Below are 72,089 nucleotides of genomic sequence, written 5' to 3' on the forward strand. Positions count from 1 at the left end.
AACCCGTGAACTTATCTTATGGTAAAATTATAATGTTTGCTTGGCTCATAGGGATAATTTCGTGCTTGAAACATCTTTGAAACTTGATAATGATATTTTAAAGAGTAAAGAACTTGTTTGTTCCAAATCTGTCCGCGGGATAGATTACTCTCTCTTTAGGTATAATATTGTAACACCCTGAGATACCATCCTGAGACGTAACACGGCGCTTATGGACCCAAAGGACCATAAGCTAACCCTTTTCTGATATTTGTACCTATACACTGCATACTATCTGAAATAGATGCGGAAACTGGCCATAAGGTTTAACACATCTATACATACTCAAACTGAAAACTTAATACTAATACATCAACTTTCATCTGAAAAGTCTCTAAACTATCTGAACTGTGGAGTTGATGGGACATGTCCCCAGCTAACTCCGTCAACTGACAATATAAACAAAATCTGATGCAATAATAGTAAACTGAGATTCGTCCTCGAAGAAAGAGGACTCACTGCTACTGATGCTAACTGGGACTAAACTGCTGAGGAAACTCTGAATCCTGTGCCTCGAAACTATGGTGTCAAATAAAACACTATAACACAAATGCGTCAGTACAAAAATGTACCAAGTATGTAGACGAGGTAAGGCTAAATGCAAGGGCTCATACATGCACAATATGTAAACTGAATAGTCATGAAAACGTCACACGAGAACACATACATGAATGCATAGAACATGAACACAATTATCGCAACTCTAGATACTGAAACCCAGATACCACTTTATTGCAGACGGAACTCACTACTGAAATTGAGATACTAAACCAATGACTCATCTGATACTGGTAACTGAGGATCTGGATGTACTTACATCTATAACTGAATTCTTATACTTACTTCTTTCGACTGATAGGATTAGAGATCAACCCTTTTAATAGATAATTTTGGAAGCTTTATCAATGATAAGAAATATAATTATATTCGAATCTTACAACAAGAATACTCAACAGGAATCTAATACTGTGATCAAACCTGTCTGGTGGCATACCTCTGAATATGATATCAAATAACTGTATGTGAGACCAAGTCTATCTGATGGGATGGTCCATAAATCGATGGAAATATCTGAGTTCCTTACAATGATAGATGATTGTATCTGACAGCCCTGATTTCTGAAGACTGATTCTGAAACTAAGACTGAATCTGAAACTGAAACTTTAGGAAGTAGTTACTTAACCGACATGCCCCTACTATCTCTTAGGGGTCCAACCTCTACCCCCAATTGGGAGGGTGTCAATACCGTGCCACGGGTAAAGACCTTATCTTTATATGACCCTTATCTATCACGTTCTCATACGAGAATGGTGGAGCCCTTATCTAACAGGTCAAGCCACCTCATCTACCTTCATCTAGTAGGTATGATGTCTTTCATCCACCCTCATCTAATAGGTGTGATGTCTCAACCTACGCTGGCTACGTAGTTTTGGAGCACAAGGATCGCATCTAAGGATTACACCCTCTACTAGTAGGTGAGTCCCCATCCTTGCGCTCGCTCGGTGCTAGTTTCTACTCCCAACTGAAAGACACTGATCTAGTTCTTTGCTGAACTTAGATTGAGCTAAATTCGATACTGATCGTGTTTCTCAAAGATCTGACTAAATTATGCTGAGATTGCTTAGTTCCGTATCTGACGGAAAGGATATCGAATCATGTTATCTGACTGATGACATAGACATTACAGAGATAACTGAGATTACTGAGCTTTATTAAGCTTTGCACTCGTCTAAGGATACAGAGTTTTACAGCTCACTGAGTTCTGAGAATTATGGCTCGGTTGGAATTATTGAGAAACTAACACGGGCTCTAGACAACAGATTTATTTTCGGGTATAAATACCCCGAGGACTCTATAATATACAAGTGAAACCTAATCATTCTTGCATCATCACGATCATTCATTCATCAACACAAGCATTCATTCATCATCATAATCATTCATGCATTATCGCAATCATTCATTCATTGTCACCATCACTAATGCATCATAACAATTATTAAAGCATCTTCTCCAAGCAATTAGAAATCATAACATACTTTTCCCCTAAAAAATCCTTAAAGTATCATATCAAGCATTTTGGAAACATAAACCTCTATTTATCATCATAATCATAAAAGGGTCACTTTAAGTATCTTGGGATAATAATCATATAATAACATAGGGGAAACATGCCATTAGATCGAACTCCATTCAACAAGGTTTTACCTCAACCATTTCATACCTATATCAGCCTTAATATGTGTTTGGGGTATCACATCGCTTAGGAGACTTCACACTATCACATCATAGCTTACTTGCTAATCACTTGACATATGTTAAAAACTTAGCATATAACAAAGAGACCACAATTAGGGAATTTACAACCATCACATCTTCACTCACTCACTAGGGTCCTTCAACAAACACTAGACATGACAGGTTCGCACTTATTTGGGGATTTCCTACTAGCATGGAATAATTTAATCACTTCGTCATTTTATCAAACACTAGGCATGCATAGACTAGCTCACAATTTGGGGCTTTCTATTCAATATTCTATAATGGCCAATATTCTTCTTCTAATCTTTTATCAACTTATGGGAGACATACTCCGCTAAATCAACCAATTCTACCCTCAAAAGTCATGAACACATCAACAATCGTAACATATAATCGTATCTTAGAAGTCATTAGATCACGATTTAACTAAAATGCTTAATTTCTAGCCTCATATACATTTTATCGAACACCTCACATGCACAACTTAGGCATAGGAATAATAGCCCAACTACTCATCATGAACAACCAAATTTACATGTTTCTAACCCGTAAAATCTCATAGATTCATACAAACCACATAAATATTCCATCTTGGAAATCAATCAACATCATCAATGAGTACATAATCCATTTACCACTCAAATACCACATACTAAGGCCAAGGATTTATAATCTTGTACACGAACATAAATCACAACTCAATCTTAGAAGGAACATATATTTTAACTCATAAGAATTATTAGAAATTCATAAACATGAAATCTTTAAGATTTAGAAAAGGGTTACTTGAGCTTCTTGGATGAAAGGGGCCCAAGAATTAACATCTACATCAGAAGAATTCTTGATTTTTACTCTTAATTCTCTCTAAATTTTTTATGAAAGAAGATAGAATTTTTGATTTTGAAAACCCTAATTTTTTGGTGAAAGAATAGAAAATAAATGAGGCCTTCAACCCTTAAGTGGGTATTTATAGAGGTTGGGGAAAGAGTGGAAAAGACCAAAATACCCTTTAAAGAAAAAGAGTTAAAAACTGTTGATCGGGGTCTGTGATGGTCGATCTGACGGTTCATCAGAGGGACAGACGGTCCACCAATTATGTCATCACTCGAGTGCCAAAACTGGGACATTCTGCCTCGATGTGGCGGTTGAAGTGACAGTCCGTCAGTAATCTGACGGTCCACCAAATCATCCGTCACTCGGCGGCCAAAAATAGGATGTTCTGTCTTGGCCTGAAGAGACACTTGACGGTCCACCAAGGACTTGGCGGTCCGCTAGGTCGACCGTCAAACCTGGGCGATTTCGATACTGTTTAGTAAAACGTCCATAACCCCCTCGTTCGATGTTAGATTTTGATGAAATTGGTATCTATGGGAAGCTTATCCAATGCTCTACATGAAATAAAGTTGAAATTAAAGAAATACAACACAATTCAAAGTGTTTCATACTTGGGAAGATATTTTTTAAAATTTTTAGACTCAGATTTTTGCTTTACCGAAAATGCTCTAAGGCTAAGACTAGGAAAGAACTTTACGGGGTATTACAAATACCTTGTTTGAAAATGGTATAGTTACTCCTAATGAAACCTAGTGGTGAGAATAATGTTGGAGGTATAGCTTTTCTTAAAGGCTATAGCCTCTATGCTAACCCGCTATGGTGTGACAACATTCCTCTTAAAGATGAAAATCTCTTCTTGGAAGATGAGAGTACTCTTAAGGATAGGGAATGTGTAGTTTTGGCAAGGAATAACTGATTGGGTGATGAAATCTTTAATTTTCTTGAATATTTAAGACACCCAATAGGTGATTGTTCCTTGAAAATTGACCCGAGAGCAAAAATATCATTGTCTCCTTGGGGTAATGCTCCTAAATGTGCATCCTTGCTTGACACACTTGTGCTTAGGTTAAGTGAATCCCAACTTATGTATGCAAAGTTGTCTATTTGTTTGAAAGAAAGAATGTGTATGTGCTTAAATGCTTTGTTTTCATCCATGTATGCCTTTACACTTGATTTCTTGCTATACTGCCTCTTTGCTTATGATGATGAACATGATAGTTTTGGATTGGCTTTGTGTGAAGGTAGGATATTTGTTGGTTGGTCCACTTGTTTAAGTGACATTGCTATATGTTTTCCATGGACTTAAACTTCAATTGAGACATCATTCTTGGTGTGGACTACTAAAGAGATGAAGGAACACTTGTATCTTATGGATACTATGATAAAAGTATTCTTACCTTAGAAAATTGATGATACCGTTATGACCTTGGTAGTTTTATTATCTCTTGGTGATTGTAGTAGCCACTTCCTTTGTGACATATTCACTAGGCTTTTCATGTTAAAAACAAGGGATTTGTGGTTATATTTCAAGTGTGTAACACCTTGGCATGATGATGTTATTTGTTGCACTAACCTTAATCTTTATGCCATGGAGATATTGTGCTTGTTTGTCCTTTCTTTGATTTTGTAAGGTATGGATTCTAGGTGGAATTCTTTTCAAGAAGGTGAGGATGATACGAGCCAAAGTCATAGCTTTTGAATACATCATGCAAGGCCAACACATAAAAAATCCGATTGTGGTCACATTGAGGGCATAAGTACACGCAAGGGGGACCCATTTTGAGCCCACAATAGAGCAATCCCATGTGTGGAAGGTTGCTTGGATACTTACCTTGATGCCAACCCGAGAATATAAGTGTTGAAGTATGAACCACCCATGGTTTTAAGAGCATTGAAGAAATGTCATTCATCAAGTCCAAACACACTATGGTTGCCCCTTCATTTAGGGTATTTTAGAGATTGCACATAGTGTCTTAACACACTATGGCCGCCCCTCTCATTAAGGGCGATGTGGTCATTTTATCTTCACTTGTAATAGACTATAAGTAGAATATTTTAGGGTTATTTCACTTAGTTTTGTTGAATATGGATTATTGAAAAAATATTATGAGATTTTCTCTGTTGTGAGAGAGTTCCACCCTAAACAAGGGCAAAAATAAGTGTGGATTCACTTGTGTTGCATTTTGGCTTAGAAACGTTGGTGCTTGAGGAGATTAACGTCCCTCTTGTGTCTACATAAGAGTGTGGTGTTACTATTGTAAGTCTGAAGGGTTCTAGTATTTGATACACACTTTAGTTCCTACTTCTCGTAATATTGTATGTCTCACTATCTATCCTTTACTTTCTTGTAATAGTTTGGTTGTTTATTTCTTGTAATCTCAAAATCATTGGTGTTGCTTCTTTCATGTTGCATTTTTTTTCTTGTTGTTTTTGTGTTGTTGGCTGTTTTCGTGTGTTCGTAGTCGATCCGTTATCAGGTTGTTTGTAGTTATTAGAGGTTTTGTGGATTACTTGGATTGGGATGGTTGTTGAAGTTTCTTAGATTCCTTTTCTAAGCTAGTTGCTTAATTATCTTGTTATATGTTCGGAACTTAGTTCTATCTTCTTATATGTTCGAAATTCATCTACTGCTAGTTGTATTGTGGCCTGTTTGACTAGGAAAATGGGGTGGTCTCGGTTCTCGATGGACTTGAGATACTTGTCATGGCCAGGATCTGGTTCTGATCGCGACAATAAATATGGCTCCAAAATATGACATCGATAGTAAATTTGACCTCAAAGTATGATGAAGGATATGTTTAGCCAATTTTCTAAAGTATAAGGGTAAATTTGACCCCAAAGTGTGATAAAAAGGCTAAATTTGACCAAAATATAACGAATGGTATATTTAGTCAATTTTTCAAAATAGAGAGCTAAATTTGACCCTTTCCCTTTATATAATTAATACATAATACAATATACTCCATCTGTTTTGTATTAGTTGGCCTTCTTTAAAAATGTTTGTTTCAATTTAGTTATTGCTTTTATAAAATCAAGAGAATATTATTATGTTGTTTTGATACTACTTTTATCATTGATGACTAAATAAAGTGTATAAACTTATTTTATTTTCAAAGCATAATTAATAAGATTAATTTGATAAAATAAACCTCTAAGAATTTTTTTCTTAATAGGTGTGCCAAATCTTTAAGGGCTAACTAATATGAAACGAAGAGAGTATTAAGTATATAAAAGCTAAAATAATGATTCAAACAAGATACTCATACTAAACAGTAATGCATGTATTGTTTTTTTTAAAAACCATCTAACGATCCCTTAAAAGCTTCTATGTCCTGTTTTAGAAGTATGAAGGTGTGTTTGAATCCACTTATTTTTAAGTGTTTTGATTTTGTGAATATTTTCTTAATTTTAGTAGTGTGTAATAAAGTTAAAAAGTGCTTTTAAACACTCATTTTAAGTCAAAGAAATACAAAATAAGTCAAAAGTCAAAAGCAGAGTTTCCCCTACTTATGAGAATGTTTGGATGAGCTTTAAAAAGTGACTTATAAGTTAAAAGTCAAAAGTCATAAGTAAGGAGGTCCTACTTTTAGCTTATTTTTATATTTTTTTTCTCAAAAGTGAACACTTAAAAATATTTTCTAATTTTACCAAATATTACTAATTTAAGAAAATATTTAAAAATAAAAAATACTTTAAAAATAAGTCCAAATTCAAACACATCTAACTTAGGTCTCATTTGTTTGCACTTAATGGAGGTCTGAATCTAAATGGTTCAGACTTCAGTCCATTAAGTGCATTTGTTTTTTTTTTTAAACTGCCTCTTAATATGTTTGAAATACTTTGAATCAGTCAAATATGAAAAAGAGTTTGAATACTATTCAGACTCATTCTAAAACTAATATATTCTTTCAAAACTCTCTCACTTTGTTATTTTCCTCTCTATATACGTGTAAAATGAATTAAAATAACTTAATTTATTATCAAATGAATTATAATGCAATGGATTATAATACTAATAATTCACGTATTGAATTACTTATTTTCCTCTCTCATTTGATAATTATTTATTTTCCTCTCACTTTGTTATTAAAAATATTGAACTATTCTAATAATTCTAACTTACACCTCAAAACTCTCTCACTGCTATAGTAATTCATTTTATGATTACATCTTATCACAATAATTTTTAATCGATATATCTTTTTTTAATAATTTAGATAGTTTAATGATTATATTTAGCACAATTTATTTATTTATATTTTTAAATATTTTAATTATCACTCAAATAATGTTTGTTGTTTAAGTTAATACTTTATCTAAATATTTTTTTTCATATAATATAATATTTTATTACTTTTTAAATTTAAATTACATATTTATTATAAATAAATAAATAAATAAAATATATATATGCAAATGTTAAAAAAATAAATAATTTTAATTATTTAGTATTCAGATTTAGAAACAACATCTTAATCGTTCAACATCCAGATGTGTTGATCTTTAAAAAAAATAAAAAAAAATGCACAAAAAAAATGCACCCTTTTAAGTCACTCTGAATCTGATGTTGGTTCTTGTTACCTTTTCGGACAGAGAACAAGTGCAGTGCTTCATTCATCAAAAACCTTTGCCGGCTCTCTCACAAGTCACAGGTAACAAGGCCACAGCAATATAAAAATCAGCTAGATCCCTGCACAAATTCCCTTCCCCCCTCCCTCCGCCCCCGCTTTTCCCCTCCCCCCTCTCCCCGCTGTCGATCTGGCCTTGTAAGTAAAAATCAGGTCTCCATTTCAGAAAGGGAAAACGCTTCATTCAATCAATGGGTGGTGTAAACAAACGAAAACGTGGAAGAAAGGCTAAATCAGACCCCCCTTCAACAGCAGACATCCCAACATCAACTTCACCCCACATTGATGATGTCGTTTTCTCTGTCAGCAATGTTGAGCTCATCGACCCACCTCCTTCTTCTACTCCCCACCGTCCCCGTCGTGGTCGGCCTCGCAAAATTCCTATACCTATATCTATTCTATCCGAAAATTCTAACCCCGAAAATGGAAAAACCATAAAAGGCGTCAATGGGGTAGCAGCGTCTCTTATTTCTTCTGAGGATACTACTATGTTAAATGCTAGGGTGGTGCCGGAGATGGATGCTGTAGTGAAGGTGTTTTCTGTTCACACCGAACCCAATTATTCCCTGCCGTGGCAACGGAAACGACAGTATAGTTCGAGTAGTAGTGGGTTTGTTATCAAAGGAAGAAGGGTTCTCACGAATGCACACTCCATCGAGCATTACACGCAGGTTAAGTTGAAGAAGAGAGGGTCTGATACCAAGTATGTAGCCACTGTGCTTGCTATTGGAACTGAATGTGATATCGGTGCGGAGGTTTTCTTTTTTCATTTCAGCTGTCAAAAGAAATGAAATTGAATCATATATTCTGTGTACACTGTTAATTTGGATTTTGTGGTGCTGTAGCTTTGCTTACTGTGGATGGTGATGAGTTCTGGGAGGGGGTCTCACCTGTGGAATTTGGGGATTTACCAGTGCTTCAAGATGCTGTCACAGTAGTAGGTTATCCAATTGGGGGTGACACAATCTCTGTGACAAGTGGTGTTGTTTCACGCATAGAGATATTATCTTACGTTCATGGGTCTACTGAACTTTTGGGGCTCCAGGTATTCAATTTTCACTGATGAATTATTATAACGTTCTTTCCCAATTATATGATCCAATTGCTCTGGTATCTGATGAATGCTGTTAGTTTACAGATTGATGCTGCTATAAATTCTGGAAATTCTGGTGGGCCTGCTTTTAGTGATAAAGGAAATTGTGTAGGTATTGCATTTCAGTCCCTTAAACATGAAGATGTGGAGAATATTGGTTATGTCATCCCAACACCTGTAATCGTGCACTTCATTAGAGACTATGAGAAGAACGGAGCATATGCTGGTAAGTCTAATGGAACATGTAGTTAATGTATTTATCAAAAAAAGTTGTTATTCGTGTTGGTTACATCTGTCTTAGTTCATTATAGTCATGTATATTGGTTACAACTATATTGGTTACAACTATAAGATGAATGTTGTCGAGCAAGTGTTAACTTGAATGTGCGCTCATATATGACTGGATAAGATTAAAAGTGTATCATTTCCGATAGTGTGTGCAATAGCATACATAACGCATACCTTATCGGATGGTTTTGCCTATGTAAAACTCAATATTCACCAATTTTTAAGTGCACCAATATGATAATTGAAGGTGGTAAAATAGGATGAGGTAGACTTTGAATCATACTCGGAAAATTGTCTCAAAGACCCACAAGGATGATTTTAGGGCAGAAGACATGCTTAGCTAAGAATAGAAGCATCTCCCCCCTTGATGATAGTCATGGCGTTTTGCATAATCATTAGTTTCACTGGAACAATTGTTCTTCTTCCTCGATTTGGTGGGCATCTAGTATTCTAGAGTTCCTTTCGTTTTTCCGGGGTACTATAGTGTTAGCTTTCATTTCATACCTAATTGAATCGGACCAGTCTGTCAAGTGTAGGCTCAAATTGTTTTGCAACTGAAAATTGGGTCTTAGAAAAAGGCTTTGGGCCTGCTGTCTTCTCCCCCTTCCCCGCTTCATTAATTGGCACATTTGCTTTTAAATCTCCCTGTGCCTAGTCACGTTCTTGTATTCCATCTACCAATATTAATTTGAATTAAGTGCTAGGTTTTTCCTTGTGGAGTTTCATTTTCTTCCGTTCGCCACTGATAGCCGTGGTTGGTATCTCGCTCCATATGGGTATAATAGAAATTAAACCCTTATTGTCAATCTTTACTACTTTTGGAACATACCTTTCATCTCCTTTGACCTTCATTCCTAGCCATTTGAGTTGGTTTTTGAGATATATTTCTTCCTTTGTTTCTATCCAACTTTTGCACTGCTCGTCGATTTCCTTAAAAATCTTTTCTGTCACATAGGTGAAAAGGAGGACCCATTGCTCTTACCTATGCCTACTCTCTTTCTTGATTGCTTGTGCAACAACATCAAATAGTTTCCATTATTCCAGGTGGATTTTTACTTTTTCCCATCTTGATTCTTCTTGAAGGATTTGTTCCGCCATGAATTTTATTAGAAACTCAAAGTATGGATTGTCTGTCATTTCATAAATGTTTACCCCAAAGGTGTTCTTCCAACTCGATACAACCTACCTTCTTATATATGAAAGTGTTGGTTTTTTTTCTTTCATGTTGTAAAGAGTCCCACATTGAAAAAAGAATGGGCAATTGGTCTCTTTATATGGACTTGGGCAATCCTCCCTTCATGAGGTAGCTTTTGAGGTTGAGTTAGGTTCAAGATCCATTCTTTACATGGTATTATAGGCAAACCCATTTCAATTCTTTGTTCAATGATGTTGTGCCCCCATGTTATTTTGTGCACATTCCAGTTTACAGGCTGCGGTGTGCGGGGGTGTGGTAAGAGTCCCACATCGGAAAATGATAGGCAATTGGTCTCCTTATTTGGACTTCGACAATCCTCCCCTCATGAGCTAGCTTTTGAGGTTAAGTTAGGCTCAAGATCCATTATTTACACATCTTTTTGTGAAATGGTTCTCAGCTGACACATTCCCTCCAACCACAATAATTTTGTTACAAATTGTGCTAACCAACACTGGTTGACTTTTTTCACTGCCATTTCCTATTTTTGACTGTTTCAGCATATAGAATTTTTGGATATGCCTTCCTGGGGATGGTTGTAATGAAGGGAGTCAAATCTCCCTTAATGAATCTAACAATCCGTTGTGCATGCATTGAAGCTGTAATGCATCGAATATGGTTATTATTTATTTATATTTTAAGTAGTTTTATTTATTACTCCCTCCGTCCCATTTTATGTATCGCCATGTGACCGGACACGGAGTTTAGAAATAATGATGACGTTGTAAGTTTACAAAATTGCTCCCCTTAAAGTCACTTTAATGTTCACTTTTTAGTTGTCTTTTCTTATTAAGTGGGATCCAGTATGGATAAAATGGGGATGATGCCATTAAATAGTTGCCAAATAAGTAAAGATGATATTCTTTTTGGGACGGATCAGAAAGGAAATAACGCCACATAAAATGGGACGGGGTGAGTGTATATTTATATTTTAGTAACTTTATTTATTATTCTAGAATATGGTTTTATGTTTCGTAGTTTCATAAGGATTAGGCTTTCTATTGATTTTTCTACAATATGGTTTATGTTTCGTAGTTTCATAAGGATTAGGCTTTTTGTTGATGTAATAAGACTCCCATTTAATGTGAGATATGAGGAATAATATTTACAAATAGTTTCAATCAAAAACAAGAGGTTGGAGTTCTCTCTTCCATTGAACTCTAAGGTTTCAACCTCCCTTCAATGAGCTGAAAAGATCGAAGTTCTCTTTTTATTGAACTCTAAGGTTTCAGTCTTCCTTTAACGAACCGAATTTATCTACTAAATAGGTCGAGCTAGGAATTCAAACAAAGGCAAGAGAAAGTCGAAATCAATTGATTCAAACTTTTCTGTTCATTGTCCTGTGACTTGATCCTTTGCTAAAGATCCTAACAATTTGGTTTCAGAGCCTAACACAATGGACAATGAAATCAATTCCAGATTTCAGGAAGAATGTGCAACTATAGAAACCCTATTGGATTCTAAACTTGCAATGATGGAACAACGCCTTGGTGAAAAACTTGTCCAAGTCATTCAAGAACAACTTTCTGGCATGGAAGGTATTGGATAAAAGGTTTAATAACAATTGGGGAATATGGGTGTCAGATATGCTTAATTGGAGCCAAGTGGAACAAGGGGATGAGGGTGAGATGGTGACAATTGGAATGCACTCATTAACTTGTAAGCTTACATCTCAATCACAGTAGCTCGATTGGTATATGACGGGTTTATGCTCCTAACTGCAATAGGGGAAGGCAAGAAGTGTGGGAGGAAGTTGGGGCTCTGCGAGAATTGTTCAATGGACCCTTGGTTCTGGCTGGAGACTTCAATGTAGTTAGATATCCGTCAAAAGGAGGGATTGCAATAGAAGCACCAGAGCAATGTCAGTTTTTTTTTTCCTTTCGACAGTTGGTACTGTTGTATTCCTCAGCATCAAGGAATGCCGGCCACCTCCAAAAAAATGTTACAAGGAGTTGGTCATACTCTAGATTTACAAAGCACCTAAGAAGTCTGCAAGTTCATCTATTTACTCTAGCAGTTTCGTTACGCCAAAAAATAAAGACACTATGTAGTACTATTTCACATCATGAATGGACTTGATTTTTTCTTTAAAACATCTCCCATTCCTCTCCTTCCACAACTTCATCAAAAGAAAATTGTCTTGGAACTTCAGATTTCATTGATGATATGTAGCTGAGGGGGGAACCCTTATGGGAAGGGCAATTTACGTGGTTTTGGGGGAATAATCAGGAAATAACATAGAACATTGATAGATTTCTGATTTCAGAGGATTTGGATGACATGTTCAGAAACACTACTTGATCAAAAGAAAAGAGTTTAGAAACACTAGACAGGAGGTATTACCAAGAGTTTGTTCTGACCATTCCACAGTGGTTCTATAATGTGGTAACTAGGAAAATAACAGATCATCAATTTCAAAAACTGGTCCCTTGAGACGGAAGGTTTTTGTGACAGAGTACTAGAGTGGTGGTCATGAATGGACATTGGAGGCCGGCCAGATTACATACTTGCCGGGAAACTAAATAGTCTTAGCGTCAAATTGAAGGAATGGAACCAAAACAACTTGGTGATATAGAAAAGGAAAAGAATGACATTCTGAATTAGATCAATAAGATGGAATGCAGGATGACACACAACGAAGAAGAAAGCTTGCTGCTGATGAAATTTTCAAAAAGCCAAGCATGGTCATGAATTTTGAAGAATATGCTAAAAGGGAAGAAATAGCACTGGGACTAAGATCCAGGGATCTTTGGCTTAAACTGGGATATAAGAATAATAAGTTCTTTCAAAGAATAGCCAATGCACATAAGAAAAACAACTACGTTGATAAGCTGGTGGTGGGAGGTGAATGCATTGAAGAACTAGAGAATATAAAAAGGGAGATTGCTCATTTTTATCATAATCTATATTCTAGAGGAATAGAGACCATGTAATATGATCAACTGCCCCATTATTTCTAAAGATGGAAAATTTAACTTACAAAATAGTTTTAATGAGAAGTACTGGACTGTTTAAAACTTTGTGATGTGGACAAAGATCCTGGCCCAAATGTATACACAATGAGATTTTTCATCAGCTGGAGGTGATCAAGGCAGATGTGATGGCTGCAGTGCCAAATTTTCATTCAGTGGAGATGTTTGAAAAAAGCTTCATGCTACTTATGTGGTGTTAATACCTAAAAAGAGTGGTGCTAAAGAATTGAGAGACTTCAGATCTATCATCCTTATCGGGAGTTTCTATAAGCGGATTCAGATATTTTTTCCGGAGAAAGGCTCAAGAAATTGATGCATAAACTGATGGACACTCAACGAATGACATTCATAGAAGGTAAGACAAATCACAGATGAAAGTTTGATTGACAATTAATGCCCCTGGACTCTGGGTTGAAACCAAAAAAACCAGACATAATGTGCAAGTTGAATATTGGAAAAGCATGTGATTCGTGTGAATTGGGAGTTCCTTCTCAAAATTCTGCAGCAAATTGGGTTTGGAAGGAAATAGATTAGCTGGTTGACATCGTGCATAACCATAGTAAATTTTTAATCCTGATTAATGGGGCTCCTGAATTGTTCCTTGCATCTCACAGAGGACAAAGATAAGGTGATCCCCTCTCACCTTTTCTATTCATTATAACAGTGGAAGGTCTTAACGACACTATAAAAATGGTATGTCTTAATAACATTTATAAAAAAAATGGAAGGTCTTAATGACATATTAAGGACAACTCATAGACATGGATGGATCTGTGGCTTTAATGTTGCACAAAATCATGAAGAGAGGGTGGAAGTTACTCATCTGCAGTATGTTGATAACACTTTAATTTTCTCTGATGCTGAAGATGGTCAACTGAGATAGCTAAAGGATCATTTTGATCTTTATTTAAAGCTATCTCAGGATTACGGATGCTCTAGAGGAAGAGTCGGATCCTTTCTGTGAATAATTCACGGTGTACAGAATGCAATAGATGTTGAGAAATTGGGTGGAGAAATGGGAAGCACTCCAACTATGTATCTTGGAATGCCCTTTAGGTCAAAGAGCAAATCCAAAGACATACTGTCTGGGATCAAGAAAGATAAAAAAAATCTAGAAAGTTTGAAATCATAGTTTGTCTTTTAGAGACAGGCTGTGATAGCATCTAGGCTGGCCTACTTGCATTAAGGTTGACAAGTTTCTGTGAAAAATCAAGAAGATACTTATCACGGAAGAAAAGCCCAAGAATTATGAAGAAAAGTGGGCAAGTTTTGAACATATTTTCATGATCCAACTCCAAGTCCAAGAGGAGAAAGATTGGGGCTACATGGAAGGGCCCACATGAATCCCCAAAGAAAATCCATTGAAGGAGCTGAAAATTTAGCCATCAAAAAAAGATGAAAATAAAGCCCAAATGTTATAGATTACACGCCCGAAAGAGGGCTGAAATACCACATCGAAGTGTTGATGTTAGGCGTGGGTTTGGTGACTTATTTAGTTGACTTTTCCCCTTATTTTTGGTTAAGTTATTTTAGGAAGAATGTAGGTATTATTTTTACTTGCTTTCCTAGTTTAAAAGTTCCCTAGTTTAAAGGTTTCCTTCTTAAATTTTCTATTTATTATTTCTATAAAAGTAGAATTCAAATCCCATGCTATTTGGAATAGGTTTTCCCTATACACACTGATGGATTTTGTTATTTCAAGAAGACATGATTAATATTATTTGAGAGGTTTCTCATTGTTACACCTTTGTGTGTGTCGTGTGGCTACTTAGGATTTATCTTGCAATTTTATAAGAATGACTTTTTAAGAGGTAAGATTAGTTCTTAACTTGATGTCGTTGGTTTTCATTGAAGTTAATTAAAGAAGGTGATTAGTCTTACACTAATTGTTGTCTTTAATTTCTTCGAAATAGAGGTCTAGATCACTTTTGCTCCAAGTTCTTAAATTGACTCTATTAGTATCTGTCATGACCTAAAAACTAAGGGTCATGATGACACTTATCATGGCTAAGTCGTGACAAGTTGATCACCCAAACTGATATGCAATACGAAATCATAACACAAATCCTAAGGCGAGACTTTTAGAGTGAAGTCGAACCATATATTACAATTATAGCGGAAGTCTAAACAATAATAAATGCCACAAACCATCCCAAAACGTGGTGTCACAGTGTAAGAACTATCTACATACAACTCGAGGTCTGAAAATACAACTGACAATCCAAAAGAAAACCACAAGTGTCTCTGAATACAACATAAGACATCAACTAGATAGGAGGAGGTCAGAGGTAGACTGTAGAAGCATTGAGTGGCCCTACCTCGAATATATCAAATCACCGCCCTAACTCAGCTGCTGCGCGACACATGCGTACCTTGATCTGCACTGAAAGGCACATTAGGGATGAGTAAGGTCCATTTGTACTCAGTAAGTATCATAGGCCGACTAAACAAAGTACAAAATAAGTATATAAATACACACTTTGAGCATGCCACTTGCAAGTAGAAAATGTCCTAAACGGCGACTCACACCGTCTCCACTAACAGTTCTAGATATAGCACAAAAGCAGGTGATAAGTATGTAAAATAAACAAATAGAGAGACATCAAATAAAATACAAAAAAAACACAACACTAAAGATGCATAAATGAATGAAATGCAATAAGGATGATAATTATGATGATGTGATTTGATCGAGGTTATCGCATAACCTCTGTATACACCTATTGAGCATCTGTTCTTTCAGGTTGGACCCATGGGTTCGCAACCTATATACGATCTCAATATTCAATCCCAATCTCAATTTTCATATCTTCTCTCCGAGTCGTGGGCTATGGCAGAGGGTTTTGTAAAAGTGTCACATTTCTGTCAAAAATCAGTATTTCCACAATAGTATCAAAGTCTCATGAATGTATGTATGATATGAGGATGTAATGCTCACAACAACCAGTATGAAGATCTCAAGTCCAGTCAATATAAACATACGTGAGCTCAAAATCTACTCAATATGTCAATTATCCATGATTCAGTATGTCATGTACCATTAGAGTGAGATAATTCAACTTTCCAACCAACCGCTTATACCTTTCAGGATCACTAAATGGCTCCTCCTATCTTGGTAGAAGTTTGGCATTTGGATCCATAGGAGTGTTAATGGGTCTACATCCCATCATTCCTGTCTCCTCAAGAATGTCTAAGGCATACTTGCGTTGAGAAATAATAATACCTGATCTGGATTGAGCAACCTCAATACCTAGAAAATATTTTAGTCTGCTGAGGTCTTTGGTCTGAAAATGCTGAAAGAGATGTTGCTTCAATTTACAGATACCATCTTCATCATTGCCGGTGATAACGATATAATCAACATAATAACGATATAATCAACATAAACCACTAGATAAATACACAAATTTGGTTGAGAATGTCGGTAAAACACTGAGTGATCAGCTCCACTACGAATCATGCCAAACTTCTGAATTACTATGCTGAATTTTCCAAACCAAGCTCGAGGAGACTGTTTCAGACTATAGAGTGACCTGCGCAATTGACATACAAGGCTACTAGACTCCCCCTGAGCAACAAAACTAGGCGGTTGCTCCGTATAGGCTTCTTCCTCAAGATCTCCATGTAGAAAAGCATTCTTAATATCCAACTGATAAAGTGGCCAATGACGAATGGTAGCAATGGATAGGAAAAGACGGACGAACGTTATTTTAGCCACGGGAGAAAAAGTGTCACTCACTATAATCAAGCCTAAATATTTGCGTGTATCCTTTGGCAACAAGGCGAACCTTAAGCCGATCAACCTGACCTCTGGACTAACTTTGATTGTATAAACCCAACGACAACCAACAGTAGATTTACTTGCAGGAAGGGAAATAAACTCCCAAGTGGTACTCGCATGTAAAACAGACATCTCATTTATCATAGCCTGCTTTCATCCTTCCATCCTAAATGAGAAAGTGCTTCACCTATTCTCTTAGGGATGAAAATAGATGACAAAGATGATACAAAAACATAATGGAGTGATGATAAACGATGATAACTCAAGAAAGTATAGTGTGGGTTAGCATTACGAGTGGAACAGATACCTTTTTGAAGTGCAACTGATTGGCTAGGAGAAGGCAAGTTTGCAGTAGGAGCAGCGTCCGACGCATGACATGGGTCATCTGGGACTAATGGTGGACATGGACGACGATGATAAGTCAGAAGTAGTGGCACTGTAGCAGGAGACGTAGAAGTAACCGTTGATTCCTTAAAGGTTGGTTCGGGTAAGTCTGGATATATGGGTAAGACCAAGGATGGTGCGGGTAAGACCGGAGATACGGGTAAAATCTCAGAGATATTAGGATGATCAGACGATATATAGTAAGGTCGAGATTAAAAAAAAGTGACATCGGTGGACATAAAGTAACGACGAAGATCTGGTGAATAACAACAATACCCTTTTTGAACTTGAGAGTAATCAAGGAAGACATACTTGAGAGCATGAGGGGTTAATTTATCTTTTTCAGGGGTTAAGTTGTGAACAAAACATATGCTCCCAAAGACACCGGGAGGATAGAGTAGAGATGTGACTGTGGAAACAATATAGAATGGGGAACCTTATTCTGAATGGAAGATGATGACATTCTATTAATTAGATAACAAGATGTGAGGACTGCAACGCCCCAAAATTGGAGCGGAACATGGGATTCAATGAGAAGAGTGCGAGCAGTCTCAAGAAGATGCCTATTTTTTCTTTCTGCTATACTATTTTGCTGAGGCGTGTACAGACAAGATGTCTGGTGAACAATTCCTTGATGAGTCATAAACTCCTGAAACTGAGAGGATAAGTATTCTAAGGTATTATCACTACGAAAAGTACGAATAGAAACACCAAATTGAGTTTGTATTTCAGCACAAAAACTTTTGAATATAGAAAATATCTCAGAACGATCTTTCATTAACAAAACCCAAGTACATCTTCAAAAATTATCAATGAAACTAACAAAATAACAAAAACCTAAAAGTGAACTGTCTCTACTAGGACCCCGAACATCAGAATGTACTGATGAGAAAATAGAAAATAGACTCTGAACGACTCTCAATACTACGTGGGAAAGTAGCACGGTTGTGTTTCCCAAGTTGACATGACTCACAATCTCATGTGGATAAACTAGACAGACTAGGCACCTTCTTTTGTAGTTTGGATAGACTCGGATGACCCAAACGTTCGTGAATTAGGTCTGGAGGGTCTGTAACAGAGCATGCTGGGAAGGAATTTGAAGAAGTAAGATGGTAAAGGCCTTGTGATTCATGTCTTGCGCCAATCGTCTGACCTGTACTGCGATCCTGCATTAGAAAAGTCATTAAAAAAAGTTATGCTATAATTAAGGGTACGTGTCAAACGACTAACAAATGCAAGATTAAAACGACAACCAGGGACATAAAGAACAAAGTCTAGAGTGATAGAAGATAGGGGTTTGGCTTGTCCAATTCCTTTTGGTTTTGTTCGGATTCCATTGGCTAAAGTAATAGCAGGAAGAGATTGTGACTGTGGAGATATCTGCTTACTTGCTCGATTCCGAAGGAACTCATTATATTCCTTTACAACAACAAGATCATAGCTGGGTAGTGGACCATGCAAACTATGACATATATTCTGAGTGTGTCCCAACTTTATGACAATAACTACACTTCGATTAAGATTTTCCAGAACAACCTCCTCCTCACCGATTTTCCATAGGCTATGTTCGTTTTTTTATGGCTTGAGATGCAAGAATAGAAGAGTCAACAACGGGTGATGAAACTATTTTGTGACTGGGAGGCGCGGCTAGACGAAGCAGATGAGAGAATAACTCATCAATTGTAGGAACCATAGGGCTAGCTAAAATTTGATCACATACAAAATCATGGTCAGTAGAAAGTCCAGCAAGTATAAGAACTAAAAACATCTGTCTGTGCTCTTGTTGTTTTTCTACATTCGCAGTGACGGGCATTAATGTATCAAATTCTTCCATGACTGCTTGTACTTGTCCCAAGCAAGTAGACATATTGGATTCCTGTTTCTTCAAGTTGGTCATTCGAGCTATCAGATCATAAAAACGAGATATGTCATTAATGTATAAAGCACGAGTCTTTTCCCAAACTAAATAACACGTCTGGAATAGACGAAACAAGGGCATCAACTTGGAATCAATAGATCGCCATAAGAGACTACATAATTGAGCGTCAACTTTCTCCCATTGCTCTTTAGCTTTCGCATCTTTCGTTCTAGATTTTGCCTTTTCATTTACATCTATCCCACTAGCCTTGTTCGTTAAGTGATCTTGAACACCTTGACCTTTGCACCACAACTTAATTGAGGAAAGCCGGGCTAAATAATTTGAACTTCCCATTAAAGGTTCGGAAGTGATCATAGGACTTGAACATCCAATTCCTATATTTTTTGAGCCAAAAATATCATGCCCAAAAGACATCTTGGTAATTTGGCTTGAAAACCCCAAGAAACAGTTGTTGGAACCAGGAAACAGTTACCAAAAATTACCAAAAATTATAAAGTCGCCGAAATTTAGGTTCCGGTGATCGGAATCTCCAAATACTTAGAGGAATCTGGAAAAGGGTATGTGGCCGGAGTCAGAATAGATCGGCCACCCCAATAGAAAAAAGAAAAACTCAAAAATTCAATCGGAGACGTGTTCACATGCCGACACTGAAGTAAATCTCGCTGGAATTACGGGATTCCGGCCGGTGCGTGGGGGTGGGTGGCTGTTACTTTTCAGACGGTTTTGGTCGGGTTTTTGTCGCCTGATCGTTCCGATCCTCTTGGTGGTGTTGTATTTTTCACACAACCCACAAAATTAAATATGACGTAACTCAGTCATTGGAATTGGCGTGACTGAGGGTTTTTTTTTTTGATGTTTCTCGCCAACGCTTTGATACCATGTGAGAATTAGTGGAGAAAAATATTATTGAATGGTGTGTTTACATAATTACATCAAGGCCCTATTTATAGACACTATAGTACAATCCTTTTCCAAGTAGGATTTTGTATATACTATTCCTATTTCTACTCATATTCTAACAACTATAGTGGTGCACATTATCACCGGGCTCAAAACTCACCGTCCTCTTCCTAGTGACCAAATCTTTCATGAACTTCGCGTATCCAAGCATTTGCTCCAATGCCTCAACAAAGGGAACATTGACAAACGGTTCCGTCAACATTGACAGGAACTTCTGATATTTACCTTCTTTTTATTTCTTTTTCAGCCTTTGAGGGAAAGGTGGGGGAGGCCTCAGAATTGTCCTCAATACCGGCTCTTCAACCTTCTCCTTCCTTTTACTCTTATCACCAATATTAATACATGTCGATGTTTCAGATTCTGCTATAGGTGTCTCATCAACATCAATCTCATCACCATCATTCCTTGGCGCTTCTGCAGCAGGCACGGGGGGATATATGGTGGTTTTATTGCAATGACTATCATTTTTTGGATTATATTGCTGGGAGAGTGACTGGCTGCCTGTGATTCAGTGTGGCCGACATTTGGCCAAATTGCTGCTCCAGGTGTTTTATTGCAATGGCTTGCGACTCAACTTTCTGGTTTAACCCTGATATATACGCTTTAATCTCCTTAAGGCAGCTCTCCTGACTCTATTGTCCTTTTACCAGTTTGGGCAATATTAATTCAATTCTCAACAAGGTATCACGACCGCTAGGTGGAATATATCTGTCACTCTTCTCTTTATAGTCATCTTCACGATTCCAATCACCATTGCGCTTGCTGCTTCTGTGTCGGTTTCTATCACCATAATAGTTTCGACCTTGGGTCCCTTGCCCTTTGGCTCGAAAACCTGCCAATTCTCGATCCAAATACTTAGCTTCCTCATCCACATCAGACTCCTAAGCTCTGGAAGTATATCCTTGTGCCTTACTAGATGGTTCGGACACGTGAAGAGGAGGGGCATGGATGCCCCGGTCCGTAGGTGTGAGAGGCTAGCGTTGGATGGTTTTAGACGGGGTAGGGGTAGACCGAAGAAGTACTGGGGTGAGGTGATTAGGCGGGACATGGAACAGTTACAGCTTACCGAGGACATGACCCTAGATAGGAAGGTCTGGAAGACGCGAATTACGGCAGAGGATTAGGGCCTGTTCGGGTCGCTAATGTAGGGAGGTAATTGGTGGGGGTGTATTCCTGGTATGATTCCGTATTCAATGTTCTGTTCCGTGTTCCGTGTTCTATGTTTGTTACGAATCTGTGTGCTTTCCTCTGCTTTATATTCCTGCATTCCTGCTTTACTCTGTTTTATATTCCTTATGGCTGCAGTATCTATGTTATGTCATCTGCTTCTGTGCTGTACTATGTGTTTGTTTGATATCTCGTAACTTGAGCCGGGGGTCTTTCGGAAACAGCCTTTCTACTTCATCAGAGGTAGAGGTATGGACTGCGTACATCTTACCCCCCCCAGACCCCACAAAGTGGGAATACACTGGGTTTGTTGTTGTTGTTGTTGTATTATTGTTCTGAGCTGTGCAACTTCTTGTGCTACCGAATCATACCAACTCTGTAGTCACTAACAGCTCCAATGACATACGTACCAACACCTCTATCAGCCTCCCGAGTGTGCCATTCTCGGTTAGTGACAAAGTTCTCATCTAGCATTTCCTGCGCTATCTCCTACCGCAGACGCATAAATGCTCCTCTAGATGTTGTGTTTGCCATCACCCTAGAGCTAATAGTCAGGGTTCTATAGAATATCTCCAGCAAATTAGACCCTGGAATTCGGTGATTAGGTACCACGCTTAACTTCTTTTTGAACCGAAACCACGCTTCATACATGGACTCGTCGTCCAACTACCTAAAGTTGTAAATTTCATCTTTTAGCTTAGCATCTTGGTAGGGGGAAGGAAACGGTTCAAAAATTGTTTACGGAACTTGTTCCAAGTCGTGATTGAGCCTCGAGGAAGTTCTCCCAACCATAATGGTGCTTCTCTGGCCAACGAGAACGGGAACAACTTCAGTCTCAATGCTTCCTAATCCCCTGGAATGGTATACGAAGTGCAAATCCCAGTAAAATTGGCAAGATGCATATTCGCATCATCTGTCGATTACCACGAAAATACACCCTTTAAATTCAGCAGCTGAATTCAGCAGCTGAATCATTGCACTGGTAATATCGAACTTAACATTTGGTAATAAAGCAAGAGGAATGATTGCTCCCGTCTCAGGAGACTCAACATATCCCATATCCTCATCTTCATCATACGACTGTAGATACTGATATGCCGGTATTACTTGAGCTCTGCCACCTCGCGCTTTATCTCGATTAGCGTCGAGTCCTGCTCGACGATCAACTACCGGTCTTGGTCGGGCTAGCTCTGCCTGCTTAGCCAATTGGGCTTCCTCGACCTCCCTTCTCTGGTTAGCAACTTCTGCTAACATATGCTCCGCCTTATCTATTAGCAATATTCTGTGGATCACTTGGAGCAAAGGGAGGTAATGCATATGGGTTATCCCGAACCCCTTTTAAATTGCATGCACGCATTGGTTCTGTCATCGTGCGATTTAGTTGTAGCAGTCTCTCTCGGTTTAAGATTCAATGGGAGCAAGGGATTGCCTCGCCTCTTAGTGTTAGGCATACATCGGCGTATACCCTACTAAAGATAGAAAATAAAAATTCGAAACTTCAGCTAATCCAATCAACAACTCAACACCGTATTCCTCGACAATAGCGCAAAATTTGATGTTGCCTAAAAACTGATACGAGATGTAAAACACGAAATTGGAAACAACACGAAAACAAGGACAACAAAGGAAAATGAAGCAATAACGTAAAGGATAGATAGAATGATGCAAAAGAAGGAATGCAAGCAAACCACAATATACTAAATTGAGGCCCTCAAACGTAATCCAACTACAAGCACCAATTCTTCTACGAAGACCGAGAGGGATGTTGAACCCTCACAACCCACGTTTCTAAACAATCCGTAAGCTCCCAACAAGCTCAACATAAACACTCGCAAGTGTATTTCAAAACATATACAAAACCATCTACCTAAAAATGAAAGAAAACTAGCTATTTACAGCCATGGGCTATTTATTACACAATGGTCCCAAAAGTGACCCTAAAAGCTATTGGGCCCAAAAGTGACCCAAAGCCCAAAACATAACAAAGTAGTCTTCATTCTTCCTATCTCCTCTTGGGGGATCTTAATATTTCTCTTTGTCCTTAAACCATGGCCTTGATGCACTTTCACTTGTATCATCCTCTCCTTCTTGAAGAGAATTTGTCCTCAAATTCAAAAGTTCATCATGTTCAAGATCAAGGAATACCGGGAGTTCTTAGAAGTGGTAGGGAGCATAACATGTGTAGCCAAGTAAAGTGGAATGCTAAGTTCACTTTCTTGAGGCCAAACTTCCTCCATCGGCACTTTGTTGGCTAGCAAATTTGGAACGGTAAGATCCCCATCACATGGATTCACATCAATCTACACATTTTCATTAAGATCACCAACTCCTTCCTCATGCTCCACTTCATCTTTTTAGTATGGATACCTTCTCGAAGTATGATGGCTCGTCTTGTTGGACAGTCACTCATTCGGTGACCCCATCCTTGACATTTAAAGCATTGGGTACCCTTAAGATTAGGATTACCTCCTTCTCTAGGTGGATACTTTGGAGCACTCTTCTCAATGGTCTTCTTTTCAAAAGTCTTCTTAAAGTCGGAGCCTTGACTCCAATTGGAGGACAATTGATTCCCCACCTTAGGCTTAGTTGCCTCTTTCTCCAACTTGATATCTCTCTCAACGTCAATAGCCGCTTCTAAAAGATCATCCATCCGGGCAAACTTATGTATTGTCATTCGAGAGGCAATCTCTTGATTCAATCCTACCTTAAATCGGATCTTGGTGTGCTTTTCATCCTCGTTGTAATCAATCTTCAAGAGTAGATTTTGAAATTCATCGTAGTATGCTTCAACACTTTTGTCTTCTTGTCTCAAATTGTACAACTTGGCAAGCAACCCTTGTCTATATCTCTTCAGTACATACTTGGCTCTCATAAGGGCCTTCATAACATCCCATGGTGGATATTGACCTCCATGAAGGATCCCTTGTGTCTCTTAGTTGATTCCCACCAAGTCAAAGCATATCCTTCAAATTTTCTTAACATCGGGCAAATCATTAGCTTGAAAGATCCTATCACATTGGAACTCCTATTTGAGGTATCCTTCGGGATCTCTACCTCCATGAAAGCTAGAAAGAGTGACCTTGATAGAATTGAGACCTATATCACAACCTCCATAGCCACCTTGGTCTCTTGGGACATGCCCTTGGGCACCATATCCATCACCTCCTTTAACATGTCCTACAAACTCTCCTTGAACTCCAACGGCTTGGTTTGGTGGCATTTGGTGTGGTGGCATTTGGTTAAGTGGAGCTTGGTAGGGTGGGTTCGGATTTAGTGTCCTTTGGTAGTGTGGTATTTGGATTTGGGGTACTTGATAGAGTGGGTAGTAGGGTGGATTGAGGCTTTGTGGGTTCAATCCTTGGGGAATTTGGTAGTTTGGAACTTGAATTGGGGGTGTTTGATAGGATGGAGTGAGGATTTAGGGAGCTTGGGTGATGTTTTGGGGGGTTTGTTGGTTGAATTGTGGTGGTCGGGCTACATGTCGTGAAGTTTGCTCGGTAGTAGTAGTGGTAGGCAAGGGAGCACTTATTTGTGGGGGAGGGTATAACATATGGTGGAGAGTTCTAGGAGAGATGGTAGCCGAATTCTCTTGAACTTGCGTACTTGAGGATGCTCGGAGGTGGAGTTGAGAAGTAGCATTGGAAGAATTATGGTTTCCTTCCACACACACCATCCTTCCATCGAAATTCGTCACTCTCCTCCAAAGTGGACAACTTCTCATCATATCTTGCCGCATTCCCATTATTGCCTCGACCAAGGTGTCAAAGCTTGGCCCGCTTGAAGTAGGTTGGATTTCATCATCCGTTCCCATAGTGCCTATCAACAAGACACTCAAACACAACTAGCAACAAAGTTATAGTTAGTGGAATTAACACTCTCAATCCAAGTGTTTGGTTTGGCTCACAATTTAGCTCAACTTGTTGGTCTTGGTTGCTTAACGTATATGACTCCATTAAGAAGTGAAGGACTTGAAGAACTTGAATTTCAAGTGCTAAACTAAGAAAACGAAAGATAAAAAAAGGAAAATACACAAGAAACGAAGACACAAAAGAAGTGAAAACAAAAACTAATTGAACAACTAAGTAGATTACGGTTTGGTTGTTAATTAGTTTCAAGAATCAAAGAAATGAAAGGAGGAATTAAGAGATGAAATTGATGTGTTTGAACCTGGTTTAATGGAGTTTTGAAGTGATGAGAAGCGTTTTAAAAGTTGAATTGATGTTGGAGAAGTGTTGAATTGTGTCGGGATGCGTTGGGGCTGATTTATGCTCAATTTGAGATGTAATGTGTTGAGGTCCATTTGGGGAGTTGTTGCAGCAGGTGGGGCGCTTGTCCAGTACACCTTTGACGCAGGAGGACCTCCTCCTACTGGTTTGAGGTGCGTTGGACCTGCTGGAGCAGACCAAGAGCATCTTGGGCGCAGATGCAAGGTAGGTCACCCGCCCCTCTCTCTTCAAATGGCCCTTTTGCCCTCTAAATGGTCCCCCGTTGTACTCTCTTGTGAAATATTCTTTAGGTACTTGTACAAATACTTTTGTACACTTATTTCTTCACTTTTGAGGATCAAACAAGTGAAAATTCCCCTTGAAGATTTGAATTTCTCCAAGAACACTCAAGAACACCAACAACTTCAAATGCTCTAAATCTTTAACCTTTGTTCGGAATGCGGTGAAAATTTGAACTTAGGCTATTTTCAACCTTCTAAAACATTCCAAGCATCAATTTCCTCAGATTCTCAACTAAAAATTTCAGATTTTAACCCACCTTCAACCTTCAAACTTGAGCTTCTCAACCATCGGTGGACCCTCCGATTCACCTCCAATTGAGCTCAAATTCAAGGTTTAGACTCTAATGGTGTTAGAGAATAAGAATCTAGCACCAAAATACAAGAAAAACAATAAAATCAAAGACAAAATTTGACCTAAAGGTAAAGGCAAAAACGTGAATAGTGAATTTTTTTTTGGATTTTCGATTTTCCAACACAATGAGCCCCAAGAATCGTGGTAACGATTCTAAGCTCGGCTCTAATACCAAATGATACGAGATGTAAAACACGAAATTGGAAACAATACGAAAAAAAGGACAACAAAAGAAAATGAAGCAATAACGTAAAGGATAGATAGAATGACACAAGAGAAGGAACGCAAGCAAACCATAATATACTAAATTGAGGCCCTCAAACGTAATCCGACTACAAGCACCAATTCTCCTACGAAGATCGAGAGGGACGTTGAACCCTCATAACCCACGTTTCTAGACAATCCGTAAGCTCCTAACAAGCTTAACATAAACACTCGCAAGTGTATTTCAAAACATATCCAAAATCATTTACCTAAAATTGAAAGAAAACTAGCTATTTATAGCCATGAGCAATTTATTACACATTGGGCCCAAAAGTGACCCGAAGCCCAAAACATAACAAAGTAGTCTTCATTCTTCCGATCTCCTCAAGGGTGATCACAATATTCCTCCTCGTCCCTAAACCGTGGCCATGATGCACTTTCTCTTGTATAAAAAAGTAACTTCCAAAGAAGTATGCTGGGGTCGATGTCAAATATAGTAACCCAAACCAGGTTGGGGTCGAACCCAAGGGAATGTGTGGAATTATATCTCGAACTTGATGAAATCACGGGTAGTGCGGAAAAGTAAATGGGGGAATTTGAAAGTCACACCAACATGTAACATAACTAAACTTGAGTGCTTTAGGTTATAGACAATAGAGCTCGAACACAAGGACTGTGTTCCCCTGGCTTCTAACTCCATAAGCTTCTCGTGTTCAATTCACTTATCCCACTGCTCTGCATGCAAAGTCTGACAAGCTATGCATTATCAATAGTTTTGTGAACGCGTTGATAAATCTCACCCTTCACCTTTTAAGTCTCAAGGCGTCACCTTTCTATCCGTTCTCCTTGACCCCAGTACAACTATCACCTTTGGGTCTCCAGTAGATTAGACGAGGGTTGATAGCCTTGAATCACTGTCGTAATTCCCTTTTCCCAATCTCGAATTTCTTTGTGAGAATGATCTCGAATACAGGCAATTCTCAAGCTTCTGCAGTAGCTTAGAAGACAATTAATATGAAGAAGATTACAATATGCACAATCACAGCAATCTAGATGAATCTCCCACTTCTCAAACGTTGTTAATATGCCAGGGTTCCCACAACCCTAGTTAAGGAATTTAGCCGCTCATGGTTATGCAACAATCCATGAAGAAGACAGAATGAATTGCACAAAAATGATAAGAATAAAATCCAAAATCTTCAATTGATTACGAAACCAAAAATTCAAGAACAAAAATATCGAGTATCACGAAGTCAATGTATGAAAAAAATATCAAAAGTACGTAAGATAATAAAAGCATAACCCAAGGGTATTTATAGTATCTCAAAATAACAAAGGAAACCTAATTAAAACAAAATAGGAAAACTATGTCGGCAGTGGTTACACCTTTGGCAACGAGTCATTAGGACTAGTTACTACTCGTTGCCTGCTGTCGTAGCTCTTTTGTGTCTTCAGTGGTCACGACTCGTCATGTGTCCTTACGAGTCGTATGCTGCTAGTCGTAGTCACTCCAGTGAACTTCCTCTTTCAGCGTTGTTGAGTCTTTTATCAGTATGGCTCCTCCCTATGAGTCGTAGTCTGACCTTACGACTCGTGGTCTTCACTCGTTACCATTGGAGCATTATTTGTTACTCCTAAGGACTTTTATCCACTGTTCTCGTTACGACTCGTAGTCACTCCTTATGAGTCGTGGTCACCCATTGTTTTACTCCTGAAACTCAGCTTTGTCTACTCTTTTCATTAAGGTTGCGCACCACGACTCGTAGTTACTCCTTACGAGTCATGGTCAGTCTTTACTTAGCTCCTTCAGTTCTGCTTAGCTTTTGCTACTGTTATCCTCACGAGTCTGGATACGAATCGTAAGGTGACTTAATGATTCGTAGCTTGATCAGTACTTCAAGTACTTCAACCTTTCTGAGCTTTTTCTTTTTTTTTCCAGTCAAACACCACTTGCGACCTAATTTACCTGCAATACATACAAAACGCACATCATATCCGATGAAACGACCTAAGTCAATGCATAATTTCACCCTTTTAAGCATCGAATGTGCCATGAAACCACGACACATCAGGACTCTTCATCAAAGACTTATGATTCACTGGGGATTCTTTCTATAACCCAAAGGTTACAATTTTATTTATTTTAAGAAGTTATATTTAGGTGGGATCAGAAGTTGCTCTAAACTTGAACTATGTTTCCCGAGTCTGCAAACAATGAGGATAATCTGCTGATCTGCATATTCAACATGGTTATGATGCTTCCTTATATATTAAAAATAAAAGCAAAGTAATACAGTTTTGATGCTTTCAAAATGAATGGCTGAGTGAACTTTTTGGTGTCAGCAAAAGTTGATACAACGAGACATGTCTAAGTCATGCATGCCAACTATTAGAAATAATTGAAAATAAGATAGAGATGGATAGAATGCATGTCCTAGGTTACTAGCCACTGACGCCATATTAATGTGCTACAATATAAATACCTTTGTGCGTGATGCATGAGGATCAGCTTCTTTTATTTTCTCATAATGTAGCTTGAAAGTGTGTAACTACTTTTGGCAAAATTGGACAAGCTACTATATACAATTAATGCCCGTTTGACTGTTTTATTTTTGTAATGTCTTTTTGGCATATTATCATTATTTTCATTTTGCCCCAGGGTTTCCCATTCTTGGGGTTGAGTGGCAGAAGATGGAAAATCCAGATCTGCGTTTATCAATGGGAATGAAACCTGATCAGAAAGGTGTCCGTATAAGAAGAATCGACCCTACGGCTCCCGAGTCTATGATGTTGATGCCATCTGATGTAATCCTAAGCTTTGACGGGGTTGATATTGCCAATGATGGAACAGGTTGAAATGCTAACTGTGCTTCCTTCCTTTTGCACTTTATATTTAACTTATCTCACCACCCTTTCTTCGCCGTAGCTTATGCATTAAGCTTCAATATTGAGATGCACAAATGCTGCTTGTAATATCACCTTATTGACGAAAAAGTGATCTGCTTGTAATTTTCCAACCTAAGCTGTGCAACTAATACAATTTGATTATCGATTGTTGGGTTTACCGTTAATTCACTGGTAATTCTTACCTTTTTATCCTGATGTTATTCTTGTGTTATCAGTTCTTCTAAGTGGTAACAACAGTCACGTTGATGACCTGACTAAGCTTGTTGCAGTATTAGGGAGACCTTCATATTTGTTAAGGAGTTCATAGGAGAACTTTGTCAGCTTCTTGGTTTGTATTCGTACTTTTTGGGCTGTGTTTCCGTTCCACACATTTGTTTTTCAGATGACTCGTTGAATATTTGCAAGTATAATTTTTGTAATCTTTGTTATGGTTTCTAATGGTTCTTCCCATTTGGAAGAACATATTTGTCAGTCGGAGTTGCATGATAGTTACATTTTTCTATTGATACTCATTTTTGATAAGCTTTATGAGTTATCACTCCTATTCAAGTTAAATATGTTTTGTCTTTAGATTTTATCTTCTATTGACAGTTCATATGATTTCCTTTGATTATTTTCAGTTCCATTTCGGCATGGAGAGCGTATAGGTTTTAGTTATCTTGTATCCCAAAAATATTCCGGCGACAGCGCTGCAGTTAAAGTTCTTCGTCGTAATTCTGAGATATTAAATTTCAACCTCAAACTTGCAACTCAGATGAGGCTTATTCCAGCTCACAACAAGGGGAAACCTCCGTCATACTATATTATAGCTGGATTTGTTTTTACAACTGTATCTGTTCCATATCTTCGTTCAGAGGTACTCAATTTGCTTTGTCATACTTATGTGTCATATCCCTCGCTTCCCGTAAATCTGCAAACATTTCATTCTATGATCCATGTTACTCTGTTTATTAACTCTATACCATTGCCCTTCTCTTATGATTCCTTGTTTGAGTGACTTATTCTTCTCTATTTAATGGTCATGGTCAAGTTTGTGATAGAACTTAGTTTCCTTGAAGTTTCTTTGCTTGTGTATGTTGGAGTTTATGTGGCTTATTCCGACTTCTAGGGTATTAATGTGTGTATACTGAGGTTTATTATACCTTCTAGAATTGACTTGATGGCTGAGTATTCTTGGTGGTATTATCAAAGTTTATGTACAAGTAACAAGATTACCTTCTAACAATCGTTGAACTTCCTAGTTCATCCTGAGTTACTTGGGTCCAATCTTAGCAAGAGGAAAAAAATATTTGGGTGATTTATTCCTATCTGTTTGATTAGGTGGGTGTAATTACTTGGCCCCAGGCTGATGGAAGGATGGGAAGATCCAGATACACGGTGGACTCTTGTCAAGGTGCACAACTGCGCACAAGTTTGTCCTGACACCATTATTACTAGAAGAAAATTTTCTTATAGATCATACTCCCTCCATTTCAAAAAGAATGACCTACTTTTCTTTTTAATCCGTTTCAAAATGAATGACCCCTTTCCTTTTCTGATAATACTTTAATTTCAACTTTACACGTGGCATGTTTAAGACCACAAGATTGAAGGACATTTTGGTACATTTGACACAACTTTAATTTAGGACCAGAAGAGTCAAAAGTGTTCTTTACTTTCTTAAACTCCATACCAAGTCAAACTTGGTCATTCTTTTTGAAACGGAGGGAGTTAACATTTTTCAGAAATCCCCTAATTTCTATGTGATGGAGAGCAACATTGTTTAGGATTAGGATGTAGAATTCTAACCTAAATATAAAATTGGTCTTTTTCATATGAATCCCATTTGTTGTACTTGTAATATATTATTTTGAATCTAGTTTATGATTAGGATGTACCATAGATAGTCGTAGGGCTATATAAAAACCACCTTTGTACATGAGTTAGCTGAGAAGAGAAAATATAAAGTGATGATCTTTCAACAACATACCCAGTATATTCCCACAAAGTGGGGTCTGTGTAGGGTAAAGTGTACGCAGTCCATACCACTACATCAGATAAAGCAGAGAGGTTGTTTCCGATACATCCCCGGCTCAGAACAAATAACAGTATACTAGCAAAAAAACATAAAAACAAACAACAAAATGGGGTAACACACTACTGGATAATAAAAGAAACAAGACACCCACAAAGTAATACTATGAACTATTTATCTGAAATCACAAACATCACCAAAACACCACGAACAAGAAATTACAAGATACATGCATAACCTTATGACTGCAGGTATGCATCGACAAATAAAGCACTCCTCTCTACTAGTAAGGACACTTTTACCCACTAACCCTCTACTCTAATCCACGTCCTCCATATCTTCCTATCAAGTGTCATTTCTTTGTAAGCAGTAACTGCTCCATGTCATGCCTAATCACTTTCCTCCAATATTTCTTCGGCCTACCTCTACCTCGTCTGAAACCATTCATAGCGAGCCTCTCACACCTTCGTACTGGGGCATCCGTGCATTGCCTCATCACATGTCAAAATCATCTCAATCTCACTTTCTGCATTTTTTCTCCCACTGAAGCCACTTCCACGTTCTCTCGAATAATCTCATTTCTAATCTCGAATAATCTCATTTCCAATCTATCCCTCCTAGTAAGTCCGCACATCCATATCAACATCCTCATCTCTGCCACCTTCAACTTTTGGATGTGGGAGTTTTTAACTGGCCAACTCTCCACTCCATACAACATAGCCGGTCGGATTGACACTCTGTAGAACTTACCTTTAAGCTTAAGGGACACCTTATTGCACAAAACTCCCGAAGCGAGCGTCCGTTTCAACCACCCTGCACCAATATGGTGCATGATATTTTTGTCAATCTCTTCATTCCCCGAATCATTGACCCAAAATTCTTGAAACAATCTCTCTTTTGAATGGTCTGTGAATCCTGCTTCTATACCACGTCAGCATCATGCGTCAAAATCACTGAACTTACAGTCCAAGTACTCCGTCTTAGTCTTGTTCAACCTAAACCCTTTAGACTCGAGGGTCTGCCTCCAAACCTCCAATTTATCATTAACTCCTCTTTGGGTCTCGTCAATAGGTACTACATCATCAGTAAATAACATACTTCAAGGAACCTCCCCTTGAATATGCCATTCAATACATCCATCACCAAGGCGAATAAAAACGGACTAAGGGTCGATCCCTGATATAACCTAGTCTCCGAATCTCCTCCTATCGTCCTCACACGAGTCTTCGCTCCGTCGTACATGTCTTGAATCGGCCTCATGTACACCACAAACACACCTCACCTCCAAGCACCTTCATAGAACCTCCCTAGGGACTTTGTCGTTTGCCTTCTCAAGATCGATGAACACCATGTGCCAAGTCGTCCTTCCTCTCCCTATACTGCTCCGTTATTCTTCTCAAAAGATGAATGGCTTCGGTAGTCGAGCGACCTGGCATGAAATCAAACTGATTCTCAGAAATAGTCATGGTCCTCCCCAGCCTCAACTTTACCACTCTTTCCCAAACCTTCATAAACCTTCATAGTATGACTCAACTTGATATCCCTATGGTTGTTGCAACTTTGAATGTCCCCCTTATTCGTTATAAAGGAAAAAGAGATGATCTTTACACTCAATATTGTTCTATAATCTTCTTCACTATGCAGAGACGGTTCTTATGATATTATTGTTGTCAGTTTTGAGTTAGTGTTTTAGCGAATGCGTAGATTCTACCTTTTACACTGCCAGTATATAGAAAACAACATGCTCTGGATGGCCATTTGCGTCACTCTTATCAATGTTGTCCTTAATAGTGATTCATGGGTGCATACAATGCCTTATCATTTATTGCGATAGTTCTATTGTCTAACTCGTCCTATGTGCATAACCAGTATGGAAAGGATTACGAGTATGAAGCTCCTGTAAAGTTGTTGGACAAACTTTTGCACGAGTTTCGACAATCACCTGATGAACAAATTGTTGTGGTTTCCCAGGTTATGGCTCATTTAAAAAATCATCCTTAAGAAGCTGTACAATTGTTGTATTGAAGTAGGATCTGATACTGTGTATGTTCTTTCTTCTTTTTGCATTGTTTAAGGTTCTTGTTGCTGACATTAACATTGGATATGAGGAGATAGTCAATACCCAGGTTGGTGGCAGATGCATCTCTAAACCTTGATATCATTGTTTCTTAGTTGGGTTGTCGTTTGTTGTGTGCTTTTATGTTTTTTGTTGGTTATACTATTATATGTCTTGAGACGGGGGTCTATCGGAAACAACCTCTCTACCTCATATGAGGTAGTGTTATGAACTGCGTACACTTTACCCTCCCTAGACCCCACTTTGTGGGAATACACTGGGTATGTTGTTGTTGCTGACTTCCATTGATACCATATTCCTATGCCTATGGGGGTGTGTATCTTTCCTGTCATGTTCTAGGTTCTTGCTTTTAACGGTGCGACTGTAAAAAATTTGAAGAGCTTGGCCAGCATGGTAGAGAAGTGCAATGATGAGTTTTTGAAGTTTGATTTGGAATATCAGCAGGTATGAACTTTCTGTTGCTCTGGGGTTTTTGAAATCTGTGGCAAGATGCTTTAGTATTCCTATTTTGTTTTGTACAGGTGGTAGTCCTTCAGACAAAGACAGCAAAATCTGCAACATCAGACATCCTTACTACACATTGTATTCCTTCTGCCATGTCCGAGGATCTCAGAATGTAAATCATTTCAGCAAGGACAAACCTAAATTCCTGTTGCCAAGCTGAAGATTTTTGTAGTATTTCACTATTAATGGATGGTAAATAAACGTGAGGTGTTGGTATGCATCATTTTCTCAGTCCTGCATACCTTTTGTCATATCTGTAGAGCAGACACATGTTGCCTCAGCTCGTGGATTCAAAAACATACTTGTGTAGAAGAATGTACACATTCTCAGATGGAGTCCTTCAAAAGGAGCACACACATTCCTTTTGATCGATAAACCAACCTTGTTTTCCGAATATGGGTCAGTGTTCAGAAAGTAGAAGCAGATATGAATGTCGGGCTTAGCCTTTAGTATATACTGCAAGACTGCAGGCGTGCTTCCATTCGAGTTAGAAAATCTTTTCACTGCTGAAAATAACATAAACCGGTACGGTGAAAGCAGGGATCCTGTTGCTCATAGCAGATGAAAGTTTAGGGGACCTTAAATTAGTGGCCACATAACTCTTCTATCGAATTTATAGGTGCTCGGAGAAGGGTACTAAAAATTAGGACAATCATTTTAATCGTCGTTTGGTGGCACACATATTAGATACATGCCACTCAAGAGATGCACACAACCGCTTCTGAACATATTATGACAAAATATGTTCTAGTAAGGCCTTCCACAGTACAAACAAGAATTATTAGCGTATTATTGCTCATTATTCCAAAAATTTCTATTCTAAAGGGGTAAGTTCTATTCCACACAGTACACTGACCAGGCATTTTCTCTGACCTCTCCTGATGCGTTTCTGGAGCTATATCGTTCAAACTCACCCAAAAAACATGACATACATAAAAATTTGCCAAACGAGCCTGTCACAATGCCCATCGAGGTGAATAACATGCAGTAACAGTCGTCATGCAGTGATGACAAATTGAAGGAAAAGGTCAAGTTTTCAGATTTGATGAAACTTCCAGGGCTTTCCAACACTCAAGGCAGGCTTGTCAACCGGGCCGGTTCGATTCAAATCGGCATTGACTCACTTGTTGTTACTGGGTTTTGGGCTGGTTCGGTCGGTTTGGGCTCAACAATAAAAAATTCTAATTTAGCCTGCGACCAGCCCATTAAGTGTAAAACCGGTTTTGACCGTTCCAAAACGGTCAAAACTTGTCAAATTCTTTTTTTTTTTTTAAAATTAAATTTGGATTTATATGTTTTTTTTAATATATACTATATACACCTATAACTATAATATATATATATTTTAAATTCGTTAAACAATAAACGTATAACATATATATGTTGCATATTATACTAAAATATAATATATACAAATATAATATAATATATATAAATATATACGTACAATAATATATATTTTTCAAAATACTACTTGAAACAATATGCATACAGCATACATATATATATGTATATATTAAATATATACTACTTTAGAGCCTGTAGAAAACATATACACATACGTACAATATAATACATACTACTTGAAATAATATACATACAACATATATACACTATCTATATACTACTTTAGAAAATATATATGTTAGATATATTCTACTTTAGAGCCTATAGATATATACGTACAACTTTAGAAAACATATACACATGTATATGTTAAATATATCTACTTTAGAGTCTATAGAAAATATATACACATATATATGTATAATATAATATATAAACTATAGAAAAACATATACACATGTATACGTTAAATATATACTATTTTAGAGTCTAGAAAATACACACACACACACACAACACACACACACACACACACACACACACACACACACACACACACACACACACATATATATATATATATATATATATATATTACTTTTGAAATAGTATACATACAGCATATATACACTATATACATACTGCTTTAGAAAACGTATACACATGGATACGTTAATATAATAATACTTAAAGTTTTGAACATATATTAAAAAACTTACAATTTTATATACAACACTTAAAAGATAAACTTATAGTATTTTTATATGTCAATACTAGTTGTCTAAGTAATATTTGCTAACATTATTTTTATATATGTTTGTTATGTTTATTACTTAGTGTAAAGTTTGATAGTAATATATTAAAAGTATTTAATTCAAAAGAAATTTAATTTAAATGAAAACAAATAAGTAAAGAGTGAATGAATGTTGTATTTTATTGATTGCAAAATAATCAAAAAATTATAATTTACATGAATGAAAAATCTACAAATTTTGCATCATCTTTTTCAACTCATGCATGTTAATATTAACGGGAACTGTCATAGGAAAGTCAAAATCAATGGGGGAAAAGGCTAAACCATGCATTGGACTTGATTGTGCTGAGTTCTCTCTTGAAGTCATAAAGTCTTCAAGATTCTGTTAGTCTTTAGGATCTTCCTCCATTCCTTGATTTCTTTGTTCCTCTCTAATCCAATTTCTAAGGCAATCTAGAACATTCATAGCATTGCTTCCCAATGAGTGTCGGTTGTCTCCAAACTGTTGTCGTCCCTGACTAAAAACGCTCTCCAATGCAACGGTTGACATTGAACATTTAATATATCTCTAGCTAATTTTGAAAGCACCGGATATTGTCTTTCATTAATCTTTCTCCAATTCAGCGCGCAGATTCTTGCTTTACGATCCTCTATCGGTTGTAGAAAAAAAATACTTAAGCTTTTTCCGAGAAATTGTTCTGTGTGTTGAAGGTTGCACTCTGTTCCAAACAGTTAAATAAAAAATGTAATCAGGATAACTACTATGTGCCTAACTCACAGTTGTCTTTACCCATGACACGGTTTTGACACCCTTTCAACTGGGGTTGCAGGTTGGACCCCAATCTATTCAGAAAAAGGCATGTCGGTTAGATGATTACCTCCCACAGTCTCAGTTTTAGTTTTCAAAATCAGTTCAGTTCTATAGAAATCAGGACTGTCAGACACAATCACTCATTTCAGTACGGAACTCAAAATAGTTCCACATAATCAGGACTGTCAGATACAGTCGCTCAGTTAACAGTAATAAAGTATTAGTAAACTCAGTTATAAGTAAATCAGTAATTCAAAACTCAGTATCCAGTGTTATGACGACTTAAGTTACAGTTTACGTATTTCTGCTTGTACTCTCATTCAGTTATACTCATGTTATTCAGTCAGTATTGTTCATGCATATGAACCCATGTATCTCTGCCTACCTCACTTAGAATACCAGTACATTCAAAGTACCGATTTATACCTTTTTTTTGCGCTATGATGTTATAATACCCCGGGAAATTTTTTGTTAAAATTTTGTGCATAAACGTGTTGGGTTCTATCTTCTAGAATGAATTATAAATTTTTCGTGTGGAATATCTTAGATTATGACCCTCCATTGCGTAGAGTATCAAATAATCTATCCAATGATATGTGGATCATCCAAAACGGACACCCGAGCGATGAGTTATAAACATTCCGATCAAACCATGAATAGTAGTGAACAGTAAAACGTGCAGGAAAAAGTATTGAGGCCTGGCGTATTTCTTCTCCAAATTTAAATGATCGTAACTCCTTGTACATAATGATCTGGGTGATATACTATATATCAACGGAAAGCTCTACGAGTCCTCTTTCTAATGAAATTGGTTTCATCCAATTTGTCTATCGAAGCAAAAAGTTATGGTCGATCTACTTCAGCCTATCAAAAGAAAATTTTTGGATCAACTTCAAATGATCATAACTTCTTGTACACAATGATCTGGGTGAGATACTATATATCAACGGAAAGATATGAGAGTCCTATTTCTAATGAAATTGGTTTAATCCAATTTGGATATCGGAGCAAAACGTTATGGTTGATCTACTTCAGACTATCAAAACAGTCCACCAAAGGACAGATTCGAGAATTATTTGATTTTTAAGGGCGTTTTGGTCATTCCCCCTCACCCAAAATCCGTCTAAACCCTATATTAAAGCCTATTAGAAGCATTATATGTTATATTTCATCAAATTCCGTCAAAAAGAAAACCCTAAGCTCCTACATCCAACTTCAAGAACCTCCAAAGTTCACTATTAATTCTGCAAATTTATTCAAGATTCCAAGTTCCTAGTTCAAGAACCTCCAAAGTTCAACATTAATTCTGCAAATTTATTCAAGATTCCAAGTTCCTAGTTTAAGAACTCCAAGAACCATCATTCAAAGGCACGATTAACATCTCAAAAATGAGTATCGATCTAAAGTTCATCATTCAAGGTATGTAGGGTTTTTCAACAAGAACTCTTTTTCGTTCTTGTGCCCAAAAGTAATTTTCTTTACAAAGGCCTGATTTTTATTTGATTTTTACGAATTTGAAGCATGAACCCATATCTTATGATGATTATTATGAAATCTTGATGTTTATAATTTTGAAAGATGAATTTACATGTGTGGAGATATAACGCATGAATCTTGAACGATATTTATCATGATTTTGATATTTGGGTCGTGAATCCCCATTGAAAATTGTGTTTTTTTAAGAAAGTGTGTGTTATAAGTACGTTGATGTTGAATATTTGAGATATTTTGAATGATTTGACCTTTTGGTCTTAATAGAGTTGTTTTGAACTTGAGTGTAAAAGTAATCCACAAAGTGGTTGATTTTGATAGATGGGAAGCATGATGGCTCCCGATGTATATTTATATATTACTGAAATTCTTTTGTTGTGGATTGTCTTTGAAATGATCTGAGCTAAGTCCGGGAGAAATCTTTATCACTGAGTGGAAGGTATAAAACAACCTTACTTCCCTAGAACTACGTGCCCCCGTAGGAGTGATCCTGAGACTGATTTATATAGTGATCACTAGTTTGTGTAGATTTGATATCGATAGTCCTACTCCGATGGCAAGGATAAGGCGGCTCTCCCCAACGTGGGTTGTACGTTGGACTCTATGTAGCTCACATGGTTTATGTCGGTTATAGGATCTCCCAGCGTGTGTGTGTTTCCTTGTGTCTATGGTGAATGGTGAAGTGATTTGAAAGTGAAATTGTGAAAGTTATTTTTTTGAAAGATTTAAATGATATTTACATTATAAGAATTGATATTCTTGATGAACTGAAAGTGATTGACAAATTATATGATGACTCACATGTGTTATTTCATCCTCTCATGATTGTGATGATTTTCTTCTGGCAATGTGAGTCTTTCATACATCCTGCATATTTCTTATAAATATTTATAATGATGATGTTTATAAAACTGCATACACCCCCATATACTCGGTTTCTTTCCATGGTACTGACCCACATCTTCGGATGTGGGCTATATTTTCTTGGAATATAGGTTTAGGTGCTCAGTTCCAGGTTCGATAGTGATTCTTCGGGCACGCTGTTCTACATTCTCTGTCGTGGTGAGTCCTCATGTTTTGAGGATATAATGTCTGATGTTGGTTTCACAGAATTGCTTACATTTGATAACTGAGTATGAGTCAGTTGGGGCATGTCTCAATGGCTCGCTGGTTTTATTGATTTTCTTAGAGGTTTTTCAGACTAGTATAGATGTTGGGAGTTGACTAACAAGTCGTATTTTATTATCTTTATGAAATTTTATTCTTGGATGATGATTACTCTATTGATATTTAAGGGTTATTTATGGAAACCCGTTGATTTGTGTTGAACTGAATGAAAATGGCTCAAAGGGTTAGCTTGGGGCTACTCGTAGCCTCAAGCACCGTGTGACGCTCCGACACCCATTTTTTGGGGTGTTACAAACTTGGTATCAGAGCCTAAGGTTTTAAGGTGTCCTAGGGAGTCTGACAAGCCACGTTAAGTAGAGTATTGATCATCGGTGTGTAGCGTGCCACATCTATGAGCAAGAGGCTATAAGACATTTTAGGAAAAAGTATGATTCTTTCTTTCAGTAGTCTATCGTGCTTAAAGTGTCTCTCTCTGCTATTGATTCATGCTTTCCTCTTTCAGAAATATTCCTCCATGTCGAGCGAGAAGAAATAATGATGGTCTGGGAATTTTATGTCACCCAAGAGTTATTTTATCTCTTACCTCAAAGCTAGAAAGCTTCTTTCCAAGGGGTGTATTTACCATTTGGTTAGAGTCAAAGACACTAAGTCTGAGACTCCAACTCTCCAGTCTGTTAACGTCGTCAATGAGTTTTCTGATGTCTTTCCGGATGATCTCCCAGGGATACCTCCAGATAGAGAGATAGAGTTTGGGATTGATCTTTTTCCCGATACTCAGCCTATTTCTATTTCTCCTTATCGTATGGCCCTTGCAGAACTTAAAGAGTTGAAAGAGCAACTCAAAGATCTACTAGATAAGGGTTTCATAAGGCCCAGTGTTTCTCCTTGGGCTGCTCCTATGTTGTTTGTGAGAAATAAAGATGGCTCTTTGCGTACGTGCATTGATTACCGCCAAATGAATAAAGTCACCGTAAAAAAATAAGTACCCTCTTCCGAGAATAGATGATTTATTTGACCAATTGCAAGGTGCAATTTATTTCTCAAAGATAGACCTTTGTTTCGACTATCATCAACTCAAAGTTAGGGAGTGTGACATCTCAAAAACCGCTTTTCGAACTCGTTATGGCCATTTTAAGTTTCTTGTTATGTCTTTCGGGTTAACAAATGCCCCAACAGCTTTTATGGACCTCATGAATCTAGTGTTCAAACCATATCTGGATATGTTTGTCATAGTGTTCATCGATGATATACTGGTGTACTCCCATAGTGAGGATGAACATTCTGATCATCTCCGAACTGTCTTGCAAACCCTTGTAGATCACAAGTTGATTGCCAAGTTCAGTAAGTGTGAGTTTTGGCTAAGGTCAGTTGCTTTTCTGGGTCATATCATTTCTTTCGTGGGTATTAGAGTTGATCCCCAAAAGATCAAAGCTGTTAGAAATTGGCCTAGACCTATTTCTCCGACTGATATCCAAAGTTTCTTGGGTTTAGCTGGCTATTACTGCCGTTTTGTTGAGGGTTTCTCCTCTATAGCGTCTCCTATGACTCGGTTGACCCAAAAGAAAGTGAAGTTCTTGTGGTCCGAATCTTGTGAGAAGAGTTTTCAAGAGTTGAAGACTCAACTCACTTCAGACCCTGTTTTGACTTTGCCTGATGGTGTTGATGGTTTTATGGTGTACTGTGATGCTTCGAGAGTTGGGTTGGGTTGCGTATTGATCCAGAAGGGTAAGGTGATAGCTTATGCTTCTAGACAGTTGAAATCCCATGAGAAAAATTACCCCACCATGACCTTGAGTTGGCTGCTGTTGTGTTTGCTTTGAAAATCTGGAGACACTATTTGTATGGTGTCCATGTTGATGTTTTCACTGATCATAAGAGTCTGCAGTATGTGTTTACCCAGAGAGAATTGAATCTTAGGCAGAGACGATGGTTAGAATTGTTAAAGGACTATGATATGAGTGTGCTGTACCATCCGAGCAAGGCCGATGTTGTGGCGGATGCCCTAAGTAGAGTGTCCATGGGTAGTATTTCGCATGTGGTAGAAGGTAAGAAAGAGTAGGCTCATGATGTACATCATTTGGCTAGATTGAGGGTTAGGTTGTTTGACTCTGCTGAAGGTAGTATAGGGGTTCAGAGTAGTTCCGAATCCTCCTTGGTTTCGAAAGTGAAGGAAAAACAATACTTAGATGCTAGTTTGGTCAGACTGAAGGAGTCAGTCAAGGACCAAAAAGTAGATGTTTTCTCCCAAGGGGGAGATGGTATGTTGAGATTGCAGAGTAGATTGTGTGTCCCAAATGTTAATGATCTGAGATAGAGGATTATGGCTGAAGCACACGGGGCACGATATTCTATTCATCTTGGTGCCACCAAGATGTATCGAGACTTGCGAGAAATCTATTGGTAGAGTGGAATGGAGAAAAATATAGCAACGTTTGTAGCTAAGTGTGCAACATGCCAACAGGTTAAGGTTGAACACCAAAGACCTGGTGGTATGATGCAAGAGTTTAGTATTCCCACCTGGAAGTGGGAAGAGATAAATATGGACTTCGTGATTGGTTTACCTCCTTCCCGACGCTATCATGCTTCTATTTGGGTTGTGGTTTATAGGTTGACTAAGTCTGCTCATTTATTGCCTGTTCATACTTTATATACTGCTGAGGATTACGCTAGATTGTATATTCGAGAGCTAGTTAGACTGCATAGAGTTCCCTTGTCTATCATTTCGGATAGGGGTACTCAGTTTGCTTCACAATTTTGAAAAGTTTTTTAGAAGGGTCTTGGTACCCAAGTGCTTTTGAGTTCTGCTTTTCATCTGCAGACCGATGGTCAGGCTAAGCAGACCATCCATACCTTAGAGGATATGTTGAGAGCTTGTGCACTTGACTTTAAGGGAAGTTGGGATGATCACTTACCGTTGATAGAGTTTGCTTACAATAACAGTTTCCACTCTAGTATTGGCATAGCTCCATTTGAAGCCTTATAGAGGAGGAAGTGTAGATCACCCATAGGTTGGTTCAAGGTGCGTGAAGTGGCTATGAGTGGTCTTGATTCGGTATTCGAGGCTATGGATAAAGTTAAGTTGATTAGGGAAAGATTGAAAACTACGCAGAGTCGTCAGAAGTCATATGCGGATGTTAGAAGGAGAGACCTTGAGTTTGAAGTTGGTGACCTAGTGTATCTGAAAATTTCACCCATGAGGGGAGTGAAGAGATTCAAAAAGAAGGGGAACCTTAGTCCCCATTATGTTAGTCCTTACAAAGTTCTTAGCTGTGTTGGTAAGGTAGCTTATGAGGTCGAGTTGCCTTCCGAGTTGTCCTCTATTAATCCAATATTCCATGTCTCCATGCTTAGAAAGCATATTTGCGATGCTGTGGTAGTGGATTCCTCTGTGAGTGCTAACATTCAAGAAAATCTTTCTTTTGATGAGATTCCTGTTGAGATTCTTGATTTCAGTGTCCGAAGACTAAGGAACAAAAAAGTTCCCTTGGTCAGGGTATTGTGGCGAAACCAATCTGTTGAGGGTGCAACTTTGGAAGCTGAGGCGGATATGCGATCCAAGTACCCGCACCTATTTTCCGCGAACTCCGATCAAGCCGAAGGTACCTTTGTTTCCTAAATCATGCACTTTTGATAAAAGTTGCAGCAGTTCAGCTGTCATTTATTATGTGTTCAGTTGTAGTTTCTTGAATTTATGCATTCTATGTTGCATTCAAAGTGAGAAACGATGTGGTGATGAGTCTAATGAATGGTTTTAGCTGTATGCTCTATTCCCCATCTAATCTTGGCATGTCTAGCGTCATTTGAGGATGAATGTTTCCAAGGGGGGATGATGTAATACCCTGGAAAATTTTTCGTTGAAATTTTGTGCGTAAACGTGTTGGGTTCTATCTTCTAGAATGAATTATAAATTTTCCATGTGGAATATCTTAGATTATGAACCACCATGGCATATAGTATCGAATAAGCTTTCCAATGATATGTGGATCATCAAAAACGGACACTCGAGCAACGAGTTATGAATATTCCGATCGAACCGTGAATAGTAGCGAACAGTTAAACGTGCAGGAAAAAGTACTGAGGCCTGGCGTATATTTACTCCATATTTAAACGATCATAACTCTTTGTACATAATGATTTGGGTGATCTACTATATATCAACAGAAAGCTCTGCGAGTCCTCTTTCTAATGAAATTGGTTTCATCCAATTTATCTATCGAAGCAAAAGGTTATGGTCGATCTACTTCAGCCTATCAAAAGTAATTTTTTGGTCAACTTCAAACGATCATAACTCCTCGTACATAATGATCTGGGTGAGATACTATATATCAATAGAAAGATATGAGAGTCGTATTTCTAATGAAATTGGTTTCATCCAATTTGGATATCGGATTAAAACGTTATGGTTGATCTACTTTAGACTATCAAAACAGTCCACCAAAGGACAGATTCAAGAATTATTTGATTTTTAAGGGCGTTTTGGTCATTCCCCCTCAGCCAAAATGCATCCAAACCTTATATTAAAGCCTATTAGAAGCATTATATGTTATATTTCATCAAATTCTGTAAAAAAGGAAACCTTAAGCTCCTACATCCAACTTCAAGAACCTCCAAAGTTCTCTATTAATTCTGCAAATTTATTCAAGATTCCCAGTTCCTAGTTCAAGAACTTCAAGAACCTCCAAAGTTCACCATTAATTCTGCAAATTTATTCAAGATTTCAAGTTCCTAGTTTAAGAACTCCAAGAACCATCATTCAAAGGCACGATTAACATCTCAAAAACGAGTATCGATCTAAAGTTCACCATTCAAGGTATGTGGGGTTTTTCAACAAGAACTCTCTTTCGTTCTTGTGCCCAAAAGTAATTTTCTTTACAAAGGCCTGATTTTTATTTGATTTTTACGAATTTGAAGCATGAACCCATATCTTATGATAATTATTATGAAATCTTGATGTTTATGATTTTGAAAGATGAATTTACATGTATGGAGATATAAAGCATGAATCTTGAACGATATTTATCATGATTTTGATATTTGGGTGGTGAATTCCCATTGGAAATTGTGTTTTTTTAGAAAGTGTATGTTATAAGCACGTTGATGTTGAATATTTGAGAATATTTGAATGATTTAACCTTTTGATCTTAATGGAGTTGTTTTGAACTCGAGTGTGAAAGAAATCCACAACGTGGTTGATTTTGATAGATGAGAAGCATGATGGCTCCCGATGTATATTTATATATTACTGAAATTGTTTTCTTGTGGATTGTCTTTGAAATGATCTGAGCTAAATACGGGAGAAATCTTTAGCACCGAGTTTGAAGTATAAAGCGACCTTACTTTCCTAGAACTACGTGTCCCCGTAGGAGTGAGCCTGAGGCTGATTTATATAGTGATCACTAGTTTGTGTGGATTTGATATCGATAGTCCTACTCCGATGGCAAGGATAGGATGGCTCTCCCAACGTGGGTTGTACGTTGGACTCCATGTAGCTCACATGGTTTATGTCGGTTAGAGGATCTCCCAGCATGTGTGTATTTCCTTGTGTCTATGGTGAATGGTGAAGTGATTTGAAAGTGAAATTGTGAAAGTTATTTTTTCGAAAGATTTAAATGATATTTATATTATGAGAATTAATATTGTTGATGAACTGAAAGTGATTGACAAATTATATGATGACTCACATGTGTTATTGTACTTATTTCATCCTCTCATGATTATGATGATTTTCTTTGGGCTATGTGAGTCTTTCATACATCCTACATATTTCTTATAAATATTTATGATGATGATGTTTATAAAACTGCATACACCCCCATATATTCGGTTTCTTTCCATGGTACTGACCCACATCATCAGATGTGGGCTGCATTTTCTCAGAATGTAGGTTCAGGTGCTCAGTTCCAGGTTCGACAGTGATTCTTCGGGCACGCTGTTCTACATCCTCTGTCGTGGTGAGTTCTCATGTTTCGGGGGCGTGACGTTTGATGTTGGTTTCACGGAATTGTTTACATTTGATAACTGAGTATGAGTCAGTTGGGGTATGTCTCAATGGCTTGCTGGTTTTATTGATTTTTTTAGAGGCTTGTCAGACTAGTATAGATGTTGGGAGTTGACTAATAAGTCGTATTTTGTTATATTTCGGAAATTCTTTTATTCTTGGATGATGATTACTCTGTTGATATTTGAAGGTTATTTATGGAAACCCCGTTGATTTGTGTTGAACTGAATAAAAATGGCTCAAAGGGTTAGCTTGGGGCTACTCGTAGCCTCAAGCACCATGTGACGCTCTGGGACCCATTTTCTGGGGTGTTACAGATATCTTATATCATAGGTTCAGACGCACGGGCTCCCGATCATACTTAGCAGCCTGATTCATCTGTAGCAGACTAGTGGCGAGTCCTCATTATTCGAGGAAAGATTTATTAGTCTAGTATTTTAGTACTTAGTTTATTTTAGTAGTCGAAGTAAGTTGGGGACTTGTCCTATCAACTCCTTATTCAGACAGTAGAGGCTTTTCAGACTAAAGTATTTTAGACAAATGTATCAGTATTCAATTTTCAGTACTCAGTATTTATTTACAGTTTTGAACCTTATGGAAAGTTTTCGCCTAATTTCCTCATAATACAGTATTATTATTTAGTTATTGCAGTAGGTACCAGTCATGGGTTAGCTTGTGATCCCTCGGGATTATAAGCATCGTGTAGTGTTCGGGGTACAGACTCGGGGCGTTACAAACTTGGTATTATAGCCTAAGGTTCAAAAGAGTCCTAGGAAGTCTGAAAGCCGCGTCTAGTAGAGTTTTATGCATAGGTGTGTAGCGGCCCATACTTATAGACAAGAAGCTATGAGGCGTTTTAGGAAAAGTTTCCCTTTCTTCAGTGCCGTGCGGGTAAGCACGAGCTCAAGTTAAAATGTCAGTCTAATTTATCTCTTCCTTATGCTTCCAGAATATGCCTTCCAGATAAGCTAACGAGAGAAGTAATGAAAATCAGCCAGCCCCTCCGCCTATTCAGGCAGATCCCTTGAATGAGCATGTCTCCCACTCTAAATTTAGAGTTGTTTTCACCGCCTTAGCTTATTCAGGACCTGCTTAGAAAAATCAGTTGGCTATTATTCTATCAAGGCTTATAGCTCATGCTCCACAGAATGAGGAGAAGAGGCATAGGAAAGAGGGGAGAAAAAAAATAAGAGGGCCAGAATTTCTAGGCCAAAAAGTGGCCAAACAAATCCTCTTTGCCAGAAGTGCGGCATAAAACACCAGAGTATCTGCAGAGTTGGCAGTTATGTATGTTTCGGATGTGGCAAGCCAGCCACAGAGTCAGAGATTGTCCTCAGATGGGTTCACAGAGTCAGCATAATCACCCCCAGCTCAGTCCGATCGCCCGAATCAGCAGGGTGCCTCTTTCAGTGCCACCAGTGGGCAATGCCCAAACAGGCTTTATGCACTTTAGTCCCGACAGAATTAGAAAGTTCTCCTAATGTGGTCACTGGTATGTTACAAGTTTACCATTTACATATTCATGCTTTGCTAGATCCAAGAGATTCTTTGTCCTTTGTAAGTCCATATATAGCTCCTGATTTCGAAGTCAGTCCCAAAATCCTAGTAGAGCCTTTCTCAGTCTCTACCTCAGTGGGTAAACCTATCATAGCCTGATAGGTATACAAGATCTGTTCGGTTATGGTATCTCAAAAAGTCACTTCAGCAAACTTTTAGTCAAATTAGAGATAATCGATTTTGATGTCATTATCGACATGGATTGGATTCATTCCTGCTATGCCTCAGTCGACTGTAGAAACAGAATTGTCCAATTTTAGTTTTCGAATGAACCTGTCCTAGAGTGGAGGGTTAGTACTTCAGCACTTAGGGGTCAGCTTATTTCCTACCTTAGGGCAAGGAAAATAATATCTTAGGGATATGTCTACCATCTCGTTCGAGTCTAGGACTCTAGAACAGAAACCCCTACTCTTGAGTCAGTATCAGCAGCATATGAAAACACAGACGTGTTTCCCGAAGATCTTCCCAGATTTTCTCGCGAAAGGGAAATCGACTTCGAAATAGACCTTCTTCCAGATACTCAGCCCATATCTATTTTGCCATACAGAATGGCCCCAGTAGAACTCACAGAATTAAAAAAACAGTTAAAGGATTCCTAGATAAGGGATTCATCAGACCTAGTGTATCTCTGTGGGGTGCACCAGTTCTATTCATGCATAAGAAAGATGGTTCTCTCAGGATGTGCATTGACTACCGTCAGTTAAATAAAATCACGGTCAAGAACAAGTATCCACTTCCTAGAATCGATGACTTGTTTGACCAACTTCAGGGTGCCAGTTATTTTTCTAAGATAGACCTTGGATCAGGCTATCATCAGCTCACAGTCAGAGATGGTGATATTCTGACTACAATTTTTAGAACTCGGTATGGTCACTTTGAATTATTAGTCATGTCATTTGGTCTTACCAATACCCTAACAGTTTTCATGGACTTAATGAACTGCATGTTCAAGCAGTACTTGGACATATTCGTCACAGCCTCTATGTAACACCCCAAATTTGGTACCCAAAATGTTACACGGTGATCATGACCCTGAAGGACCACAAACTAACCCATGACTGATATCTGTACCTGTATATTGCATACATACTGTATAATGTGGAAATATTAACTGAAAGGCCATAAGGTTCAAAACTGTAACATAAGATCTGATAAATTATAACATATGGATGGGGTATGAAATACCCAAAACAAAATTGAAATAAGCTATCTGAAAATACTGTAGTCTGAAAAGCCTCTAAACGTGACTGCCTGAATAAGTAGTTGATGGGACATGTCCCAACTAACTCTAACTAATAAACTAATTAACGAGCTAATAAAATGATGATCGTGTCCTCGAAAGATGAGGACTCACTTCTAACTCTGACTGCTGAGACTGAAATCTACTGATGCTCTGGAACTCGTGTCTCTGAACCTATGGTATAAAAAACCATAGCACAAATACGTTAGTACTTTTAATGTACTAGTATGCATGTGAGGTAAGCTGAATGAATGGGTTTCATATGCATGAACAAATATAATAACAGATTGACTATCATGAGCATGAGAGTACATGCATGAGACATAAAAACTGACACTAATATCGTGGTAACACGATTACTAAATTTGAATACTGATAACATGACATACTGATAACTGATATAACTGATAACCTGAGTGGTTGTATCTGACAATCCTGAATCTGATGGAACTAGATGAGTTCCGTACTGTATCTGAATTGATTGTATCTGACAGTTTTGAAATCTGAATAACTATCTAAGTTCTTGACTGATACTGATACTGAAACTGTAGGAAATAGTCATCTAACTGACATGCCCTAAATAACGCATTATAGCTAAATTGGGGTCCAATCTGTGCCCTGATTGGAAGGGTGTTAATACTGAGTCACTGGTAAGGACAACATGTAAGTGATCCTAATATAACAGGTAACTCTAATGAGAACGGTGGGAACCCTCATGTAGTAGGTTAAGCCACCTTATCTACACTCGTATAGCAGGCTATGATGTCTCAACCTATCCTGACTACATAGTTCTGGAACGGAAGGATTGCTTCTAAGAATCACACCCTCATATAATAGGTGAGTTCCCTCGGTGCTAATTTTTATTCCCATCTAAATAGACACTGAACAAGATTTTATGAAACTGAACATGGACTGAGTTACTAATTTTCGTTAACTGACGGAATACTACTGATATCTGACAACTGATTGATTTAGTGAGATCATGGATATTTCCTGAGTCATAAGACTATCTGAAGTATGAGGATCATAGCTTGACTGAGATATCGTGATAATATGACATGGCTCTAGGCACACAGCTAATATTTCGGGTACAAGTATCCCAGGACTCGATAGAAGGAAACTGGCAAAGCATGACTAGCATGAATACATAATAATCACCATAATGCATTTACTGAAGTATTTTATCAAACATGTGATAGGCATAAGCTTGTACATACATGGGGATTCCATGACAACATGCTAGTTAGGAACTTTTCCTTCATTTAGGCATTAAATCAAACATATTGTAGGCATGGTACATGTAAACATCATTGTACAACAATTAAACATCATGGTCACATTCTAATTTCATCATTCAAAGGTTTAGTCATAGGTTTGCATGAATCTATATCTATAATAATTAAACCCACATACAAATTATCACCCAACATGGAATAAAATTCAATTTCTCATTTATCAATGTAGAACAACCCAATCATGAAATCATTAAGAAAATCCATGACTTGAAGTTGGAAAAGGGATTCTTGGACTTCATGGATGAAAGGAGTCCAAGAATGAACACTATGCATACCAGGGTTGAGTTTTCTTGATGTTCTTGAGCTTGAAGAATTGGAAATCCCTTAGTTCTTGAAGAAGATTGGATTTTGTTCTTGGAGATTAATGTTAGAGAGAAATCCTAATATTGGTTGTGAAGTAATAATGAACCAAATGGCTGAAATCGAATATAATTGGGTATATAAACGGGTGTTAAAAAGACCAAAAATCCCATTTTAAAATGGCTTAAATTTGCTGAATCGGGACTTGCGACGGTGGGTGCGACTGTCCGTCACTAGGTCGATGGTCCATCGGCCCTGACCGTCGCTTCTAGGTAGAATGGGGTCTCACTATTTTGGATGTGATGGCTTGGGCGACGATCCATCGGAAGTTTGTCAGTCCGTCAACCTGACCATCGCACCTTATCTAGAAGATGGCCTCACTGTTTCCCTTGCGACGGCCTAAGTGATGGTCCGTCGCTAGTCCGACGGTCCGTCAGCCTGGGCCATCGCTCCAAGGAAGAAGGTAGTTCTCACTGCATTGTTGTGACGATCGTGGGCGATGGTCCATCACTAGTCCGACGGTCCGTCGGTCTCACCATTGCATCTGGGTGGTTTTACTTCCTTTTATATTTTGGCCATATATTTTATCTCCGATGTCAGATTTTGACGAAATTGGTATTATTTGAAAGCTAATTCAATTTTCTACGTGAAAAAAAGTGAAAATCTTAAAAATATCACATGTACAAAAGTTGATTTATCTTTCAAGGAAACCTTCTAACATTCTTGAGATGATTTCAAGTTAAGAAAAAGTATGGGGTATTACACTCCATCAATGACATTCTTGCCTAATCCTATAGCGATAATGATCACGCAAATCATCTCAAAATTGTATTCCAGACTTTCAAAACCCATCAGTTATCATGATATCTATTCATGTCCTACATGTCAGTTCTATGATCATAGCCCATACTCGTGCACGTTAGCAATCATGCATGCTAACAGTTCCTAGTATAAGGAGTTCCTGTTCACTCGATGTTACGAATCATGTTCTATGAGTACAGAAACTCCAGACTCAGGTCATGAAGCTCATGACTCAGGTACCCATGTCATGCTATACAATATACTCAGTGCCCATGACCCATGCTACACTCCTAGCGATCAGCTAAATTCAGATTTTGTCATGCATATCCTCAGTTTAGATCTTTTGATAAATTCATGGTGTTGATATTCTATTCCTCAAACCTTAGTTAAGTGTCAAGTTTGGTATAGTATTCATGTATACATCAGGTCCTCATGTTTTAACCCTTTAGTGGACTCTCCTTACAAAATGATGTAGTGATGATTAGTTGCTTAGAATGGAGAGAGTAAATGTTTCATGTTAAGAAAATATTATTTCATGCTATTTTTACATGAGGCTGTAGTTATGAAGACAGGCTTGAATGTCTTATTGATGTGTAAGTGGATAAATGCATTTTGGAGATTTGAGTAGGCTTAAACATAGTGGGAGAATTCAGTCCAGATCAAACCTCAGTAGGTAGAGTTATCAAAACCCAGTATTCAATTTTAGTTACAGTCTTAGTTATAGTTTCAGTTATAGTCTTAGTTATAGTCTCAATTACAGTCTCAGTTACCATCTTACATACAGTCTCAGTCCTAGTCCCAATCCAGTAATCAATTCAGTAACTCAGTTCAGTTTTAGATTTGCTTGACCATAGCGTACATTTATCAATTATTCAGTTATCAGTATTTCAGTACCTCAGTTTATAGACTATTTCAGAATCATGTTATACGCTTGGTTTTGTGTTCTCAAATATAGTCTTCACATATTCATGGTCAGTACCTCATGTTGCTCAGTTAGCCCATACCTCATATGTAAAATACTCTACAGTTTCAGTCCAGACTAAGTATAGTTCAATTTTACATGACCAGTATTCAACTATCAACCATTTTGTTAATAAGACAAGTTAGTATGTTTACGAATTCGTGCTCAACGCCCATGTGAATATTTACAATAGTCTCAGGTGAAGTTTCATAATGTGGTGAAGAGCATTTGAGAAATATGTCTAAGATTGAAAATTTATAGTTGCAGTGCATAAGGCTTAGTCACTCTATCTTAGATGATGATTCGTAGGCCTCACCTCATATTACAAAATTTTAGCCGGGATGTGACTTCTTATTCAGATGTTTTATTCAGCCCAACCCAAGATTCCTTGCTTCCTAAAGTCACTAGAACTCTATAGAAATAGTATCAAGGAAATGCTCCTGTCGAGTATTAGTTTTCAGCATGAGTTAGTCTGTAAGCTAATAATTTAGTTTAGTAGCCAGGCAGACAAGTTCGTATGGTTTGGTTTCCCATTTTTCCATCTAGTCGCACTATCCAAAGCCTCATAAATGTAACTATTCCAATATGGAGCAACCAGGAAGCTATGTGTTCAGCTCTATTCATGTATCATGTCCTAGTTTCAGATCACAGATATTCAGTTACGACTCAATTCGAAGGTTCCCTATGCATCATCCCAGCTTTTCCTCAGTATCTCAGCCAAGTCAGCATTCTTTAAGGGACATAATATCCTAAGGGGGAGATGCACCATAACCCCCGAGCTTTCATGTCCTAAACCTCCTAGTTTCTCTTCACATAATGAATCTATTTTGAAATAATGGGTACTCATGAGTGGACCCTCAAGTTCCAATTTCAGCCATAAGCCATGTATTCAAGGGGCTTAATTCAGTTCATGATATTCAGTTCATGTACCATATTTCAGGCTCAGTAATGTTCTCATATTCCCGTTTATGCATATTCAGTAAATGATCTCGAGTTGGAGATCGGTGACTTTGTATTCTTAAAAATCTCTCCTATGAAAGAAGTGAAGAGGTTTGGCAAGAAGGGGAAAATCAGTCCCCGATATGTTGGTCCTTACTAAATTCTCAACCATTCTGGAAAGGTAGCTTACGAGCTTGAGTTACCTTCAGACTTAGCTTCGGTGCATTCAATGTTCCATGTCTCCTTGCTTAAGAAATGCATAGGTGACCCAGTAGACATAGTCCCTACAGAGGGCATAGATATTTAGAACAACCTCTCTTACGAAGAGATTCCAGTAAAATTCTTGATTTTCAGATCTACAGACTTGGGAACAAATAAATCCTTCTAGTCAAAGTTCTTTGAAGGAGTTAGTTCGTCGTGGGAGATACTTGGGAAGAAGAAGTAGATATGCGGATCAAGTATCCTCACCTTATCTCCGCAAATTCAAACTCATCCCAAGGTAACAGTTTTCTCTTGAACCTACTTAGTTTCATGCTCAGATTTTCTTTATAAACTTGGTATCAATTACCATTGCATATCCAACCATACATTCATGAGTCCGTTCAGTCAAATATTCATGCATCAGATATGCATGTTCAGTATAAGAGACTCAGCTTATTAGCAATCCCAGCCATCTACTCATGCATCAGATATGCATGTTCAGTATGAAATTTCAGCATATGAGTAGTGTCAGTCATGAAATCATGTTGCAGTCATGCTTGTCCAGTAAACAAATTCAGTCAGTCAGTGTTCCCAACTTAGTCAGTCTTATTCGAGGATGAATATACCCAAGGGGGAGATATTGTAAAACCCCGTAAAATCCTAAGCTTAACTCAGACCTTTAAAGCTTGTTAAGGGGTCCCAGACTTAGAAAATTTCAGCGAAGTGTTCATACATAGTGTTATTTTAGCCTTCGTAGGTTGGAGACTCTATTTCACAACCCTTATGACCTTTAAATATCAATTTTTAGGTTAATTCATGATCAGTAATGTTAGTAGGTGTTCTTGGACAAGTTTTGAATTTTTCAGACATCGTTTGAAATATATTCAAAAGCTCAAACCAGTGGATCAATGCGATCTCGACGCGTCGCATCGCCTATCACGTCGATGAGTATTTTTTCCCAGCTCTTAGTACTAATTCCAGTGAACTGATGTGGACTCGACGTGGCGCATTGGCCATCGCGTCGATGCCAACGACGTGGTGCGTCAGTCTGCACATCGTTAAATCAATTTTCAGTCATGACAAAGCCGCGTCCTCAGGGGTAATTGGGCCTTTTCCCACCTTATGTAAACCCCCAAAACATGAAATTAAGCCCCTATAGAGGAAAATTTCATTCCCTATTAAGAATTTACTCAATAACAAAAACCCTAGGAGATCAAATTTCAAACTCAAGGCTTAAGATTTCACCATTATTCTTAAAGAATTTAGTAGCCAAGGTATGTGAAGTGTTCATCCAAGGGTTTCTTTCCATCCTTGGAGTTCAAAAAACTCTTTCTAAATACAAGTTAATTGATTTCATGGATTTCATGGATTTCATGTTGGATCATGAATGTATTAATGATTATGCTATTAATGGTGATCTAATTCCATGATTTGTCCCAAGTTCATGCAAACTAGTTTAATTATGAATTGAATTTTGTGAAATACATGTCAAAATATCGAATTGTAAGTTGAATGTAGAATCCATGATATTACTACATGTTTATTGATATGTGAAATACCCATGCTCCCTAAGTGTTTGTAAAAATGCTTATGTGATTAGACTAGTCCAAGAATAACATGTTATTCTGTGATATCAATCATGCACAAGCTCATGTATAACAAGTGTTTGACCAACGATGTCTAAGTGAATGTATTATTAGCAAGCTAGTACCATGATGCTACTAAAGTTATGCAGTGATTTACTTTTCATGCTATCGAGTCCTGGGGGTATTTAATACCTGATAATTTAGCTACTTACCTAGAGCCAGTGTCAGTTACAAAATAATCTCAGTCATGTCATGATCAGTAGTACTCTTATTCAGTTATAGAACTTAGGAAAAACTCAGTAGACTCAGTATCAGTCCAGTCCAGTTCAGTATCCAGTTCAGACCTCAGTAAATTCAGTTAGTTAATAGAATTTAATAGTGTTCCATCAGTCAACAGAACTCAATAAACTCAGTTTAGTTTAGTTAGATAGCATAATTAGTAATAGCTCAGTCAAGCCTAGTATAAACTAGGAATCAGTTTAGTGTCTATTCAGTTGGAAGTAGGATTCAACACCGAACGAACCCAGGGATGGGGGCATTCCTGCCAGCAGAGGGTTTAACCCTTAGTAGTAATCCATGCATTACAGAACTATGTAGCTAGCGTAGGTTGAGATATCTTCCTACTAGACTAGGGTTGATACATCTCATATGACTTTTACTGCCAGCGTGGGTTGACGAAATAGCTTTGTGTCAGAGAGGGTTAACTCACAATTGTCTTAATCCATGGCATGGTTTTGATACCTTTCCAACTGGGGTTGCAAGTTGGACCCCAATCTATTTAGAAAAGGGCATTTTGGTTAGATGATTACCTCCCATAGTCTCAGTTTTAGTTTTTAGAATAGAACTCAGTTCAGTTCTACAGAAATCAGGACTGTCAGACACAATCACTCATTTTAGTACGGAACTCAAAATAGTTCCACATAATCAGGAATATTAGATATATTCGCTCAGTTAATAGTAATATAGTATCAGTAAACCCAGTTATAAGTAAATCAGTAATTCAGAACTTAATATCCAATATTATCACGACCTCAGTTACAGTTTACGTATCTTTCTTGTACTCTCATTCAGTTATACTTATGTTATTCAGTCAGTATGTTCATGCATATGAACCCATATGTCTCAGCTTACCTCACTTAGCATACTAGTACATTTAAAGTACTGATGCATACCTTTCTTTTACGCTATGATGTCTTATATCATAGGTTTAGATGCACAGGCTCCCGATCATACTTAGCAGCCCAATCCATCTGTAGCAGACTAGTGGTGAGTCCTCATTATTCGAGGAAAGATTTATTATTCCAGTATTTCAGTACTCAGTTTATTTCAGTAGTCGGAGTTAGTTGGGGACTTATCCTATCAACTCCTTGTTCAGACAGTAGAGGCTTTTCAGACTAGAGTATTTTAGACAGATGAATCAGTATTTAGTTTTTAGTACTCAATATTTATTTATAGTTTTGAACCTTATGGCAAGTTTTTGCCTAATTTTCACGTAATACAATATTATTATTCAGTTATTACGGCAGGTACTAGTCATAGGTTAGCTTGTGGTCCCTCGAAATTATGAGCACCGTGTAGCATTCGGGGTACAAACTCGAGGCATTACATTAAGAGACCTATGCAGCCCAGGTGGGTATTACAAAATCGACACTAGGTCTCTTAAGCAGTGACCGCTTAAGTGACCCAGTGATTGCTTTAGCAATGCCTGGGTTATATTTGTACCCATTTTTTGCAATTTTCACCATTTTTGACACTTTGAGTTTGGGGGTTTTCAAGTTTTTGGGTGATTTCCTTTCATTTTCAAGCTTGGGTAAGCTCCAAATCCCTATTTAGATTATTTTTATTCAATATTTGTTATCTAAACTTTGTTAAATCTCAATTTTAAAATAGGAATTTGAGAATTTTGACTTGGAATGCCTAAATTAGTAATTCTCCAATTTTAACACCAATTTTAACCCATTTTCACTTGAATATTCTTCTATAGGTTCCTTTAATCATGGGTAATATACCTTTGAACTAAAATTCCAATTTTACCCTTCTTTTACAAAATTTATTTTGGAAGTCCATTTTGAACCTGACACAAAAATGGGAAATATGGGTATCGTTGGCTTTTTTTTAATGTGTAGATTCCATATTTATATATTTTAATTAATTTTGAGGCCGTTCGTGAGGAAAAGGCTTTTTAGTTGGAGCTTTTTAGATCGAGGTTGCGTTATTTGAGGTAGGTTATGACTTAATTTTCTTCAGACTAGGTTGGGTAGTTAATATTGGCATAAAATCATGTTATGGGTGTGGTAACTAATCATGGAAATGCTTTATTATTTTGTTCTACCTGTGTGGGGGCCTATATTTTTGTTATTTGGTGTTTTTTAGATATGATTTGCTATGTCTGACTATGTGGGTTCTTATATGATGTTTTTGGCTTGCTATTTACATATTTGGCTATTTTCTTCTTGGTAGAAAATATTCAAGCTGGTATTTGTGGTATAAAATGGCATATTATTGTATATCTTACTTTATTGGTTATGGACTATATTGGGTTCATGGATGGTTGGCATATTGAGTGGATTTTGGCTTACTTGGTTGGTATATTGGTTGGATTTAGAAATTCTCATTCTGGTTGGTTGTGAACATTACATCTTTATTCATATACATTCATGAAACATTGGTGCCACTATGGAAATACTGGCTTTTTCTGACAGAAAAAGTGACATTTTAAAAACCTTCTGCCGATGTATGTGCCTAAGAAGAGTTATGGATATTTCATTGGTATTGGATATTGGATTGTATGAGGGATGACAAACCCCCATAGGTCCTACCTCAGGAGCACAACTCGGTAGGTATATATAGAGGTTGTGCCATAGCCTCGTGCATCACATCATCATCATTATCATCATCTTTATTGGACTCTATACAACATGAATATTCTATGTTTTATTTTCATTCTTGATGCTATATCTGTCTACTTATGCTTCTTTCTTGTATTTACATTCTGGTATATATGTATATTGTAGAGCTATCACTAGAGATAGTGTGGGCTACCTTTGGGATTTTTTTTATTGCAGGTGATATGCCTGTAGTTTATATTTTATATGCTTTATTTTTTACATTGCTCAATCGGCCTATGATAACTACTGAGTACAAATGGATCATACTCATGCCCACTGCACCCTTTCAGTGTAGATCTAGGTATGAGTGCACCATACGATAGCTGATTCAAGCAGCGTTTGGAGTACTTTTGAGGTAGTGGTTAGTCTATGCTTCTAGAGTTGATTTATTACCTCCTCTTGTTTCGTTTATGTCTAGTTTTCGTATTTAGATACAAACTATGTTCCTTTTGAACTATCATTTGTATATTTTGACTTTGAGACGTATTTAGTTGGTTCTTAACTATGACACCAGATTTTGGAAAGATTTATGGTATATTTGTTATGTATTTTTCCGCTATTATTGTATATGTGTTGTTCAACTCTGTTCTAAAAGCCTTACCTTAGGTTTTGGTGTTGTTTTCCTTTTTATATCAGTTTGGGTGATAGGCTTACTTGTAATGGCTTGGCATGATAAGTGTCATCATGACCCTTGTTTTTTGGATCGTGACATAATTTGAACTTAATCGTAGTATAGGTATGATATTATGCTAGTTTAGATTGGGAATTATGACATTGTTGGATATTTAGAAAATTTAGCCTATTTAGCGATCTACTTAGGCATATTTAGGTTGATTAGACCTAACCACCCATTCATTAGGAGAAATTGTTATCTTAAGGGATTAGTGAGAATTATGTAGCACTTTTATAGAATTTGGAACCTTAGTCTAGTTTAGGGTAGAATTTATTTAAAATGGACTTTTGGGGTTAAAAGTGGGCCCCTCTAGGCCAACTTAGGTTCAGATTATTATTAGCTCCTTGTAGACTCAATACACCTTTATACATCATTCTATTTATATTCTTGATATAGGGGATGATTTAGACATATTATGACTTATTCCAAACTTGTACTTGGGAGATTTTAATAACGATTGAAGTATGAAAAATTATGACATTAAAACCTGTTGAAGTCTGCCATCTATGATGATATTACCTCTGGTACAGTTTTGATAAGGAAGACACTAATTTCGATTTGAGTTCGATGCAGAAAGGTTGGTGATGATGGTTAGATCCTCGACTATGGTTTCAAAATTTGGATGTTTTATGAGTATGTGGTTGTTGCTCCTCTATGATTGCATCCATTAGGCTTATAAGAGCTCGCGTTGGATTATTTACTTTAATTTGCATATTTTGGGCTTATGAGGGCCAAGTTATTTTTTTTTATAGCTACATTCTCTCGATATTATTTATTTGGTTGTTTACTTTCAGTAGTTGGAGCATTATTCTAGGTTTGCCCTTTTCCCCTGCCTTAGTTTATGATCTCACATTTTATTATATTTATATGATGATTTAGCTCAATCGGCTGATGATTCCTACTAGGTACCCGTTATTTTGGTACTCATGCTATACTTTTGTACCATTTTATGGTGCAGATCTGAGTACTAGCTACTGTTGTTGACACTATATTAGTGCGGGTTAAAGTTCAAAGATTGGGTGACATATTAGAGCCAGATTGACTTTATCTCCTTCTTTTAGTTTGATGGTCTTTATATTTCATGACTATTGTATATTTGACATTGATAGTACTCTTATTCATTTGGAGGAGGCTCTTGTACCGACCTTACTAGGTCATGAGATATTGTTACTCTTTTCCTTATTACTCTTCTATCTTGCTATTATCCCTAGCTTTATGACTCTAATTACTTCTATAATTCTGACATTTATGCTATCTTCTACCAATTGGCCCATTACTTGTCATTTCGGGCTACGATTTAGCTTACCACTGGTGGAATAAAGTAGGTGCCATCATGACTCGTAAAATTAGTTCATGACGGAAAATAGACTAGATGAGCACATAACATATCACAAAGGATAATAAGGCATATAACATATAAGCAAGTGGACTGGATAGTCACATAATAAAAAGAAGTATAAAATAAGAATCACGTGGAGAAGTAGAATGTGTCACATGCATAAGTGGACTAACAAATGAATTAAATATACCTTATTAAATTAGAACAAGTGAGCATATGATACATTATCATAAAAAATATAGGGCCTATAATGTTTAAACTAGTAGGGTATGAGGCATGTGACATATAGGAATATGGTCGATTAAGCATATAAAATGCAGACAACCGACTTGTGGTACATATAATGCATGAGCAAGTACTTATAATTGCTATATCATATGATCCATTAATCTTTGATGCATGTAAATATGGAAAAATGTTAATATCATAATAAGCGAGGCTTTTATGAAGCAAATAACACCTACATGAAATGTTCAATGACATATGTAACATGAGTCAAAATAATTCACAGAGGTCATATGACCTACAAATAAATGAGCTAGAAGACAAGTAGCATGTATAGTTATATAAGCAACTACAACCTTTGGAAACTAGAAGACATCTTATAGAAATACTTTTCCATATCTTAAGTTCTAGCATACTACCACTTGTCCTAAATCATGGGTGGTTTAGTTTTTCTTGTGTTTCTTACTTATCTCAAACCATATGCAATTGATTTCCCATATTGTATATTATCTCCTGAGAATTTTAGAGACCAGTGTCCCGACCATTAGAATATGGTAGCTTTTAGAGTATGTTCAAACATTAGGACAAGAGTATAAAAGCCCTATAAATCTTTTTTAATAATGGGGGATCAAGGATAAATATGTCTTTTTATAGGACGGTTTTACGCAAGAATACTAGATGTTTAATTTCTTTTTAAGATCAAATAAGAAAATGAACAAATGAATCCTGAGGGGACAATAACCAATGTTCTTTTACACACTAATGTTAAGTACATGCAAACTCATCTTTGTTATTGTGGTGTATATGAGTAGGCACTTTGGCTCAACAAGTTAAGTTAATACATGCTAACAGATTTACTTTTATGGTATAACAAGTGAGGCTGATCCAAACCCTTTCATACAAAGGAACCAATAAGCACAAATAGTATACAATTAACTATCCTCTCTCTTAGTCAAATTATGATTGCTCTAGGAATACATTAAATGAACCTTTTAAAGCTTTATTTAGTTAGCTCCATCATATATATGCATAATAAACCATCTTAATTTTTTATGAATGATCCATGTGCACCTTAGAATGCAAAATTGGTTAATGTATCTTCTATTAAGGCAATTTTTCACTGCTGTTTTTGTTGTAGCAGCTGTTAAAATTGGTACTAAAATTATTTCTCTATCTAACAAAATTTCAAAAATAAATTTTTAAAAGAGTCCTTGTGTGCCTTTATAATTGGTTAGGAGTGAAAACATCTTTTTCTTACTTTCACATAGTAAGCATTCTCTATGATAAGGGAACAATTTATGTTACTTTTTCTTCTAATACTCATGTATGCCATCTTCTTACACTATAGTAAGCTAATGACCACTAAATAAACATGGTTGACGAACATAGTTTATGCACCACTAATGTATCTAGAAACTTCACCAACTTTTCTCTCCATTATATGGTATTCAAACGTCACTATCCTTTACTTCATAAGTAACCAAATGATCTCTTGCTACAGACTAATTAACACCCTGCCTTCCTATACTTTAAATATTTTAACAAATTGTTACTTATTTCTAAATTCTTAACATTTTCAACCATAATCTTTAGTCCCATTCAAGTGTACAACCAAAATATAGACCACAGAAGGGCAATATAATGCATATTATTTTTTATGAAACAATTGAGCAACTTATCCTTTGAGTATACTAACCACAACAAGGATCATACATTCTAACCTATTTGGGATGGTTATATGCACATATCTTATAATTATAACTACAAACATACCCAGAACAATGAGTAAGTGCCTGTCTCTATTAGTCAACAATGAGTATCTCTAATACTACCAGTATGGATATTCATATATTGGACTATGATGCTGCCATATATTTTAACTAACACAAAACTAAATCAACAACTTTGTATCTAATACATACAATAATCTAAAGATTCTATATCTATTACTGACAAAATATTGAAAGTCCTTTATAAGATTAATTATTATAACTATGGGAGGAATAATGCAAAGGAAATCTAGAACTTATGAATCACTCTCATACTCTTAAGCAACTATATTAGGAATTGTTGTACCCAATCTCTATGACTAATAATCATTTACTTTGTAGCATATTGACCCTATTATATCCCACTAAAAAAAAACTAAGATGATACAAGTGGTACTAGCATAGATGCAGATAGAAGCAATGTTGAAACCTCTACAAACTTTTCTAAAAAATTTGATAGCATGAGACCTTTCTCTAAAGATTGCCATTCAAGAAATACTGGCCCTTTACTACCTTTGAACTTAAATGTAACAATTGTAATCTGAATGACATAGATCATAATATGTCTGGAAATAAATTTCTTAACTACTCTATCACACATTTAGATTATGAAAGAACGTCACGTTCCCCAAATGTCCAAGCAACCACTTAATAACTATGAAAGTGATGTGCAATATATTCATAAGCAAGGTTCTAATAAACATGGATTTATAGACTCTCTAGGATGACTTGCTCAGATATCACTTCTGTCATACCTCAATTCCCATTAAGATGGTCACACAAATGCACTAACGACCTGAGATAACATACTTAATTTATGCTTATTATGTAGTTATGATAATTATAAAGTTTTTGATGTGTATAGGTAATATACCCTTATAAAACATCAACATATATAGGCCCAAAATAGATGTACATGACATGGTTGTTTAGGCCTTAATTACTATAAAATAAGACACAATTGTGCTTAACTTTAACATTAATCTACAAATCCTTTAAAAGATAGACAAACTAGATTAGGCCAGGACAGGACCCCCGCCATACCCTAAAAATTAATTCAATATAAACATACATGCTAAAGACTTAGAAAAGCCTAAAACTAACCTTTAACTCACCCAAAGACATTGGGTATCCGCTGCTTCTATTGGAAATATTTACTAGTTGGAGTATATGAACCTATAACATGAAACATAGTATATCCCATAAAGGACATTAGTACAGAAGAATGTACCGTATATGTAAGGCATAATGTAACCATATGTATAACAAGGGCTCAAATGAAATTAGGTATAAATGTATAAATAATGATAATCAAACACCTTTGCTTATATTTATGGAATCATGTGCATTATTATGGTCTTTTCTTTGTTCTTCGTTGATTTATAACTTTGTCAGGAATGTGAAACAGATGACTAGTTGATTTATGGTAGAAGATGATGACCCATGCTTGTCATTTTAACCCCTAGGATATGGTACTTATAAATATACAAATTAGGATAGAACCATTCTACACTCCTTTACTTTTTTTTTGCCATTTACTGCCATTTTGACTACCCTGAGACTGAGCACCTCCTTGATTAGAAAACCTACTCCTCTTACCCTGCCGATCTCCAAACTCTGCCTGTTTTCTCTTCTTATCCTCGACCTGCTGCATATGAACAGTCAACCTAGAAATGTCCATATCTTTAACCAATAAGGCAGTTTTAATTTCCAAGATCGAATCTCGATTCAACCCATAAGTGAACTTTTTTATTCTCGCTCTCATGTCAGCTACCAAATTAGGAGCATACCTTGACAGTTGATGAAACTTCAAGGCATATTCCTTGGCAGACATTCTCCTGTGTATATGATTTACAAACTCCTCCATCTTCGCTTCCCTCAGCTCTTGAGAAAAGAAACAATCTAGAAAAGCACTAAAAAGGCATCTTATAACGACATCTCCTCCACATCACCTCTATCCCTATCCCACTCTTTGTACCATTGGTACGCTATATATTTGAGCTGATAAGCTACAAACTTTACACCTTCTATATTAGTAGCCTACATTACCCTGAGTATCTTCTCTATCTCTTCTAAGAAACCCTAAGGATTCTCCTCTACTATCACACCAGTAAAATTAGGAGGATTCAATTTCATAAACTAACTGACCCTTGTGGCCTCACCAGACAACCCACCAGACGTATCCCGCTTGCCTAAGCAATAACTAATTTAGCAATAGTATAAAAAGATTGGTTAAATTCTGCATTAGTCACCTCACCCTGACGAGGACTAGTAGCAACTAGAGGAACTCCAGAATTATTAGGGATAGGACCCTAAGATCGTAGACGAACTCCAAAAATAGGATGCACCACATCAATATTATCCCCAGATAGGATTGGAGAGTTTCCTAGTATTCCAGATCATCGAGGTATAATCTGAAAAGAGAAAAATGAAGGATTAGAGAATAATTCCATGGCTTAGACTCCAAACTTGAAAATAGAATAACAAGAAAGTGAAAAATTCCTAAATGCCTTGTAGCCTCTCTCTTATGTGTGTGGCATGCTACATATCCTAAAAAAGACTCTACTCGGCATGACTTTGTGAACTCCCAATTGACCATATACCTAAAGCTCTGATACCAATTGACATGACCTGATTGGGGGCCTTATTATAATGGGCATCCCAAGTCCAACAAGGACCAGGGACCACCCCCTATTACCCAACCCAACCACTATTAGCATACCTTGAGTCGAATGAATACCGGACATATAATAAGATAGCATAACTAGACAAGGACTTACTTTGGGATAGGTCTATTATAGAACAGCCCTACCAAGTTATCCTGTCCACCAAACGGTACCAACCAAACCACCAAACCAAATCAATACTGAACCGAGGGCCATAAACTAGGCCAAAACCAAATGAGTTCCAAAACATAATATGATTAATCCTAAAATAAAATAGGATGGAACAGTAAGAAATTATGTCCAATGATGTCAGCGCCAATACCAATGCCAATAGTAAGGCTGACACCAATACCAATACTGCTTATTCCAACCCATAGCAATACCACAAAGCCTCTAATCAAAAGAGTAAGAATATCCAATTGGGACATGCCCTAAACCATAGCCAAAACCATTATCCAAAAAAAAAATCAAAATGTCTAAAAATATTCGTAACATGAAATAGAACCTATCGGAAAGAGAAAAGCTCACAACTTCAATCCAACAATTATCCCCAAGTCAATCACTATATATGAGGAGTAGAACAGCTAGTTCCTGATAGCGTGGCATACAACTACCCAAATATAGGTTAGCAGATAAACACTAGCATGAACTCAGGATAAGGATAAAATAATATCATTAATAAAACCAACTAATACCATCCATATGCACACAAACCATACATATATATACACATGTCAGGAAAAGAAATCGGGTTTAGCATGCCATTAAAACCTTTTCCTATTCTGTGTAGCTTTGAATTCCTAAACTAGCTAAGAGCTATATGCATTCAGCTTCCCTTGCTGAAAGGGCCCCAGTGCGTGAAGCCACACGACCAGCGAAGAAAACCTGGGATGACTAGTACATCCCCCAAATATAAAGTATGACATCATGCACACGATTACCATGACCAAACCTCACATTAGAAAGTATGAGTTTCCAATTTTAGACCCCTTAGGACCTCTACCTTCTATGACTTTTCTACATACCCCACCATTATTTCCCAATTAAAACCATTACCAAGCAACCAACCAATCCATTAACCATTTTTTAACCAAGGCAATTAGTAGTGGTATCGTCATACCGACTATACTTGCAAGTTTTGTCCATAGACAACCATATATAGGTTCAAGAGATTCCATGTACCTTTTATGATTGCTAATTAACTATAACCATGGCCACCAAGGTCTTTCCAATCTATTTAAAACCATTTAAACCATTCATATCATTTAGGGTTCTATTACCGAGTTTAAACAATGCATAAGTTTTATTGAAAAACCAATATTTTAGTGGAAACATTATTAAAGGCATTTTATCAAATACATTGGGGGCACAGTATTTCCAAAACCAAAGTTCATTACCAAAGAACTATTTCCATGTAACCAATTATCCAAAACCACCATTAATGCATATAAAAGCATAATTAAAACATGGAAAAACCATAACAAAGTATTTATAACCAAAAACCCCAAATCATATTTGAAACCCAAAATCATACAACATTCAAATCATAAAAAATATTGTATAAAACCATACCTTTAATTGGAATTAACAATAAGGGAAGAGAACATGCCTTAATTTACAAAGTAAATGGAGAGAAACCACCAACAAGATTCCCAATATTAGTCCTCTAGTTGAAACTCTAGCTTCTTTGCCCAAAAGCTCTTGAGAGAATTATAGAGTGTTTAGGAAGAGTTTCTAAGTGTTAATGAATAGAATAATAGGGTGAATAGCCTCCCAAGTAAGTTAGAAGTCTTGGGGCCTTATTAGGGTAAGTGGAGAAATGTCTAGATTAGCCCCACTTAAGTTGCATAAAATCCTATCACAAAGGTATGATTGACCTTCACGAGTCGTACCCTTCGATATGAGTAGTACCCACCACTCGTATCCTAAGCCTCAACCCTTTTACCCAATACTTTCCAGTGTATGACTCATCATACCCAAGTTGTATTGACAACATATAATCCATACCCTTCACAGAAGGTTTGAACATGTCCACCATGGAAGTCCTGGGTACGACTCCTAGTGAGCCACTCGTACATAGATCTAACTTAAGTTACCAACTCTAGGTTAAGTAAAGGAACCAAATGATTCGTATACAACCATACTCTTCGAACCCCCAAGTCATACCCATTCCAATAACTAAAATCCACCCTACCAACTAATACTAGCCAACATACGACTGGACTATACCACTCATACCCCAACATACGGCTTGTACCCATGAGTCATATTGGATCTAGAGATCAGAATTTCTAGAAATTTTCTAAGGGTTAAAACCCAAGGTATTTTAATATTTCTATGGTTAATGCACCAACTTTCCATTTTAATTATTTATAAAGGGCTTAGATAGGTTAGACCTTGGGCTACCCATTCTTCTTTTTTTTTTTCTTTTTTCTTTTTCACATAATATGGTCCACAAACATGTCCATTAATCTAAGTAATGCATATATTGCGGCCTTTTATTTAGGTCAAATAGCCTAAGTAGGTTATGTACCTTGTCACCTACTACCTAAATATAGAAAAGTAATAACCTCACTTATTTTATCCTATTTTTCTAATATTTATCCCTTTACTTTAACTTAACATTAATATACACTTAGCCACTTTAAACTTTAAGACCAACGACCACCTTTACAATCTCACATTTAAATATTTTGTTGAGCTCACATAGTTGTATATGTGTTTGAATGTTTTATAGATTATATCATTCATGAGTTGTGGGGATGGTTGGTATGGTTTCTGTAGCATTTAGGAATAATCTATGTGTGTTTAAGGTTTGAGTAGCCTTTTGAAGTGATATATTTGATTTTGATCAAAATTTTAAATCCATGTACTGGATGGTGATTTTGTTAGTTCCAATAGGTTTGGATTGTAGATTTTGGATTAATATTATTACTGGTTTGGATTTTGAGACAATATATTATATTTTAAGCATATACATGAGAAAATAGTTGATAAAAACCTCTTTCAGGAAATTCAACGGTTCCAGTGAGTCCAAAATATTAAAATTAGCTAAATAGCACTATCAGTTATCTTTGTGCGATCTATAATGAATTATGAGGGTATTTGTAATGATGCTTCTGGTCATTTTTCATATTTATGCTTATATTCACCATTTGAGCTTCTCCATTGCTTTCCCAAGTTATTTATAATTTACTGGGACCAACGATTTGGATACTGAGTAGTTTATTTGTTTTTTAGAGCCAATTCTCTATTTAGAAGTCTTCGTTGGTTCAAAAGAGCCACCGAGAGAAAACATGAGTGATGAAGACTATGATGAACAAATCCAAGTACTACTTGACCACTCTATTCATTAAGTCCATTAAAGTTGTTGGGACATTCGTTAGATCAAATGATATGACTAGGAATTTAAAGTTACCATATCGAGTTATAAAAGTTATTTTTGAAATGTCACATTCTCTAACTCTGAACTGATGATAACTAAACCTGAGGTCTATCTTAGATAAATAATAGGCACCTTGAAGTTGATCGAATAAGTCATCAATTTTGGGGAGTGGATACTTATTCTTGATTGTGACTTTGTTTAACTGATGGTAATCGATGCACATTCTGAGAGAACCATCTTTGTTATGCACAAAAAAGACTGGAGCGCCTCATGGGTTAACATTGGGCCTGATGAATCACTTATCTAAGAGATCTTTCAACTATTCTTTTAACTCCTTAAGTTCTGCAGGAGCCATTCTGTAGGGCAAAATAGAGATAGGTTGGGTATCTCGAAGAAGGTCTATTCTGAAGTCCATTTCACTTTTGGGAGGATCTCCAAAAAGATCTTTGAGAAACACATTTGGATATTCCCTCACTACTAAAATTGACTAAAGATTGGGAATCTCTAAACTATTGTCTTTAACTCAAACAAGATGGTAGACTCACCCTTTAGATATCATTTTTCTCGCTGTAAGGTACGAAACAAGCTGACCCTTAAGTGCTGAAGTACTACCCCTCCATTCAAGTACTATTTCATTTTGAAACTAAAAATGAACAACTCTATTTATACAGTCAGTTGAAGCACAGCTTGAGTAGAGCTAATCCATGTCGAGAATGACATCAAAATCAGTCATCTCTAACTCCAAAAGATCAACTAAGGTGACTTTCTAGGATATTATGACTGAACAGTTCATGTATACCTTCTTGGATACAATAGAGACCCCAACTGAGGTGGAAACTAAGAAGGGTTCTACTAAAGTCTTAGGACTGACACCGAAATTAACAGCTATGTAGGGAGTTACAAAAGAAAGTAAGGGTCTGGGATCTAACAAAGCATAAGCATGTAAATGAAAGACCTGTAATGTACTAGTACCTACATTAGGAGAACTTTTTTCATCCTGTCGGGTCTGAAGTGCAAACAATCTATTTGGACGCTGACCACTGGTTGTGCTTGAAGCGGCACCCTGCTGAGGCGGGCAATTGAATGGAATTAGGAGACGAATGGACTGACACTGTTGACCACTATTTTGGCAATCCCTGAATCTGTGGCCTGGCCTGCCATACCCAAAGCATACATCACTTCCAGCTCTACACACACCCTGATGGTTTCTACTATATTTCTGGCAAAGAGGATTTTTATGACAACTATTCACATTGCCCTGGGACTTAGAGCCTGGCACCCTATCTCGATTATCAGTTCTGAACTTTAGCACTGTTGCACTAGCTGAAGATGGAGCTAGGGTTGAAGATTTCTGATGGGATTGAGGATGGTTACCACTCTCTAACCTCGGGTTGAGAAAAACTAAAGCTACTTATTTTAGCTCTCTTATGCTCCCTCTCTTTTCTAAAATTTTTGGTCCTCAATTTGTTAAGAATGGACCATCAACATAGACAAGTACATCTCCTTAATAAATATCCCAGTCCTACAAACCTTGACCATACTATCAGCTTTCCCAAAAACAAACTAACTCATCCTAGATATGTTATCAGACACCACATTAGAAGCATACCTGGCTAGCCGAGTAAACTTAAGAGAATACTATTTCACACTCATATTCCCCTACTTCAAATTGATAAACTCCTTCACCTTAAATTCCTTTAATTCTAAGGGAAAGAACCTATCCAAAAAGGTTATAGCAAACTTCTCCCATTCAGCAGGCCCTGTATCTGCACCTTTATCTTCCTTCAACTTCTTATACCAGGTGTGAGAAACATCCTGTAATTGGTAAGCACCCAAATTTGCACTCTTGCTAGAAGTCACACCCATAATATCAGTTACCTTTTGAACCATGTCAAGCAGCTCTTGCAGATCCTCATCAGACTTGGATCTCGAAAATAGATGAGGGTTCATTTGGGTAAAGTCCCAAATCCTACCTGCAGTAGTATTAGCTACTGGAATGGATGGGACAACAACCTGATAATTATTCTAAGCTACTACTGAGAGAGCTAAAATAGTGAATGCAACTCAAAATTTGACATGAGAGACATGCTCATTCAGGGGATCTTCCTGAACAGGGAGAGGCACGGGATGATTTTTATTTTTTCTCCCATTAGTATTTTTAGGAGGCGTGTTCTGTAAATGGAAAGAAAATTGAATTACAAAAGGAGTTTAAATTAAGTTCATACTCATTCGCATGGCATAAATATTGAAAGAAGGGAAACTTTTCCTAATACGTCTTATAGCACTTGTCCATAAGTGTGGCACGCTTCACACCCATGTACAAGACTATACTCTATATGGATTTTAGACTTCCTTGGATACTTTAAAACCTTAGGCTCTATTACCAAGTTTTTAATGCCCCGAGAGTACACCCTGGACACTACATGATGCTTACGGTCATAAGTAACCATAAGCTAACCCATAAGCTGGTACCTGTTGTGAGCACTGAATAATATACGGGTAATGAACATATACGGAAACAACTGAATATTCCATAGGTATTAAATACAAAAAATTATCTCTGAAATCATAAGAATAGAAACAAGTGTCAGAAAACAACCGTCTGAAAACTGGAAAAATAATGATAAAATTGGCTAAATTTTCTGAAAGTATTTGAAAGCCTCTAAATTGACTGAATAAGATTTGAAGGGACAGGCCCCAACTAACTTCAACTATTTAACTGAAGTAAAATACTAAAATAAACATAATCGGTCTACGAAATACGAGGACTCACCACTGCTATTATTGTGATGCGCTAAAATATCTAAGAGCAGTTGGGAACCTGAGCATCCAAACCTATGATCTGAGAGATCATAACACAAGAAATGACTATGTGGTCAGTACTTTAAATGTACTGGTATGCTAAATGAGGTTAAGCTGATATGCATGGGCTTATGTGCATGAATAATAACTGACGAAATAAATAGCATGAGACAACTGATGCATAGTATGTGTGAAGGTTGGCATGACAAAGCATATAACATGATATTAGAATAGTCTATAAACTGAAATACTGAAATCCAAGTATTGATTTAACTGATAAAATGTATGCTACGGTCAAGTAAACCTGAACTGACTTTCAAACTAAGATTAGACTAAGACTGTAGGAGCTATCATTTAACTGAAATGCCCCAATATAAGCTAATTGGGATCCATCCTATGAACACAGTTGGAAGGGTGTCAATACCGTGCCACGGGTACTAACACTGGCTGTGTGGATCCCAAAGGACAAAGAGTCACACTCTACTGGAAGGTGCTATCATAAGATACATATCAACCCTTAACTAGCAGATTAACATCTCAACCTATGCTGGCTATATAGTTCTAGAATTCAGGGACTACTCTAAAGTTCACACCCTCAATTGAAAGGTGAGCCCCCATCCCTGCGTTAGCTCGGTGCTAAATCCTACTTCCAACTGGACTGACTCTGATTACTGGACTAAACTAAAATTACTAATATAATAACTAACTGAATTTATAATACTATTATATATCCAAAACCATTCTGAGAATACTAAGACTAAGTAAAAGATATGTTTTTGGGTATCATAACCCCCAATACTCGTTAGTATTAACAGTAGAAACATTTTAAAGCTTTAAAGCATAATAAGTAGTCATTGTTCAAAGTCCAACCATTTAGGACTTTCATCAAACACTTGAAATTCATAAAGTTAGGCATTGGGATTTAACATGGAATTTCGTGCCTCAAACATGTAAGGGCTACTGTCCAACTAAAATCACTTGCAAACATTGTGTAAAATCAAAATTCTTAAAAGATTCATTAATATAACTCATTATAAACATGTAAATTCATTATTTAATCTTGCAAGAGAATTAACTTTCTTAATACTCCTTGGGTGGTAAAGCTTGAATTCTTGAGTTTTCTCTAAGGAATAGTAGTTGAACTTGATGAATTTGGGGAAGGGTTAGGGTTTATTTGAGAATAAAATTGGGGGAAAGTTAGCAAATAATGCCCTATCAGTGGTTTAATCTCGTGCTTTTATAAATTGAGATGCTGGGAAAAGACAAGACTGCCCCTCTAAAATTTAAATTTATAATTGGGATACTGATTAGGCCCATTAGCATGAGGCACCAAGGACGCCACCATGACGCACCACAGTCGCAGTAAGGTTCTGGAATTATAATCCAAATGTGCCTCAATCCTTGCTCGAAAAATCCCAAACTTTCCCAAGACATGCTACTTACACCCCTGAATATGAATTAACTTAGAAACCACTATCTCGAGGGCAGGTAGGACACTTTAAAAATTATCAAAGTTAAGAGGCAAAAGATAAAATTAAGTCTTCAACACTTAGCTAAATTTTTAGGTTCTAAGCCTCTTGTACATGCACTATGGGCTGAATTGAGCTAAGACTAACATGAGGTATTACATCAGCCAAATAGATATAGCATGCCTAGAAAACTCATAAAATTGAGGCTCGTACTTTATAGAAGTCATAGAGCCTTGCTCTAATCTTGGAAATTGATCTATAAGAAGATCTATAAGGCTAAGAGGTATATTCTCCAAGAAAACCTCAGAGAACTGAGTCCTTGTCAACAAGTGAGATCCAGCTTATCTAGAATCAAGATAACCTTTACACCATTATCAAGTAGCCAAATCCAACTGGAAATTAGTATAGTCGACCCCATGA

The 72,089-nt window shown here is 37.1% G+C and overlaps 1 protein-coding gene across 6 annotated transcripts; it reads left to right on the forward strand.

The window, feature by feature from the left end:
* The first annotated feature begins 7,682 nt into the window (after positions 1-7,682).
* On the forward strand, positions 7,683-34,496 carry LOC107850564 (protease Do-like 9). 6 transcript variants are annotated; one of them, XM_016695173.2, is made up of 10 exons: positions 7,683-7,787; positions 7,930-8,510; positions 8,609-8,808; positions 8,902-9,082; positions 29,202-29,393; positions 30,070-30,305; positions 33,333-33,434; positions 33,539-33,589; positions 33,880-33,984; positions 34,062-34,496. In XM_016695173.2, exons 2-10 carry the CDS (start codon positions 7,955-7,957, stop codon positions 34,158-34,160), a joined length of 1,722 nt encoding a protein of 573 aa, XP_016550659.1. In that variant the 5' UTR covers positions 7,683-7,787; positions 7,930-7,954; the 3' UTR covers positions 34,161-34,496. The 6 variants fall into 6 exon arrangements, 4 of the variants coding, with proteins under 4 accessions (XP_016550659.1, XP_016550660.1, XP_016550661.1 ...); XR_001668657.2 differs by adding an exon at positions 30,770-30,842 and having other exon boundaries at positions 7,714-8,510; positions 34,062-34,116; XR_001668658.2 differs by lacking the exon at positions 34,062-34,496 and adding an exon at positions 30,770-30,842 and having other exon boundaries at positions 7,714-8,510; positions 33,919-33,984.
* Positions 34,497-72,089: the final 37,593 nt, after the last annotated feature.

The sequence above is a fragment of the Capsicum annuum genome, chromosome 12 (genome assembly GCF_002878395.1).
Source record: "Capsicum annuum cultivar UCD-10X-F1 chromosome 12, UCD10Xv1.1, whole genome shotgun sequence".
NCBI classification, from domain to species: Eukaryota; Viridiplantae; Streptophyta; class Magnoliopsida; order Solanales; family Solanaceae; genus Capsicum; species Capsicum annuum.

Bases quoted from the DNA above. Each gene is read 5' to 3' on its own strand.
- LOC107850564 (XM_016695173.2), top strand. From the start codon at position 7,955: ATGGGTGGTGTAAACAAACGAAAACGTGGAAGAAAGGCTAAATCAGAC. The intron at 8,511-8,608 runs GTGCGGAGGTTT...GTGGTGCTGTAG, and splicing joins TGGAACTGAATGTGATATCG to CTTTGCTTACTGTGGATGGT. The intron at 33,590-33,879 runs GTTGGTGGCAGA...GTCATGTTCTAG, and splicing joins AGGAGATAGTCAATACCCAG to GTTCTTGCTTTTAACGGTGC.